This window comes from Argiope bruennichi, chromosome 8 (genome assembly GCF_947563725.1).
Source record: "Argiope bruennichi chromosome 8, qqArgBrue1.1, whole genome shotgun sequence".
NCBI classification, from domain to species: domain Eukaryota; kingdom Metazoa; phylum Arthropoda; class Arachnida; order Araneae; family Araneidae; genus Argiope; species Argiope bruennichi.
This window is the reverse complement of record NC_079158.1, coordinates 1,173,898-1,245,986: the sequence shown is the minus strand read 5'-3', so window position 1 is coordinate 1,245,986 and position 72,089 is coordinate 1,173,898. Positions and strand designations below refer to the sequence as shown.

General features: G+C 30.0%; 1 long non-coding RNA gene across 1 annotated transcript; it reads left to right on the top strand.

Moving 5' to 3' along the window:
• Positions 1-34,535: 34,535 nt before the first annotated feature.
• Positions 34,536-50,113, top strand: LOC129981233 (uncharacterized). The gene is made up of 4 exons (XR_008785296.1): positions 34,536-35,066; positions 38,731-39,002; positions 46,896-47,564; positions 48,649-50,113. It is a non-coding gene; the product is annotated as an uncharacterized LOC129981233 (long non-coding RNA).
• Positions 50,114-72,089: the final 21,976 nt, after the last annotated feature.

Below are 72,089 nucleotides of genomic sequence, written 5' to 3'. Positions count from 1 at the left end.
TGAAAGGGAGTCGTTTTAATTTTCTTGTGGAAAATAGTAAGTCTCGATGCATAGGTTCCAACATAAGCTTTCACGTGAGAGTACATACGATGTTATGCAGAAGAGCGATTGTTATTCTCAAGTTGCAAACAGATCTAGCATCAATGAAAGTTTGAAAATGTCTTGGCACAGGTACATAACAATGACTGTATAGGCACACAGAACTTCATGAGTCATTTGAACAGTTTAAAATGATGTTGCAGTTTTCGAAAAACAGTATATATTTCATTATCAAATTTTTAAAGTTAAGGCAAGTGTTCTACCAAATGCTGTGTTAATAAATGGAAAAATAGCTTTATATTTACATCTGACCAAATTACTAGCGTAGTTTTAACACAGAATAAATATAAAATATATACAAAATTCAGTATTTGAAATAAGTTAAAGAATATTTTCGGATTTATAGCGAACTTTGAATACATGTAACTTACATAACATTACATAGTACATCTTGGGATTTTTTAAAATTTCAAGCGATTTTTTTTTATTTTTTTATTTCAAGCGCGCGCTTTATTTTTTTTTTTATTTTTTATTTCAAGCGCGCGCTTTATTATTTTTTTATTTTTTATTTCAAGCGCGCGCTTTATTATTTTTTTATTTTTTATTTCAAGCGCGCGCTTTATTATTTTTTTATTTTTTATTTCAAGCGCGCGCTTTATTATTTTTTTATTTTTTATTTCAAGCGCGCGCTTTATTTTTTTTATTTTTTATTTCAAGCGCGCGCTTTATTTTTTTTATTTTTTATTTCAAGCGCGCGCTTTATTTTTTTTATTTTTTATTTCAAGCGCGCGCTTTATTTTTTTTATTTTTTATTTCAAGCGCGCGCTTTATTTTTTATTTTTATTTCAAGCGCGCGCTTTATTTTTTATTTTTATTTCAAGCGCGCGCTTTTTTTTTTATTATTATTATTTTTAAGCGCTCATTTCTAACTTCATGTGAGCACTCTGTTTTTAAACAGGGAGCGATCTCTAATTCAAATTATATAAAAAATTATAAAAATCATTTAAAATTGAACTTTATACGAAATTTTTGATTAATTAATTGTTTTTTTTTTTTTAAATTTCATAGATAATCTCAGTTCGCTTATGCAAAAGATAAAATAATAAAATTGCCTATCTATGCACTGGCGCAAAAATTAGACATTTTCAGAATCTAAAATATTACAATTTAAAGTCTCAGTTTTTTCAAAAAATAATCATACAGACATAATATCAATACTCTTCAGTAAAATTCGAGGAAAATGTTGCGATACTTGATATATCATTAATATATATATATTATAAACATACGTAAATATACATACATATTATATACACACATAACTTAAAATTTTGGAATCATGCTATTCAATTAGGTTATTTTTGTTTTAAAAATATTTTTTTTTAAATGCAATTTAACGAGCAATTTTTAACTCAATTTTAAATGAGAATGATAATTATGCAAAATGCGTTTCATCGTATTTTTTTACTGAAAATAAAGTTATATGTTTGCTTTTAAAAGATAGTATGGTAAATAATTAAATGACAAAAATATACATTTTGATAGGAGAGATATTAATAAATTTAAAAAATATCCTTCACATTATCTTCAATTTATCAGAAGGTTGGAAGATTTTATCCGAACTTTTGCAAACTGATCCAATTTTATTTGAATGAAATGCCATTTTTTTACTCCCACTGTTAAATCAGCTGCGGAGTTGTTTATTTAACAGTTGAATATATTTTATATAAATGAGCAACCGTCTATTTTATAAAGAACGTAAATTTTAAAAACAAATAATACTAATTATATTTAAAAATATAAGGATTCCTTGTTAAAATTATATTTTTTTGGCAATCTTTATTCAGTTACCAGTTTATTGTATGAGACATTATCCGTCCAATGACAAATAAGAAATCCTTTTAGTGTATTTTTATTGGCTGCTTATTAATTGGTAGGGGGTGAGAATTTTCACTAGAATATTTTTCATTGTTTTATATTACAAAGCCACATTCATATTTCAAAATTCAGGATCGCTATACAGCATATTTTGGTATAATTATTAGTCTTTCTGGTCTTAAAATTTGAAAGCAGGCATTTATTTGCAGCTAAAGTATTTCATCTTGCATAGAAAACATTTTTAAATTTCTTGCTAGCTAGAATTAATGACAAATATTTTCCTTTGGAAACAAATTAAAAATGGAACATAAGACAGTAATTTGCAACTCTCTGAGAGTGCGAAAACGGAAGTGACCGAATTATTCAAACGCCTTGATCTTGAGAAAATTAAATTCAAGATACAGTTCACTACAAAACTGTTCAAAGTACGGTGAACTAAAAATAATTTAAACTTATGCATCTATCTTCAAGAAATAAGTTCTACGAAATAGTAAGATAATCTGCAGAACACGAAGTTATAAATTTTGCTTTACGACTACAAGCGGAATACAGGAGTTTATTTAAACATGAGAAAAAATTCTTTAAACAATTAACGAAGTCAATGATCTATCTTAGCTTTAAAATACTAGTTCTTCCAGAATTAAATGTTGCACAAAAATGGGTAAAATCAGATTCAGTAATGAAATTTCGAAAAAGAAATATAGACTGATTCACCTTTCTTTAATGACATTGGATATTCATTCACAACAAATTCAATAAATCAAACAAAAAGTGTTCTTATTTATTTAGTTACGTCTCGAGTTATGATGCAAAACAGCATCAAGATTTAAAATACAACGTGCGCAAAGCAGAAAACAAGAATGCAGTATATTAAATAGAATAAGCACACATAGAGCAGATATGTATTTGCTAAAAGGTACCCTATAAATTCATCTCAGACCACTTATTTTTGGAGGAAAGTGAGAATAATACATTGCCATTTGGAAACTACATCAGTAACGATTGAGTCCAATAAAATTTATAATTTACATAATTTATATTTATATAAATTAAATTTATTTTAATATAAATTAATGATTTTTATTTTCTTGAGTATCTTGACTTTAAATTATATTTACACGTTATTATTCCCTATATTACAAGAGGAATTTTGATATAACAAAATCTTAATTTGTATTTACTTATATAAGGTTTCGAAACTTTTCACCTACTATTGTTTTAAACAAAATAAATAGATTGCATTATTAATTAGTTGGAATTGAAAAGCAGGGCATCTGTTAAGATGATACAGAACAGTCCGATTTTCTTCATATTGATGAAGATTACAGCGAATTCTGTAATCAATGATCACTAAGGAAACATGGCATATTGGAAATCTTACGAAAAATAATGAAAACAAAAGATGTTTATGAAGAGATTTAAAAAATCTTCACAAGAAATCCAAAGGAATTTTTATACAATACGAGGGAACTAATTTCTAGAAAACGTTGAAAGTAACGTATTTCAGTCTTTACAAGATTGGAAGAATTTATGAAAAGAATAGATTTATTTAAATTTGTATTTACTTTTCAAAAATTTTTATGCGGAGCGATAACATTACATTTTGTGATAATAAAGACAGACTTTTTCAAATAATCAAATAAATATCCAAAACCCAATGTGATACACCTACATTTAAAAAGATTTGATAAGTGTTAATAGTCAAATAAAATATGAACACATATTTGCACCATCGGGATACTGTTGATAAACACATTCATCAGAAGACTTTCTGAAACTCGATGAAAATTAAAAATACATATTCAAAAGTGAATTGGAGTGAAAAGTGAATTGTTTCTTATATAATTATGATTCATAGGCAGATGATTCACTCTTGATCGACAAAAATTGCCGGTTCGAAATTAATAAAAATTTATGAAAGGATTTGTATTCAAGTGGAATTGGGTGTCTAACTATCAGCCGAACCACAACCTTTCTCAATCAGTTCACCAGCCTTCTTTGAAGTAAAACCGTGCTAATAAAACTACACATTTTATCAAATGCATTCATTGACTGCTTTCAAGAAAGTTCGGAAAAACGAAATATAGAACATTTATGCTACAGGTTAAAATCTAAAAAGTTTCCGACATGGAATATAAAGAATCAAGATATTCAGTTAACTGTCTAAATTGTTGGAATCTGAAATAATACTTACACGAATTTCTTTATCATTACACTAAAAATGTATTATTCAGCGTTCTTTTCTGAAAACCTATCTCAAAACTGGATTTTATTAAGGGTTTTTCCTGTCGTAATAAGCGTTTGAAATCTTTTTGTTTTCAGCTAGAGAAGATGGTTTCATTTGAAAGGCACTATTTTCCCATAATTTTTATTTATTGGATAGGCATATGCAAGCATTTTGGTATTCTTTTTAAAAGTTCCTGTTCTGTATCAGCAGCAATTCTGGTTTCATTGTTTTTACTTATCATAAAATGCATATACCTTAATACTGATTACATATTTTATTTATGAAAGCTCAGCAGCAGCTAACTAGTTCTTAACCATCTCTTTCATTAAGAGTAAAATACCCCATTAACTTATTTTGACTTACGGGACAATTTTATAGTATTGCAATTTAATAGCAAAAAAACTAGCTTGAAAAGAAAATTGATTTATCTTTTTAGTAAATTTTTTCCCTCAAAATATTATTTTTAAATTTCTAAATTATTTTTTTAAATATGAATTTTTTGTTCTAATTTTACTTAGAAATTTATATAGATAATTATGCATGAATTGTAAGCACATCTTAAATAGGATAAAGGCCTTAGCATTTTTTAAGCATCAAATTGTAAAAAACCTTAACATGGTGAAAGTTCAATTTAAAATAGTCGTTATCGAATGCACTTCCTTTATCATAGTAAATTAAAATTTAAAGTAACTATTTAAATACTAAAGACACTGTCAATGATACAATAAAAAGAATAGCGAAATAGGCTTTCAAAAAAATTCATTTAATTTTCAGGCAATGATTTTTAAAATCTTGAAGAGAAATCAAACTTGAATCAACTTTTTAAGCCGATTCTTTTACAACATTAATTTTTAAAAATACATGGATTAGATTATTTTTTGTCTTGTTAATTTATACCGAATACAATTTACAGATTTGGAAATGAAACACCGTTCAAAATCTTAAAAGAATAACAGCAAATCAATATTTAATACAAATTATTTATCAATAATTTAATATTCACTTTTTAGTATATTTAAGATATCTGGAAATTCTAAACGAATTTTCTTTGGATAAATGGCGAATGCGCTAAGGATTTTTTTTTTAAGTTGCATCTTTTACATTTTTGTATGAAATATTTTGTTCTCTCGGCAGGCCTTTAATTATTTCAAGAAGTTGTTTTTAATTTTAAACGTTATTCGTAAATATAACAAATTTCCATTTTTTTTTTTTTTTTTTTTGTTAAATAAAAAAAAAAATCAATGTTTCAAATTCATTTTAATTTAATTTTTCAAATTTTTTAGACAGTATTTCGAATTTGTTAAAGAAACATTCTTTGAGTTAATTAGTGAGAATTTTTTCCAAGTACAGATATCGAAAGAAAATCTAAATCGCAAACAGCACTTTCTAGTTAAACTTGAGAAATAAGAGGGAAAATGTGATCTCAAATTTTGCTAAAGACACTCCACTATTTTTAGTAATATTTGTATGCAACACTCTGAACCACTATTAAGATTTGAAGATAAAGCAATAAATCGTTTGATTCGGGCGTAAATCGATATGTATTCATGCATTCCTATGAATCAAATTGTTCATTCGGTAAGTTTGAAATTATTTCAAAGAATATATTCCACTTGTCGAGAAGATACATGCCAAAGGCTATAAAAACTTTTAGCGTTCAGACATTTTTTATATTCTTAAATTCTTATATAATAAAATACACCTACATTAAATCTCTATAGATAAGAGGAATGTTGAAACAGTACGTTTATTAGATGAACTTTACAGAAACAAAGCGTCTCATCCTCAACTTAAATACAGGGGTAAACTGAATTTCAGGTTTCTGCTTAGTCTTTTTTTCCAAAAGAAAAGCTATATTATGCGAGACTAGAAGTATTTTTCTATAAAAAATAAACTATTTATAGCCAATGAAGACAAAAAAAAAGCTTTCCTATGAATAGCTCGATTTCCATCCCCCCCCCAAAGATACACTTTCCTCCTAACACGCAAAGAGTATTACATTAAAAATAAAAAATAAAAATCAATATTTTCAACCCATTTAAAAAATATCCCTCTAAACAACCAAAATCTATCTTCCTCTTCTAAGATAAGCATAAACAATTTTAGTTACATTAACGTTCCGTTTAAAAGCAACTTTAGGGCTATTTTGTAACGGTTCTGGTAATTTTGAACTACGGTCAGATGACGAGGCCGAACCTGAGGTGGCACCCCCTCCCTCTCTCTCTCCAAACCTCAATGCCACAACAGCTGGAGGACGGATTTAACGTGCGCCAGACCCGCTTACACGACTGTTCTTCGATGAAATAGGGTCTTGAACCTGAAACCATCCGGTTCCGAAGTTGACACCTTACCACAAGGCCACCGTGGCCCATAAAGGCATAACCAGAAACCTACTTTTGAGCTCAAGACTATATTGTAGGAAAGAGATGACAACAAGTCGAATAAGGAAATTTCTATCAAAGTTATCTATGTTTAAAATATTATAAATTACAGCGATAATTCATAATATTGAAAAATGTTACGAAGTTACTTTCCTTTGAAATTCATAATTACTGAAACATGCAAGTTGCCAATTAATCAAGAGGCTGGATAACATGGCAAAAATAAAAATTTTCGATAAGAAATACAGTACAAAATATGCCACAATTTAAAACAAAGCACCTAAAAATATCGGTCGATGCTTAACTGATTATTTGACAATGTTTGGATTCATTAGCTCAATCTGTTCAATTTATGAACACTCAACAAATAATTTAGTATTTTTATATTGAAAATGAGAACTGCTTAAATAGTGTCTCAAATCCATCCAATTGAAAGTAAACTAGTGGATTATATTGAAACATCACGAAGGATTGTTTGCTAACATCTCCCGTGTTAGCAAGCGAGCATGTAAAGAATCCGAAGATAACCGCATCACTAGAAACGAGTTTCTTTTTACCTTATAAGAAAAACTTCTGTTGAAGAACTTTGTTTTTTGATTATGGATTGCATTTCGAATAAATTTTTACTTTATTTAAAAAAGTCGCAGGGAAGAGGTTTTACTACATTCTAATGAAATGCCACAAAACCTATTTAAATAATCAGAAACATATGCGTGTCTCTACTTTTCAACCATTCACCCGTTGTGCATATACTCCATTGCATCATGAATTTAAAATATTTCAAGTTTCTTTTATTTCTACTGAACTTTTCTTCACGATACCAAACTTCTGCTTTAAACTTTTTTTATATGTGATGGCAAACAAATATTTAGGGCAAATTTATTTTCTTTAAAATGTTTCAGTGTTTTAACATCAATGCGATTTAAAAATATCAATACCTGTCACTACATTTACTTCCAATATGTGAGCTGAAAAATCCCGATTTGCTTTATAATTAAGTAAAGTATAATTTCCAACTATTTTCTACAATGTTAATTGTATAGATTTCAGTATTTAATTATATATATTCCATTATTTGTCATAATTTTAGGGTTATATGAGACCCACTACATTTCGTTTAAAGTCTAAATGATGTATGTTGAAAGAGAAGAAATATTCAGCATTCTCGATAAGAATGAAATTCAAAAAAGGATGAAATTCTTATAAGCTGTCAATGGTACTTTAAAATCGCTTATTATGACTTTCTATACTTTTAAAGGTCATCTGAAATACTTCCCCTCAGTTAGAAATATGGAAACTATATAATATTAGTATTATCTTATTCAAATTTCTTTTTGAACCAGAAAGAGAAACAAAACCAAAATTTTATGTGGTCTTCAAAGTCTTTCGAGTCTTAAACTCACATTTTATGAAAAATTAGATCTTCAAGGACAAAACTTAAATATTGCAGGCAGCGTGTACAATTCTATTATTAAATAAAGGAAATGAATATGCCATCTATTGTAAACTTCTATATTATCTACAGAAGCCAATGGCGAGACTTAATATTTTGTCGAAAAACATATGCCACCTTCAAATTCGGAAAAAGCAACTTTAGGGATTTCCAACAAAAATATTAATCGAAATTCTTCGAATAAAAACTAACCAATTAGATTAATAATGTATTTTCTATTTAAGCAAAATAATTCAAACCAAGATAGAAGAATATTTGGGAATTCGGTTTCATAAAGAGTCCGAATGAACTCCATTGTTTGAATTAACATTTCCAGAAGAGCGCATGCATCAGCATCAATCATTGGTTTTAGTAAAATTATTCCCCAAAATACTTGATTAAATGAAAAACTACCAGAGCTGGTCAGAAATTTTTCAGTACAAAAAACAAAAATCAAATGTCAGTTGTACAATCACTAAAGCAAACAGTGTGTATGAACTACAGTCTTGATCAGAATACACCTATCATCCCTGAATCAAACGAGTCTTTAGGCTTTTAAAACGCTACAGGGACGACATAATCGGAATTTTTGAAAAAAGTTTTGCTACTTTTTTTTCGCTTTTGCAAAGAACATCAAAGACTTACGATTCAGGGTTCGATTTTTTTTTGTATTTACATTTTTAACTTGCCAGGTATTTTTCAAATTTTCTTTCAAAATCATTGATTTTTTACTAGCAGATCGGTTATTTATGATTTTGTTTCGTTTTTGTCTTTCAAATTAGTTCTAAATTTAGTTTTCTTTTAATTTGTATTTGCTAACATGCCTTCACTGTGACAATATTCAGTGTAGTATTACATAGTGCATGCTCAGACAATTTTATTGTACTATAGCGATAATTTCTCTTCATCGCAAATTTTTACAGTTCAGGACAGCGCTCGTTTAAGTTCGAAATATTCTCAAGAACTTCATCTCATGTCAGTTGCTGCCTGTACGGAATTCGTATAACATTTAATCTGGACAGATTTATAATTCGATATACATTTAAAAAATTTGCACCACACAACTGCCTATTTTCGCCAAATAAATCCATCATTTCTCTTGGCTTCAATAATTGGATCTTGTTAACTATTTTAATAAGCAACTATTAACTTAATTATTGAATGTGCTAACTTTTGATTTTTAGATGTAAATTTATTCTAAGCGATGTAATACATCTTCAAAGTCTTGTATCTGAATGTCTAGACATCAGTGAATATTGCAATGAACTGATGAAATGGAAAGATTACATTTATTCAAATCTTATGTAAGAATTGTACGTCATTCAAAGAAAGAATTCATCAGCTTTGGAATAAGGTTTGGATGCTACAGAGAGCTGCGGTAAGAATTCAGGTAAAATTTTCAAATACCAGATGTTTCTTAGGAATCAACAACTAGCATGGAACTGTAAAAGAAATTCCAATTTTAACTCATTCACTGCTACTGTTGGATTTAGCAAAATTTTTACTTCTGCTTTTCACGAACCAGAAGTACACATACAAAAGGTTCATAGAGTGTCGGAAAAAAATAATCTTAATTATTCTTTTTATTTTTATAATAACCAAACAACTATGCAATCTTTTCCGATCAGTCTTCAGTTCATCAGGAAATTTATCATTAACGCAACTGCTTAGAAGAAATCAGTTGACCTATTTCATGAACTAAAAATATTTTATGGAGGGCAGAGATGGACTGAACCAAACTTCAGAATGATTGAGCAGTGTGTTTTCCTAAATGGGAAAATAAGATCTTCCGAAAAAAGGATAGGTAAAAGATTTTGCTGTTTTATGCTTTATAATTGTACTCGTCAAAGTTCAGTTTCAACGTGTCTTTAGTTTCTCATGTATATAAAGCAGAAGGAATGCATTCAACGAACCATCCTTTCAGACTATAATTCGTTCTCAGATTAATAATTATTTGTATTTCAATTATTTTTTTATCGAGAAAATTTCCAGAAACAAAATTGCGTTGTTTTCTTCCTTTTCTTTAAGGACCGGTGTGTCTCCTTAACATTATTTACCTTTCTAGTCGATCATGGGTGCCATGCAAAAAATGCGTCTTCAAATTAGACAGCTTCACGCAAATCGCCACATCACTGTGGCTTCCGTTGAGTTTATTCCCATTGTACTATTTTTTGTTTACATTAATCACATGATTTAAAAGTGGGTGTCGAGCATGAGAATGAATGCGCAATAGAAAATTTATGAAGTGAAACCTTTTTACGATTAATACATTTACCAAAGACGTTGCATCCTATGATATCAGTGTTGCAAGGTAATTTTGTTTACATAACACTTTTAGATCTTCCTGCTACTGTATGGTATTTTTTTTATTTTGAAATAGTCAATATTATTTAAGTACTAAATATATACATGAATAACACTGGGCTCATAAGAATCGAAAATTCGTCAGCTTTTGTGGGTTTCTCAAAACCATCGCAAACCTTTCTTGAGAGTTCGAGAGAGAGTTTCCTCTCTAGAGTTAATTTTTTCCAATAATAATTCCCATAAATTTCTTTGAATTGTGCTTTTGAATTCTCAGTTTAATTAAGAGATTCGAATACTTTTTGAAATAGTTATTCCTTTAATTACATGAATTCAGATAAATTTATTACTAGAACTACTAATACAGCTGCTAAATATCGTAGACAACAAAACAGCAGAGAAAAATTAACATATATATATCTGTTTTTAAATTCAAATCCCTGCCATGTTAAATTGTTCTAACCCGAGTTCTGTTCAGTTATATTTGCTTTATTTTTAAACTGTATAGGAAAAGTAAAAAAAATACGCTGGTGATATAAGAAACAAGATCTCTATAAACAGTTGCAGAAAGAATAACGCGTCTCTTCCTAAGCAACTCTAAAGTTACTTTAAGGGATGCTGCTTTGCGTATTGCATATATACATTAATATTATAAAATTCAAAATAAAATAGAGTATTATGTATCATTCATGTAAGAAAAAAAATTAGTTTAAGCTGTTATATTCATTCGATTCCTTCCTAAATTTTGAGTGTTGGAGAGAAAACGTTTGATCCTAAACCGTGAGTAAAATTCACGGCTATTAATAAGCAATCGTATTTATTTTTCAATACAAATCTGAAATAATTTAAAAAATATTTTAAATATCAAATTTAAAATATAAATATTTTAAACGATCAACAAATTTACATGCAGCGTATTTATAACATGAAATTCATTAAAGGATCAACACTTTACAGGCTAATTTTTTCCTCCAATAGAAACCAAATTTATCCTCCCAATGAAATTAAATGAGAAAAGTTCAAATTTTCATTTCGGATATAAATTCAACCAAGGCGGAATTCAAGTAAAGTGAGGGTTTCGCAGAATGCATTATTTTCGATAATTCTCAGATGACTACACATTAGAAAAACATTCTTAACATATCTAGCAGTGAATGAGTCAAAAATGGTTCCAAATTCTGATCCAAGACTGTAGCCCAATGTCTTGCAAAAATACGAGATTCAAATTCGTTCTACCTTTGTGTCATCTCAAATTTTCAGCCCTTCCCACTAGATAAAACGCGTTGCAGAAATAGAAGTTCATGCTTGACCAACACTTAGAAATCGATTTGTTCCTTCTCGAGGACTGTCGCGTCGAATGAATCTTTCCAACGGAACGAGAACAACAACAGAGCGACACGGGTAGGAGCGTCACACTGATTAGAGAAAGAATTTCCTTTTACTTACTCATGCGTAGTTAAATAGCTGCATTAAAAATACACACTGCATTACATATATTTTTAAATGAGATTCCACTACAAATAAATGTATTGACACTATCACAAAATAAACCTTTTGCATTCCGATGGCCACAGGGAAATAATGCAAATACTAAAACTACAGAAATGGAGCAAATCATTTTCGGAAATTTTTTTTGTAAAATCATTTCCCATGGATAGACATTTACAATCTCTTCCCTGTTTCTAATCAACTAGTCTTAAATCGAAAAACTTTAGGTCTGCTTGTACAATTACTAATTATACAAATGTAGTATAATAATTATTCAATTAATTTGGGTAGACTTTGTTGTTTTTGAGTGTGTGTAAATTTACGATAGGTTTTTTTCCCCCTCATTTGTGCATTTTTGTTATTTTCTGCTGAATTACTGCTTATTTTGAAGCTACATTCCCTAAATGTTAGCTGATAATTCTGAGTAGGATTTTCATCATGCACAAAAATATAACTTCAGATTTACATTAATTAATTTCTGACTTTACTGTCGTAACAAAATCCTACACTAAGAGTCGTTTTGGTAAGAGGGTTAATTAACCGTTCTTCATTCATTTAAGTATTCATTCGATTAAGACTTACAAAACATTTTTGAAATCAAATTATTTCTTCACTAGCGAATCAAGTTCTTTATTTTTGCGAATTTTCCGATATTTATTAACATATTGTTGTGATATTATTCTCTTACATATAGAGAGACATCTCAGTCATTTCTTTAAATCATGTTTATTCCCCCCCCCCCTTTCATAGCTTATACAAATAATTTAACGATAAAATTGCCAGTAAAAAAAATTAATTATATACCGTTTACATTAGATGCTAATAGTTGAGATTTCTTAGTATTCTATTTAGATTACAGAGTTAAAAATTTGAGTTTAAGTGAGTAAGCCTTGGAAAATTTGAATATTTTTTAACGAAGTTTAACATCTACAAATGATTTATTTGCTGTTTATAAATTTTATTTTATAAGCTCAAAATATCAATCAAGCACAAGTGACACTTGAGAAAATGATTAATTCTACTGTTTTAATTCAGTTTACTAAAAAACTCGCAACTTCTTTGAAATAACTAATGCATGGCATTTTCTTAGCCTGCACTCCGATCAAAAGGATAACTTGAAACTTGCAAAATTTTACAAACAAGGAAAATAAAAGATTTCTTAAAGCTTATGCAAAACTGATCTACATTTTTCAAAAAGAATATGTTGAAAAGAATTTTAAACAGTTCTCAAACTATACTATTATTTCCAGTAATAGATATTTAAACATGAAATTTTTACATTTAAAATCCTTTTTTCATTTTAACAGAAGAGAAAGGATTCAGTCATTTAAAAGGCAACGCAGATTAAGATACATTCATTCGTTCGTTTTTTGAAGAAAACAGGGTCCAAAAATTAAATGCAAGCGCTGATATATTTATAATTCAAAATATTATTTACAGATTAAAATTTTTAAATTGTTAAGGTCATATCTGTATGGAACTTGATACCCTAAAAAGGGTTGGAATGAAAATCAAAAGTTTAGAAATGGTTTGAAAATTAAGTCTTCGAAAAATTCGAAAAAATATTTAGTCAGTGATGCAATTGTTTTGGTAGGTTTTATCGTCTCTCCTTATTTGGGATAATTTTACAAAATAAAAACAGCTAGCATTTTTAAGGTATCAACACAATTCCTTTATTACTTAAATTTCGAAAAGGTTTGAAAATGTTCTTTTAATTTAATAAAATGTCAATTAAAAGATTTTCAATGAAAAAATTTTATGTGAAATGTCAAGACTAAGACGATAAATCGGATGTTTCAAATAAATCAATTTATAAGAGATTTCAAAATCTGAGAGTCAAATTCGTTAATTTAAACCAAAATTAAAGACACTGCGGATACAACTAAAATTTCGAAGTCAATATTTGGAATAGCTCTTTACATTACAGCACTGTTTCCAGCAAAAAATTTTGCGATTAAAATTTTTGCAGTGTTTTTTTATTCCATGTCTTCCTGAAAACAGCCGACCTGTTTCAAGACTTTCGTTATTTTTTTTTAATAGCTTACAATTATTTCACTGCTTTTAAAAGAATTTAATATAAAGGAGAATGACTTTGTAAATTCGTCGACTAGAAAAATGTTATCAAATAAAAAGTTTTTTTTTAATTTTTGCTTAACAATTACTAATTATATTGATATAGTAACAATTATTAAATTGCTACTTTCCGATTTAAACATGCTTGTTTATTATAGAGTTATTAGAGATATATAATTTATTACATTTTATATAAACCGGTATTATAAAATTTGTGTTTAAACCTTGAAAGTTCTCAATTTCAGTTTTTCGAAATCGTCTCCACTAAAATGTCAAAAATCGTAGCAGTAAAAAGTTTTAAGAATAAAAATGGAGCATTCAATTTTTGACCGATTGAAATTTTACAAAAAAAAAAAAAAAAATTCTCGGCTTTCAAAATCAAATCTAATTTTAATGAAGATTTTATAAAAATTTTAAAAAAATGTACAGCAAAATTAAATATTAACGGAAAATTTTCTAAAAAGGGCTATTTTTTTTAAAGTTCTTAATCTTAATTTTCTAAATATGAAAAATATTTGAAAATATTAGTTATTGCACAATTTAGATGCAATTATTGCAAAACAAAGCAAATTTGATCCAAACTATCATCAAAAAGAAATTTTTCCTTAAACGAGGTAACATTGTAGTTTTCACCTAATTTAAGAGCTAAATAGTTTTAAAAGCATCAAATACGTATACGCAGTCTTTTAAACCGCAACTATCTATTCCTGATGCGAAAGTATGGTAAACGTTTTGATCTTGAAACTTCGGCTAAACATACAGCCTAGCAAGTGCTTTAAATTAATGATTTTACTATCTTTGTAGATTGATACATATCACCTTGTAATTATTTTAATAAAGCCAACTTTTATGAAAAATCAATGAATATAACTGAGTGTAACTATGAATTTGACAATAATGAATACTCATTTACGAATTGAGGACTCAATTTTTCCTGCATATGCAAAGGAAAGAGACAATAACTGAATAAAATTAATATTAATTAAAAATATTGTATATAATATTTAACTCTTTTTGAAAAAAATATTGAATACGATAGGATAAACAGTTTTCATTTTGGTATTCCAGTGGTCATTTTAAACATACTTAAAACAATTCAAACGGCAAAATATTTTTTCCAGCTAACATTCTGCAGCAATTCATCGTTAAATACAACTGAAAAAGTACTCTAGTGAATGGTTTATATTGATACTAGAATATATGCGTTTAAAGAAATTTTTGGATGTTTCATCTTTGCTGATGGCATAGAGCAATTAAATATCGATAAAATGTATGACTTCATTCTATTACATTTCTGATCAAATTAGCTCAATTTTCACGAAAGAGGCTAAACAAAAACTAGGAAAAACGCTTGGGATCTTGGTAAGCTCAACAGCAAAATTATTACCGACTAAAACTCTTGAACCTTCAATAATAAAATAGTTCCTTAATGGACTTTCTAGGTTATTTAAATAGAAAAAAAAAGTAAGCAGCAATTCAATCACAGCAATTAAAAAAGTCCTCAAAGAAATGACCGAAAAACAGAATTCGTACCTATTGCCGATAACCGAGTTGTTTATTGCTCGAAAGATATTTTTGAAAAATATAAATTGGGACAATTTATGATGACGCCTATGATTGTCCTGAATTCTATCTTAAAATTGTATATATATCTATTATTTGTTCCTATATTTAATAAGAATCTTGAATTGTCCTTATATTATAAAATAGTGCTCATTATCAAAAAATGACTAGGCTTGTTTTTTGAAAGTTAATTTAGAAAATCCTCTTTTCAAGTTTTTCCAGTTTAATAATCACTGTAAATGAATATTAAAAAGATTTTACGCAAAATGCATCTTATTTTTAAGTAGAAACTAGTTTATTTTTATCTGATCTTTTTATTATTAACAGGAGATTCCTCGAACACCAAATTCACTCATTCATTAGTGTTTAGAAAATGTGATTTTAACGATGTCCTTTATATATGATCTTCACATATAAATTAACTTTAAAATTTAATATCTGAAACTTTTTAATATGACTCATTCCAGTGACGAATTTAACCTTTTGTGTCCCTAAGCATGGGCGTTCTAACTCAGTAAATTACCTTTACCTCATATTTTTAGCTTAGAATATTAATGCTTTATTTTAGGTTACATTTTTATTTTAGCAGCTTTGTGAAGGTATCCTTATTTTTAATTATTTATAGTAAACCACGACTGCGCGGTCTTGACGTTTGTATTATTTAAGCGGAGGCTCAGTTTTAGTAAATTTATCCAAGATTTATGTGAACGTAAGGAAACGGATAAGAATTGACTATTTGTATTTGATACACTATCAATATATTCTAATAGTTCATGAAATTTCTTCTATCAAATTCGTAAAAAAACGTTTCTATTGATCAGCTTGCAGTCTAATGTAATAGTTTAACCTCTCGAATCAAAAAATAGAAATAAATTATTCCAAAATATACCAGTTTTAATAATGCATCATTCTTCAACCCAATATAAAAAGACCGAAACTCGATGGAAACAATGAATTCGAACCGAAATTAAACAGAATACCGAGAAATACCCGACTTCACAAAAGAAAATGTGTGTGAAATCTATGAGTGCGTCTTGGTAAAGAATATAAATGCTTAAATAGTATGAATTTGTTTTATCACCAATGACGATTAAGGGAAAAAAAATGCGCCAGATGAAAGTCAATCCGGGAATTCAACAATATAAAGAAAAATAATGAATATAATGTATTTTAGAGGAATGGCGCTTATTTATCACAGTGGCCATAGAAATGCAAAAAGCATATACCACAATTAAAGCTGTAATTCAAAATACTCACATGACGGTATAAACTGCTTTCATACAGTCTAGGAAGCTTACACAGTATGCAACTACTTACCTTCATCAATGTTCTTTTGCATGAAATTTTGTAATTATTCACTTTATGATTAAAATTCACTGTCAAATAAAAGCATATTTACAACAGGACAATTGAAAATAATTGGGACATTATAACTAGTACCGAAATTTTGCGAGACTAAAATCATACTAAGAAGCGACCAAGTTATGTAAAAAAATATGTTGCGTCATTATGTCTCCTAAAACTTTTGAAAATAAATTTGTCGAAGATTAGATTTAAATTGATTATTCTATCTTTTAAAATAACGCATAATTACAGAAAGTGCTAGAGAACAGTCTAGAATAAATATCATTTGAAACTAGTGATCTAATGACATTTTTTTAAGCATCTAATCAAAAATTTCAGAAATACAAAATTACAAAATACACTAATAAACAAAAAACCTATTGTTTTCAGTAAAATATCATCTAATAATCTTGGCTAAAATAAATATAGAAACAATAGAAAAAGTATAAAAACTATTAAATAAGCAAATATAAATTATATTTAATATTTATATGATGACGTAAAAACAATAAAACTAAGTCAAAATTAAAACAGAAGTAACAATGTTTTGAATATTTTGATGGATTATCCGCCATTTATTTCATATTCTCCGAAATTCCACTTTATCAAAATTCTTTCTGAATTTATTATTAATCCGACAATAATTTGCATTAAACAAGAGGAAAAATGTTACAAGCTTTACCAGGAAACAAAATTTAAAAATATGCGTATATATTTTTGCTTATGCTTTTAATTCGTCTTTGGGTTCTAACAAAATCTGTCAGTTTTTCAAAAACTATTTAACGACTGCATTCCAAAATAATGCTATTCTCCGATTCGGAGTCATATACTTTGATACAGTCTAACAACGACTTGACTTTCATAAATAGCAGAAATGGTTTCAAGCCAAGTAATCACTAAATGCTCATAAATTGGAACCAAATATCAAATTGATTTAAAAAATTCCACAAATTATCGAATTTTAAAAATATTATGTATTTAACAGCAACAAAAATCGTACCAATCAATTTTTTTACATTCTTGAATAAGAAGTAAGCAAACCGAATTTATTGCAATTATTAGAAAGTTCATGCTCGACATTTTGGAGAATCCCCCACATTTCATACTTCTAGTCCGATGAAATCCTTTTTGAACTCGTATAACCCAAAAATACTTAAAGCCAAATGAAAAAAAAATTCGCGTGAAGTTTGTAAATCAAGTTTATTAATTTATATCAACTTTTATTCAAAATCCGTTAACTGAAGTTTGAGGACAAAGAAACAATTATAGAATTTAGAGAGTTCCATGTATCGAATCTGATACATGATTGGCGCCCTTACAGTGCAGATCCGTACTGGATTTCGACTGAACCCTGTTTAATGCTTGACCGTCTTTTGGTACATTCATTCTCACGCAAGAACTCAAAAACGCAATCTATATAAATTAAATTTGGTATATGACCTTGTAATTCTGTGTCAAAGTTTAGTTTAAAAAATTTAAATAAAAGCCATCTAAAATGCATACTCGGGTTTATTCATTATACGACGAATCACAAAACGCCCATAAACAAATCCTGGGAATAAAGACATTAAACACACGTGGCAGGTCTAACCTGTCCCAAGGTGTAGTATTAATGCGGTTTAAGGAAAGAAATCACCCCCACATATTACAGAATATGTGAAAATTTCAAGCACACAAGCCAATTAATCTATTGCATTCTTAATTCATTGTTAAATCATCCGATGATTATTGCAATTGGACCACATAATTATGACCGAAAATCAATTAAAAATTTTGCACGCTACATAAACAAGACAATTTTATATTTAAGAAAAGAGTACGCCATCTAAGGCCTTTTATAAGGCCATACTTCTAAATTTACAAATAACTTTCTGTCGGGATTGGACCTAAAACATGTTATCCGCCTATCTAAAGCTTTTTAGTGCAATTAGGCAACAACGATTTCAGCAGACTCTTGCGTAAGAAAATTCCCCAAAACAAAACCGATACCGCCTTCCCATTTCAGTAGATACTAGTAAATGCTTTTTTTATATAGTAACTACTTGAAATATATTTTTTTATTAGTCAAGTGCACTTATGTATTTGGCCAATCCATGACAAAAAAAAATGAAATTTGAATAAAACTTACATTGATGTAGAGATGAATGGATGAAATGATGAATCCACAAAATGATGTAGAGATGAATGGATGAAATAAGTCGACAAAATGATGCCACTTCTCTGAAAGAATAAGTTTTATTAATAAAAACAAATGCCAGTGACTGGGTATAAGTATTAAAAAAACATTTATAAAAATAATAAAACACATTAATAAAACTAAAGACATTTAAGAAGTGGCAGCTACTTTCAATACAATACTGAAGAAAAAATAACGAAGAAAAATGGATACAAAATGCTATGGATTAAGACATAACAGCATGCAGTGGGCATTTTTAGGCTTCTCGTTTCATAGTTTTAGACAAAAGCAAATGATCAATTCAGTTTAACATTTTAATACTTATTTTTCCTTCACTCATTCTATGAAAATGTAATTTTATGTTTATTTTAATTATGAAAACATTTGGAAATAAACATTATTCAAGCTGATGCCCAGTTCTTTACGAATATTAGAAAAACAAATTGAGCATAATGAAGCAAATAGAAAACAGAGCAATTCTATTTGTGAAGGAATTAATAATTGTCATTTATATTCTAAAGAATTCGTAATATTTAACTAATTTAGCAACTAGGCAAATAATATCGTTTTAATAAACCCCTTCAATGACGCCTCTTATTTTCGCATCGAATTACTGAATTTTTAATTTTAAATCCATAATTAAGTTAAAGTAATGAATTTAAAATGCAAAAATCACCTAAAAATGCCGCAATATGTCAAAGTTTCTAATATTATTATAGGAATTAAAATAATTTCTGTCCCAGGTAGGATATGCCTCCTCTAATTAGCTAAATAAATTCGTACGTCAAGGAGTTAAAGCTCTCATCTCAGTCCACCGGCCTAATCCGGAATTCTACTACTAAATACATAGGATGTTGGTTGGAATCTCATTTCGAACCTGCAGTCCTCTAGTCACATACTTAAAAATCATCCATAAATTGATTAATCTATTTTTACAAAACTGTTCTATTTTCATTAAGTTTCTTTTGCAGTCCTCTTTTCTTACATTTTGCATTCACTTTAATGTAACATTTAAAACTAGAAAATTTCAGAGTGATATATTATCAAATTCCTTTACCATAAACCGTTAAAAAAAAAAAAAAGAAAGTCTGGAAGTTATTTTATATTAACTTAAAACTGAAAACGAACAAAAAAATGTCAACCTATAAAAGAAATAAATTAAAGCATGACAAATAGGGTACTGGTTAGGTGCATGTCTAAGTTTTTAAAAATGATAAATTGCACGCTAACATAAAATCAAAAGTGGTAAACGGCACGTCGCACAAAAAAAAAAAAAAAAAAAAAAAAAAAATCAAAACTGTATATATTATGCGTTTAATGATACATCTGTAATTTTATTTTTTTACTATTACTTAAAGTATTTTTTTTTCAAATAACAGATTTTTATTTTCAAAAATGTAAGTTATTTAAATTTGACATAGATGTAAAAAAAAATTACAATACATTTTATATAAAGATGCGTACTTCCATAAATACTTAAAAACTTTCCAAAAACGTCCTTCTGTTCTTTTTAAAAAATTTAATTTAAACAAAATATTGACAAAATTTAAACAAAATATTGACAAAATTTAAACAAAATATTGAAAAATATAGTTTTTAAAAGAATAAATTACCTAATGCAATCGCTTACAGGCGATTTTCTATTTTCGAAAAAATTTCAGTCATTTCTTTGCACAGTGGATTTGAGAATTTTTAAAAATTATTTTTCGGATTTGGCTCAAACCTCATCTCTGAATAATGTGCCTTGATCCTAGAATTATCCATATACTTATGGAAATCTGGTCTAAATTAATATACACTAATTTTTACATACTGCGACAATGCATGCTAAGACGAACAAAACACAATATCGGAGAATTTTATACTAACGTATCCATGTTACGTACGAATATGAACGCTCGCGACTTAAAAGCGAAATAAACGTCAAAAGATTTCACACTGCTCTTCAAATAACATCTGCCGTTCTGAATAAAAAAGGGAAGAACATAGCAGGCAGCCAGAAAGCTCCAGGTGCCACTCCATGAAATATGAAAGATAAAACAACTCCTAGCCAGACTGAAAAATTCAGAGTAAAGTTCAATTTTGACTTCTGTATACCGCTCCTAAGCAATATCTAGTCATAACATCTCGTATACTTACAGATAAGGGTGAATTCTGGATTGGGCAAAAGTAATGCATAAATACTCACTTTAATACATAGTTTCGCTTGTATTTTTATGACTTAATTGTCCCCTCCCTTGATTCATCTGCGCGAGGTTTGTATAAAGTAAATATAATTTCATGAAACTTCTAATCGGCAGATCCCATCGCTATTTATCTCAGGCCAACTTTTTTTAAAAACAATTTGACAGGCGCAGATGAAAAAAAACGGTTCGATTTGCAGAAGTTTTGACTTTATTATTCATGAGATTCGAGCCAAACTTCCCGTCAAGAAATGTTACGATTAGTAGGCGTTGGAATTACTTTTGCCAATGCTGCTGCTGGAAGAGATTACAGAAAAGACTAAATAAATGAGGCAACTGCAGACTATTGTTCTAAATAATTTCAACCATTCGGTCTTTCACATTTAACATCTATTTTGGAAATCTTGAAAGGTTTTAAGAAAAAGTACAAACAGAATATTTCAGCTGATAGAAATGATTAAAAAAATTTGTCGAATTAATCGAAATATGATTTTAAAAAACGCGGCTATTTACTGAAGTATTTAATCTCAATTGCATTGGTAAATAGGCAATCATACTCTGTGTATAAAGAAAATTGAGAAAGGGAATTCATTAAACTTAATGCTTTAAACACGACATTTCAATAAATTGCTTGCTTATAATATATGCGAATAAGGGGTAATATTCAAATGTAGGACAAAAAGAAAGTTGTAATGCAATAAATGAAATCAAGTTATTGAGCTTTTATTTTTAAATTTTAATTCGAAACGAAGTAATTTTACCTATAATATTTATGAATTAATAAAATCTGCTTATACAACAAATGCCTTTATTTAATCAAATTCGTGGGGCTGTTTACATGTCTCCTTTTACTTACATGTCTACATTATACTTGACATTTCGATGCACTACTCCACTAAAACGAAGCTTTTTAGAAGTCCACTGAGAAATTACTTTCAAAAACAAATATTGCAAAAAAATTATGAATACTTTGCTCCAGAAAACAAGTCGCGGTAAAAGTGTGCCCTTTGCTGAGCCAACAATACCATGTCGCCAATAAATATGGCGGACAAAATAAACAAATACTTCCGCGGAACAGTTACGGTTACCATTTCCCGCCATATAATTAGGACTTTTTACTGATAAGTATTTTTTCCAGACTGCCCGGTACCTTCCACAAATCTGTAGAAGGCACCGGGCAGAATTTTAACTAAAAAAAACATCCTACGGCTTCGCTAGCAGCGCGAGCGGGAACCTAGTAGCTTCACTAGCACATGGAACATAAGGACTGTGAGGATAACAGGAACAGTACATAACCAAAAGAAAAGAAAAAACGGAGAAATAAGCAATCGGAACATTCTCCATGCAAAATTTCAATGATCCTTTTCCCAACTTCATCAACTCGTAAAAATATATTCCACTCACCCTTCATCCATTCTGCCGGTTCGATATCAAACCATTATCCATATAAAATTTCAAACAAGCATCCTTTCCGAACTTCATCAAATCTTAATTATATATATATTTCGCTCCCCTTCATCCATTCTGCAGGTTCGAAATACTGTCTTCCATCCCATTTACTTCACATCTATTCTTGCACAATTGCCATCATAAATTATGAAGGGAACCAACCGTTAGAACACCAAAAGAATAACTAGAACTGCGAAGAATTCCATTGCAGCTGTCTTTTAAAGTGAGAATACAGACGATTTCATAAAGTAGGAATTCAGACGATTTTTAAAGCGCATACTGACAATTAAAAATTACAAAAGAATAAATATTTTCTGTTCGTATTCACATTAAAAAAAGAAAGAAAATAACTTTTAATTATAAGCTTAACTTTAATAAACTTTTAATTATAATAAAAAACAAAATTAAAATCGTTAATCGATATTTCTTTAACATTTTTAATTTGACATTTTTCAAAATATAGTTGTAGTTCATGTACAACTCAACCATTGCAAAAAGTAATAAAAACAGCATTAGGGTTGCTGGAAGAGCGTTCCAATGGGTTGCCATATTGGTGACAAACTCAGGGGCACACTATTCTTCACTTCATCCCATGTCGCAAAATTGGGAAAATATTAAAGTTTCGAATATCATTTCTAGTGACAACGTAAAACTCGCGTACAACATCCTTTTAAGATTCTGAATAAACAATTTTAAATACAGACGTCATTCATTTTCATATGAATCGTTTCATTAAAGATTGTTTTAAAAATCTGGTCATTTAAAGAGGTCAAGTATAAACATGCATTTGATTCATTCACATCAATAAATAGTAGAAGTTGATTCTAAAAGCCGAATAAGTTTCTAGTCATTTCCGTAACTTAAGTTGTAAAATTTACATCACTATCCAATAAAATAATTTTTTTGTAAGAGACGTTGTATGCAATAGATGTTGCATTTAATGGTCGTTGGTTTATATAGTCAAGAAAAATGGTATTCTTACCCTTAATATTTTTCAATTTTGCGACCTGCAGATATTTGGCTAAAAGTGATCCCATTAACAAAGAAAAATGAGATGTTCTTGTCATAAAATATCTGTATAAGGTAAAACAGCAAATATCAATAAATTGTCGGCATGCAAAAAATGTTACAAATTTACAAGAACATTTTATACTGTAATAGAGATGGCCTTTTCGCTTCTACAATTATTTTAGCTGTATACCGATGACATGAGTAAAGTTTGTTATGCAAATATATAGTTTATTCATCACGAATATGTTATCTTTTTTGGTGGAAATTCTTAGAAACCTTTGAATTGTAATTGACATATAATTATATGCTACATTTGCACATATATATATGCAAGCGATTGCTTTAGACATACTGATTATCTTTCATATCATTACACTTTAATTATTCATTTTTATTAACCAACAGAAAAATGATTCATCCAGCCGATTGTACTGAAATCTACAGAAATGTATTTTAAGAAATTCTAATGAATTACAAATCTTTAGTGAATAATTTCATAATGTTTCTAAATGAAACTATTTAGCCTACCTACTACTTTTTGGTACTCCATCTCACTGCAAATTTTTCAATTCAATATACTTACATAACAATCTAAACAAATATGCTTTTGCTATTCTAAAAGTGCTATAAAACTCAATTTCAATTCCATTCCAAAATACAATAAGCGGGGGGGGGGGACAGAAAAAGAAAATGTATAATTCACCAAGTTCAAATACATATACAGATTAATTGGTTTGTATATTTTTACACAGGCAAAAACGAAAAAAAAAAAAATTCCTAGCATATTGAGACCTGGCAACAAATACTAAGAAATAAAATAAGTATGACTAATTGAACAATAAAACGAATAATAAACAAAATATTTTGAATTACATAAAAGAAAAAACATTACGAAAAAGAATTGAAATGTGTCGCCTGAGATCAAAATGCATTTCACAACGTCAAAATTTGATTAATTTTTTTAATAAAATTTCATATTTTTTCATTTATGATGATACGAGTATAAATATTAAATGCACTAATATATGCCGTAAGGGACTCCAATGGGAATCTTCCGAGTTCCCCCCCCCCTAAAAATTATTAATAGTCTGACACACAATTTTCAGGTTATTTTAATTTCGTAGGACAAATTACACAAATTTCGTACAGTTTAAAAAATAACCAAGATATCTTTAAAATGTAATTATATCCCGATTACATATATTTTTTAAAGAAACTAAACATCAAAATAGAGAAGAATTTAACTCATTTTCATATAATTATAAGATAGAAACGATAACAAAGAAATCGCATCTGAAAATAATTGATAAAAACAGCCATTCACTCATAATATTGAATGGTAATTGTTTTATTTTTCATCTGATGTACTCGGATATGAAAATTTGCGTTAAATGGAATTTAATTATTATCGTCAATACTGTGTTACAAGAGCGCTTGGCTTTAATCATAAATATGCTCTCGAATATGAAAGTATAATGTATATCAGAAAAGGCGACAAAGTAAAACTAAACATCACGACTTCAGGATTTTTGACAACTGATAAATTAATTAACAGAAAATTATGGAACAATAATTTAATGAAAAATAAATGACAATATTTCACCTATCTTTGAAGATTCAAAGAGTGCCATTTAAAAAAATACCATATTTTTTTCTTTTTTCTAAAAATTATTGAGAAATTTTAAAAGGGCTTAACACGATTTTTAGTACAGTAATTGTATATAATCACAAATGATCAGCATATCATGTCAAGTATAAAGTATTTCAAATTAAATATCTAATGGCGTGCATATAAATACAATAAAATAAATGCATCAATAAAACTGATGATTTTCCTCTCTAACGATAAATATTTTATTTCAAATTCCGATTATTTCCAATAATTATAAAATTACTACATTTAAATTAATTTTGTTACATTTAATTTTTAATAATAAAAGTAGTCAAACATGGGTTTTAACATAATAAGCTTAATGTCTTTCTTTGAAAGACGTACAGTCGTTCTTTACTGTCCATGCAAGAATAATTTCTCCAATACCTATTAATTACACATTTTTAGTCTTAAATTACATCTAGCAATAAAAATTGCATTCAGTTATAAAAATTATTAAATAATCAATACATCAAACACTTCTGTATCCGATACTTATTAAAAAAATCGCAAAATTAAACAGCGTTATAGCAACCATCAAACAACTAAGACTAGAAAAATGTTAAAACTTACCAAATACGCATGCAAGAGAACGTCAAGATGGCCGATAATCTAGAAGTTCGAAGATGCCATTTTTTTTCTTTGTCCGATATTTTAACGAAATCCACAGAAGATTAAATTAATCTTGATGTCCCTTGATTGTTTCAATTGATAATTAAAGGCATATTTCTTGCAATCCTTAGGAAATTAAAAATTCTTGAAAAGAATCGTATAGCAATTGCAAATTGAATCGGAATCTAATAAACGAATATCTGTGACACTTCTCCCACCACCACGACATAACAAAAGGATTAAAAATGCGAAAGCAAAGTGTAATGCGCAGACAATATGTTAATCAGAATTTTGACGTCACAGTTTCCAGAAACTTCTTTACAAATTCAGCAAATGGTTTTCAAGGATGATAAAACATAATGAAATCTGCATCACATATTATCCAATCGGGAACGAGTGATGTTTTCAAAGAATAATTTCTAATAACCGTCTGGTTTTTTTGCATAAATGTTTTTTTTAATCAAATTAAATGTTTATCACCTATTTGAATGTAGAACAAACTTCTGAGCTAGATTCTCGTCGGTTTGGCGAAATTTGTTTTCAAAAGCGTGGCCAAAATATCTTTCTGCGTTTCATTTTATGAAGAATTTTTGTGTTTGATAAAAAATCGTTTTCAAGTTCACGATATTTTAAACTTAATTAGGAAATATAATCCGTTCTAATAATTATTAAAATTTAATAAAACACAACATTTCAGTTCAGATCAAATTCATATGTTAGACAAATAAATAAAGAAAGAAAATTCGGGATTAATCGCTGAATTTTTTTGTTTTAATAACTACGCAATTGAATTTCGGGGTGGATACTAGCACAGCCCACCTCTTGGCGCTTTTTTGAATTCTTGCCAAACGAGTGGTGATAACCTTGCCAATGTGGCAAGCTAGACGGATTTCTTTATTTTTATTTTATTTTTTATTATATTTATTTCATTGTATTTATTTCTTTTATTTATTATATTTTTTATTTATTTTTATTTATTATATTTATTTTTTATTATATTTTATTTATTATTATTTCTGGCCTTCAAGTATCATTTCTTAATTGAAAAATAATAATAAATATTCAATTAGTAGTCAACTTGGTGAGATTTCAAATAAGTCGCCAACAGGTGGGCCCTTCTAGGATTTTACCGAATTTCGTATAACAAGAATTTGCTATATTTCTTATTAAAATAAGAGAGTTTATCTTTGTATCACTTAATTACTAATCATCTTTCAACTTTACATAAAATTCATTAAATTTTCAGATGTGAATAAATATATATATCAGACCGATTGAACCTAATTTAATATTTTAACCTTGCATCGTAATTTGCGATTGCATATATTAATCTTACAAATAGTTCAGTTATGAAATTAATTCGTACATGAAAGCAAAGAAAATCAAGACGAGGGATGCATTTTTAATTGAGATCGTTTAGTTAGAATAACACCTATACAAATAATCCTTCCAAATCATAACAATGTTAAAACAACAGTCTGCCGGCGTCCTTGCATAGGGGTAGCGCATCTTCCCCGTAATCTGGGCGTCCTGGGTTCGAATCCCCGCTCGGACATGGTTGTTCTTCATCTGTGTTCTATCTGTAACGTGTGTGAATGCACCCCCCTGTAAAAAGGGGTTGTGCAAACGAATGTGTGAGTTTCATCTTCATATGAGCTAGAAGTCAGACTTCTGCCCTCGGGTGCTCAGGGGTTTTTACCCTCAGAAGCTACTGCACCTCCTTTCGTGGTAACGCGGACACGACATCATCTTCAACAACTATCTGATTTTCCATGTTGGAAAAATGCGGTTTAAAAATAATTTTCATACGAGTTCGGGACCCATTAAAATTATCAACAGGAGTCAGATGTCTAAAAGCTTTAAAGAGTACAACAACGCACAGAAATAATAAAAGGAATTCGATTATAGAAATATGGAAATAATAAATGGAATGGATTATGGAAATAATAAAAGGAATTCAATTATAGATATTATTATGCGCTATTTTATTGCTTTAAAATTTCTTATAATATCTATCAACAAATACAAAATCTATTAAAATGACTTTTTATTAAATCTTTGCTGATTGTAGTAATACAAATTTTAATTAATTTTCTTTTTTTTCGGAATTTTATTTTACATCACAATTAGGGATTGCAATACCGGTATGCCGAATACCGGCATTTTGAGCCATTTGAACAAATTTGTAATACCGGTATTCACTAGTTTAAATACCGATTTTTCGGTATTTATTAGAATTTTTTTTAAATTGTCTCCACTGCTTGTTCAGGGATCGCCAACATAGCAAAATAGTATAAGTTTTTGTTTTTATGTCTCCCTAACGGGCGAAATTAATTAGCTAATTAATGGCTTAATTAATTGCTTAAATCTAAATGAGCGAAACATGGATTATCCCTGAAAGACGATACTGTATCCATAACGACTCAGGGGGCAGCAATTATGAAAAAAGTTGGAAAGTTGATTGGTGCAAATCAGCAATTGTGTTATGCTCATGGAATTCAATTAGGAGTAATAGATGTATTATATCGAAAAAAAAAGAAAGAAAGAACAGAAGAATTCAAATAATGTGGATATAGAAAATTCGGATTCCAAATTTGAAGAGAGTAAGAGTGAGTGATATCGACCATGAAGATAATAACAATGTAATTGTTGAAGAAGATATTGCTAATAAGAATGAAATATTTACCCATCAAGAATGCCTTCCTATAATTTATAAAGTTAGAAAAATTGATGAGATATTTAAACGTTTCCCTATAAAAAATGACATATTACTAAAATATATACTAATTGAAAATAAAACAGAATATATGTTAATATTAGATTCTAAAACACGTTGGAACAGTTTACTCCAAATGATGGAACGATTTTTGAAACTGAGAAATTCAATCCAAAAAGCAATGATCGACTTAAACATGTAAATTAATTTTTCAGAGAGTGAATTCGACTTAATATCCAGAACTATATCAGCTCTACTTCCAATAAAACTGACTATTGAGGCATTATGTCGGAGAGATTCTAATTTATTAACAGCTAATGCAACAATAAATTTCAAGTTGCAGTCACTGAAAGAACAGCGCACATCACTATTTGAAGAATTATCTATTACATTGAAAAATCGCACAGAAGAAAAGCATACCGAAATAGAAAATGTCTTATGGTATTTACATAATTATAATGATTTTAAAAATGAAAATGAAAAAGAAAAGAAAATGACCAATTCAAATCTGATTAAGTTTAGAGTAAATTTTCTTAAAACTTTTTACCCACAACCCTATCCACATTCAGAAGAATTCGGTTCAATTATCTAAGATTATGATGTCACTACTGTCGATAGTGAAAAGGAATTGTCTCTTGAACAAAAATTAGAATTAGCGATAAATAAAAAAATTTCAACGAACCAAAATACAATACAGAAATCAGCTATATCCAAAACCATCCGACGAGAAATCGATTTATTTGAAGATGAGGGATTTAGAGGTAAATACTTAGGAAAAGTATATTGCGCATTGCTAACAGTACCACCAACTAGCGTGCATTATGTTTTTTAAGATCAGATTTCAAAAAGTTGTAATAGTACTCCAGACTGAATAGTGATATTTACACTTTCTTGTGATTTAAATAAATAAGATGTTTCTTTACTTTTTGGCGATTATATACTGTTATAATTTATAAGTTAAAAATTATTTTTTGTGATATTTACACTCTCTAACAAAACTGGCAAATAAAACAAAGAAACACCTGTGTTTTCTTTCTTTTTCTAAATTTTCTAATACCGGTATTAAAACCGGTATCCTGGTATTAAGATTTAAAAAATACCGAATAATGGTATTGCAATCCCTAATTATAATTAAGAGATAGAAAAGAAAGGATAATCTAATTAAATAGGTGGTCCGAATATTTGGTTTGGGCCGTGGCAGCTGTGTATGCTTTATGAGTTCATATTGAGTAACAGTTAAAAATACACAATGCAAACAAAGCAAATTCGAACATAATGCAATCCAAATAAAAACTCTTTGTATTCCATTTTGTGTGTGTGTGTGTGTGACTAAAATATCATTTGCTGTGTACACACACACTGTTTGCTGTGTTCAAAGGATTTCATTATTGTGCATGGAATTCAATAAAGAATTTTACGAAAATGAAAACATATTAGATGTAAAATATATTACTTGCTTTAAGTTTTTCTTTTTAAATGTGGTATTCAAATGACTGTTTAATAGCACTTAAAATTACTTATTTTTTAAAATTATTAAAAAATCAGAATTCTATATTAATTATTTCAAATAGTGCATAATTAAACTAACATATTAAAATTAAATCCCAACTACAATTTCTTTAGTTTTAATTATTTTTCCTCTTGTATTCATTTCAGTCAATTTTGTTTAGTAAGGCAAATAAAGTTTTAATTATGACCTCGTCAGCTTCGAATCAACCGTATTTCTTCAAACAGGAAGCTGCATTTTAAAGGGAATCTCTATTGCAAAGTAATAGAGCATAATTCTTCTTTGAGAACTATAACATTTTAAGTTCTTTTTTATCGATAAAAATTACACATAAAGATTGAAAACTGATAAATAATTCAACACCAATTGCAATTTCGATTGATTGCAATTAAGTCAACAATTACTATTTTTATTTATGAACTAGCCGCCTTTGGCGAGCAGCCGGTTCGCCAATCTTAATGTTCTTTTATAATTTTAATAATTATATATTTTACGCTATTCCTATTTTAATAGATTCTTCATCAAAATATTAAAGCTTCAAATTTTGATAGTCATATAATTCACTCATAATATTATAAAGGCCTTCAGTTATCACGTAATATGTATAAGTCTCATTTTCTGTTAGCTCCCGTAGAATTTATGCTTTAAATTAAAGTGGAAAGAATTAATCTGCAAATAATATAATAATATTTTTTACTGAAACAAAGCACTTTTTTATAATATAATTACTGATAACAGAGTCACTGAGCGTTTAAACTTTAGGGCACTAAAGAATATCTTTCTTAATTTATGTAATATCTCAAGAATTTGTCAACAAAATTTCCTCAGATTCATCATGAACGGATCGATTCATTAACAATGTTTAATTTTAAATGCATCAAACAATAAGAAAATAAAATGAATCGTTTAAAATAATCGGTCGAAAACAGGTTTAAAAAACTACTTAAAAAACGATGTACTACTTAAAATTATAAGCATATGCAAATAATATATAACTAACATAAATACAATTTAATTACAAAAGCATGAAACTAACCTAAAAATAATTTAAATCAAGAATCATCCGTTGATAATATTGTCAACAATCAGAACGCAATGCGCATGCGTGAATTTTCAACGCCAGTTACGGTAACGCAAATGCGTGAATTTTTCTACGCCAGTTGGGGTAACGCTATACAGATTAGAAATTTTTAATTTCCTTTATTCTGTATTTAGAAATTATTCTGTACTTTATTCTGTAATTAAATTATTTGGAATTACCACAAAAACTAACATTTTTTACTTTAAATCTTTGAATTAAAACACCAAATACGAGTTTTATTCTTTAACTAGTTTATTAACTCTTAAAATAGAATTTCAACGAAATCATTTCAGGTATGCAGATAATACTTAAATCCCACTTCCAAAAAGACGAAGTGTGATTTCACGTCATGAATTTAAAATATTTCTACAGATTCAAATGATACTGATGAGTCGGAACCAGAAATTTTTATGACCACGTGATATTTGCAAGAACTTTTTATTCCAAGTAGAATGTTTTGAAATTTTTATAAAAACATTGTAATTTTTTTTCCTACCAGACTTCTAGATCGCGGTTAAATATTGAAAGTATAGTAAAATTCTCAGATGAAACATTAATTATGAGAAAAATGAATTCTGTACAAATTTCTGTAGCATTTCCCTAATTATGATACAAAAGAAATTTACATGAATATTTCAGTAGAATGCCTTTTGGGACCCTTCAATAAAGGCGACTCTTGCATTTCAAATGACATTCCAACAGAAAAAAAGTTACATCTAAATCTCAGAATTAAAAACCCCTGGAATATCCTTAAAAGCATATAGATTACAATTTTTCAACATTTTTGAATTAAATTCATACATTCAAAAGCAGAATTCCATTTCCAAATATTAAGGAATGAACTCTCCAATGAAAGCAATTCAATCTTATTAGTCGAAATGAATATTTGGATATATTAACATAGTCGCAAACATATTTTGAGTATTGTTTATATACATTTATTAACACTTTCAATAAAATAGTAAGCCTATATAAGAAATTGAAATGCAAAGCAGATGATATAGATAGTATTTACAATATCGTATTATTGTAGGTTAAAAGAAATAAATATGCAGGCGTTACTCATTCTAAAATTATAAACAGATTAACTCATTCAAAAAGTTGAGATTCTTAGAAACAAGATAGTTTACGTCTGAAATTCATACATTGTTAATCTTAATGATCCCGTATAGTTTAAGCAGTCATTGCAAGAATAATTAATCAAAAGAACATTTATAAATTAAAAATCGTCCGCAACCATGAAATTAAATGTTTTTAGTTGAAAATTCAATAGAAACTCATTTTATTATAATCGAATCACAAATTTGCATTTTGGAAATAATAATTTATCAAAACATGCAATACAAAAACCTTAAACAAGTAGCACAACATTCTGTTTTTTACTTGGATAATTCGATTCTCAAATATACTCATTAAAGTTTAATTTTGATAACATTATCGATTTCAAAACTTTTTTTATACGTATTATCTACGTGTACTATGAAAAGATTTTGAAATTTATTTACTTACATTGAATTGTAAACTTTTTGTGACAAATCAAATAAATATACGATAGTCGCTTATAAACAATTCCAAGGAAAAGGTTGAAAAGTGGGAAACGATAAAGTGACGAAATAGCATTTGCATACTAGAATGTCAGGTTATTCTAAAAAGATTCTGGCGTGAAATATCAGCAAATGGAAGTAAAGGTTACAGATTTTATATGATAAAATGATAATAATTTTCCTGTAATTGAGTTTAAAAAAATATTTGCCTCAGAATTAGATGAATCTGAATTACTTGCAAAAATTGCTTCAAATATTCTCTGAAAGCAGAACTATTTGATCAAAGATTTTTTTTATTATAGTGTTTGATTATAAAGTCTAAGTTTCGCGAAAAAAATACCCCCCCCCCTTTCATGATATAGAAAGTTGCCAGATGAAAATTCAACATTTTAAAGTAATTCTTATGTTTGAACGTCATAGAAGATGCTGTAAAAGATGTATCTCCAACAACTCTAACAAGATTCAAAATGACTGATGCTCAAAATTTACTCTGACAAGTAAAAATGGATACTGAGAGGGATGAAACTGATATCTAAAACAATGAAATATTATCATAAATTTTCAGACATAGTATTTTTAAAAATATTTTATTTTTCGGTACTTTTAAGATAGCCCTTTTAAAATCGATAATCTGTTCGATGTTTTGTAAATAGAAGAAATGAGTCATATCAAATTTAAGTAAACTTCCCGTAGGAAACTGGAATCTTATATGGATAATATGGCATTATAATTTTAGAGGATAAAATTTCATCTTCGCCATCGTAGAATGACAAGTGCAATTCAATTTATGATCCTGATGAATCCAATCCACCTGGGTTAAGCATCTTCAGCTTGTGTTGGATTCAGTTTCTGCTAAAAGGATGCTTGGATCCTGTCTGCTGAACAATACTCACGATTTTGAGGTCCCAACAAAAAAGTTCATGCCTTCAAACTAGAGCTTAGATTCATTTCCATCGAGTCTAGTATTTACTTAAGAGTCATTATTTTTCTGGTGTATCGAAATTTTCAAATAAATGCAATAAATGTAAATTCTCAGAATAAAACACTTTTTCCGCGAGATAGAATATATTTTTAACACATTTTTTTTTCTTTTTTGTTTATAATAATCACTGAGGCGGGAGTGTGCGTAATTATTATATTATTATATTAATTATAATTATTATATTATTATTAATTATTATATAATTATTATATATTTATTAATATTAATTATTATATTATATACCCTTCAATATTTATAAGAATCCATTTGGGATAGTTGAACTATTCGAAATTCCTGTACACAAATAGACATTCTGCAATCAGCACATGAATAGCAGATTTGAAATAAAATATTTAAACATTTATATTTACACGATTACTCATAATAAAATGTTGTAATTATTTTTTTTATTAAAATCACGCAATCAATAACTTCCAGAGAAACTTCCAGGCAGGAACGTCATCCTCATTATAAGACCAAATTTATAAAATCAGTCCTAAAATAAGTCTCGTGTTGCATTAAAATAGTACTTCATATAATTAAATTACGGAACAGAAAAGTTAAAATAATGTATCGTCAGTTCTGTATTCTTACATTTCTTATATTTTCGATCAAATATTGGCGGTCTTCGGCTTCCTACTTTTTTGTTGGAAATATTGTGTGGCTTAGTATTAATTACATCACTTTTGTATGATCCATTCGGGAAACGGAAGAAAGAAGACGAGTAACAAAATCCAGCTAGGACGAAGACTACATAACCAGCTCTTTGAAGTATTTAATAAAGTTTTTCCGGAACATGTCAGAAAATATTAGTTAGGATTCGGAGCCAAACAGTATCATGGTGTACCTTCATTGCCGCCTATGCTACTGAGTCCTCACTTTTTGATGTTCCTTAAGTGAAAATCCGCTTATAGCACATGGAATGATCACCTGTGATTGCTAACCATTTTACAGGCTACCTTTGTTTCACTTTGCCCTCATTTTCTACAAAATCCGAAAGATTTCTTTTCAAATATATCGAAATTATTCTTGCCTATTTAAAAATATTTATATTTACTGCGTTTGCCTCTTTAGGGTTCAAATTTGGATAATTATTTTTGTAGCCCTTTTTTAATATCGGCTTGTTGAGTAGCCACCTTGCATTTATCTTTGGAAGAAGAGAAGGATTGATGAGACATTTCAAGACTCTCAAAAACCGATAAATATTCTGAAGATTTGCTACTTCTCATTTTGTTGTTCCTTGTATAAGGTTGAAGACTGATTTTGTAAATTATAGAAAATGTCTGTATATATTCGAACTCGAAAGATAATGCAATTTATTAATGTCTATGGTACTACTGAATGTTTTAAATATCCCGAAGTCTTCAGTACTAGCAGGTACCATTTTTAAAACCTGTTCACTATAGATGCTGGACTAGATGATAATGGGTAAGCTGTGTTTTTTTTCCCGAGTTCACATGAATATAATAAAGAAATACGAGTATTTTATTTACTGAAGATTCGAACACTTTTTCGACTGAAATATCCATTCTCAATAAATTTCTTTTTTCTGAACAGGTTTATTGCATTATTTTGAATGTGTATCACAATTTATATAATTAATGAGTATACCATGACTGCTGTCATTTACTAAATTGAAATGAATCAATTTAAAATGTGAAAGTTGTTCATTAACTTTATGGAATTTAATTACTATGAAGTGTAATAATATTACATAGTTTAAATTTTTGTTGAATTAGTTTCTGGATTCGGGAAATTCAACTAAAAATTCGACAATACTATTCTACTAGGATAAAGTCAAGCGTTTCAGTTTTTCTTGGGAATATTTAATTCAAAATTCTATCAAAAACGAAGAATGTTCGAGATTCATCTTATAAATAAGTGTACAAAAAATTCATATAATAGAAAATTTTAGAACTTTCTTTTTATAAAAAAATATCAGATTTGAAAAAGCACCAAACTTGACAGAGTTCTTAGTTTTCATAAAACGGAAGAAATCTGAATGGAAAGTAAATAAAAAAATCATTCAAGCTAGTTTTGTGTATAACTGTTATTGAAGTTCACGAATACTTTCAAATAACTAATTTCTATTAAAGAAATAATTTATTTTCATGACTTTGAATATGATTTAGATACAAAAAATGAGAATAATCCAGTTCATCATTTCACCATTGTCCAAGTAGTTTTACTTGTTTATTTAACTTTTTAGTGAATAATTCGTATTCTTTTCAAAGTTAAAAAAATCTATAATGTTGCAGATAGTTGTAGTTTCACTTCTATTCGAAATTACTTTGCTTTGGCACATTATTGCCTCTCGTTCAATATAAGTGTAAAAAAAAGTGGACTGTAAAATTCCCCTGAATTCAAGTCTTTTCCGCATTTCAAGTCTTTTCCGCATTTCAAGTCTTTTCCGCATTTCAAGTCTTTTCCGCATTTCAAGTCTTTTCCGCATTTCAAGTCTTTTCCGCATTTCAAGTCTTTTCCGCATTTCAAGTCTTTTCCGCATTTCAAGTCTTTTCCGCATTTCAAGTCTTTTCCGCATTTCAAGTCTTTTCCGCATTTCAAGTCTTTTCCGCATTTCAAGTCTTTTCCGCATTTCAAGTCTTTTCCGCATTTCAAGTCTTTTCCGCATTTCAAGTCTTTTCCGCATTTCAAGTCTTTTCCGCATTTCAAGTCTTTTCCGCATTTCAAGTCTTTTCCGCATTTCAAGTCTTTTCCGCATTTCAAGTCTTTTCCGCATTTCAAGTCTTTTCCGCATTTCAAGTCTTTTCCGCATTTCAAGTCTTTTCCGCATTTCAAGTCTTTTCCGCATTTCAAGTCTTTTCCGCATTTCAAGTCTTTTCCGCATTTCAAGTCTTTTCCGCATTTCAAGTCTTTTCCGCATTTCAAGTCTTTTCCGCATTTCAAGTCTTTTCCGCATTTCAAGTCTTTTCCGCATTTCAAGTCTTTTCCGCATTTCAAGTCTTTTCCGCATTTCAAGTCTTTTCCGCATTTCAAGTCTTTTCCGCATTTCAAGTCTTTTCCGCATTTCAAGTCTTTTCCGCATTTCAAGTCTTTTCCGCATTTCAAGTCTTTTCCGCATTTCAAGTCTTTTCCGCATTTCAAGTCTTTTCCGCATTTCAAGTCTTTTCCGCATTTCAAGTCTTTTCCGCATTTCAAGTCTTTTCCGCATTTCAAGTCTTTTCCGCATTTCAAGTCTTTTCCGCATTTCAAGTCTTTTCCGCATTTCAAGTCTTTTCCGCATTTCAAGTCTTTTCCGCATTTCAAGTCTTTTCCGCATTTCAAGTCTTTTCCGCATTTCGAATACATCTGTTTTTGAGCAAATTAAAAACTTGTGCATGTCTTTCGCAAGATAAAATGAGAAATAATGTTAGGTTCTTGTATCAAGGATTTGATATCCACCAGCATTCAAATGAATTTGTTTGTGGCAGCTTAGTATCAAACTGATATAAAATGAGCAAAGCAATGTATTCCTTAATTCAAAATAATTTAGATGACAATTATCTGTATTTATACTACTAATAAAGATGAAAATCATTAGTAAGCTGAATTAGTATACAGAAAAGAAGCGTTGTTACTATTTCTTAAAACTAAAAAAAACTTGAAAAAATGAAACACGCTGAAAAAATAGAGTATCATTGAAAAAAAAATTTTGATTTCGTATAAAAATAGGTTTGTTATTTGTTCCAGAATGGCTGAAGAAACATTTTTTTATTAGTAGAAATAAATATGGGAATAAATTTAAATTTTAGTTAAAAATCTAAAATATGGGGGGGGGGAGAATGAATCTTTTTGTAAATGCCACGCCTCGGTAAGTTACTATTAGCCAAATTTAATCATTTCAGGTCCAAATGTCTGCACGAAGAGCTTTACATTCAATGCATAATGAGCGTCATCAATCCTCACAATTTATGGAAAGCTTACTGGAAAATTTCTAATGAGCAGCATAATGTAGGATGTAAATTTTAACAGTCCATGCTTCTAATAGCACTAAATTAATACGTTGTATGACATGGGATTAGAGGTGACAGATCCTCGACTTGGCTGCGATGCTAAGACTGGCTCGAAGAGGTTTTCTGAAATACAAGATTTGAAAGAATATGAATCTTTATAAATTTTTACCGTTTACCATCGTAAATACAAAGCTGTGAAAAAAAAGTAATGCTATATAAAACATATCAAAGTTTTGTTTATGTTTAAAATATAAACCCTTAATTTTTTGCATTTGCATTCTATAGTTTTATTTTTTTGATAGCACATCATGCAAAACCGTCGCAAAGCTCTAGTTTCGTGTCGTAGTTTTCTTTAAAAAAACACTTGAAATTGAGATTTCTATTTCTTCAATTCTATTACTATAACATTTTGTAAACGCATTCAGAGCCGTAGGCGTGACCGATGAATCTTGTGCAATAAAATTATATTATTACCACAGCTTACTTTGAAATATTATTTACAACAAGTAACATTTGTGGCATAAAACAGCTCACTGTGGTGCCACAGAAAAACCCTGTAAAACTAGTAACGCTTTCAAAGGTGCTAAGAAGAAACTCTTTAAATGTACATATGCGAAAATATATGTAGTAATGCCAATGAAAGTTATATTTCCTTCATCTTACGTAAAATGTTATTAAACGCACAGGACTGTAACATCGTTATGTTAGGGCAAGATCACGTTTTCTGCCATGCAGTGGGATGTTCATATATTTTAATATTCTATTGCGTCTTTAACATGCACGTTGCATTCTCATTTGGTGCAGCTTGGTCAGCTCTAGCCCTTGTGCAATGAAAAATTATTCATTCATTCTGTCACATTTCCTATGTTATTGTAAAGCTAAATAAAGCAACTCGAGGAGGAATGTTTACTATTATAAATAGTGGTTCGGTGGCCTAGATAAGAGACAGTGAAATTGCACTTTCTCAAGTTTAGTTCATTCCAAAATTTTATTCGTAATGCGAAATGACCGTAAAGCGAAAAAGAATTTTCGATATGAATCAATATAAAATATGTTCCAATTCGAAAAAAAATAGAAAAAATTTTCTGCAGTTTGTTTATAATTTGCGTAAATATTATAAATTGCATTTTCTCTTATAGCTCATCATTCCGCAAAGATTAAGTGTGAAGTAGAAGCGACACCTTCATCTTTATACCCAACTCTCCTGATGTGATGGATTTCATATATCGAAGTTATCGTCGCTGCCAAGTGTCGTCCTTTCGATTTCTTTTTGAAAATACAATACTGGATCCAAGCTGGTTTCGGAAAAGATCCCCATCTGAATCGCACCACACTGAACCAAGCCATTTTTAGATGGAAGAGGAAGATATTTTCTCTTGGATTTCCCATTCTATCGCATTAGACTAACCAGGTATGTCTATATAATTGTGGCATCTTACCCGCTTAGAGATTACATGCATCGAATATTCAGAAAGTATCAATGTTTCTTCCCTATTCTTTCAAAATACTAGATTCAGATTTTGTTGCCTTCCAAGAATTTACAAATCGAGCAAATTTAATTCCAATCAAGATAATTTTAAAAGAACACGAAAGGCAGTTTGAATACGGAGCAATCGAATTCTTTCAAAAATGAATGAACCGCAAAGCAAGAGTAACCTGGCAATAATTAAAATTCCCAGAAGTTAAAAACGAAAATTAAATATTTTCTGATACAATAATTATTAAAATCATTAAAGGGAATTTTCCAAAATCACAGAAAATGTTGTTCATTTTTATGCCAGTAATTTTCGCTATTTTTTTCTTATTCGGATATCAAACGCTCTCTAAATATGGATTCTTCATAAAATGCTTTCATTTAAATCCCGGTTTAGTTTCATTTCGGTATATTTCTAATTAATAATTCCTGTAGTTTCTACCTAATATTCAAACGTGATCTAGGTTTGCTGATTATATGCTGTTATTCCAACTTTTGCTTATGCATTGTGATATGGTAAATCGCGGATTGAGCAGTAAAAATTAAATTTTTCATCTGGATAAATTTGTTGTCAAAGTAAATTAATATTTAATCGAAAGGGGAATTTTGATGTTGTTGCGCTTAAAATTTAATTTCATAGTTGATACTTGATGTTAGGTCCAAAGCAGAATTTAATTGAATCCAAGATTAATTGTTTTGTAAGAAAAGGAATAAAATGTTGGTACATATTTTAAAACTCCAAGCATTAAAACAATTTCCTGCACTATAGAACTGAAAAATTTCAAATTTCCTATGTTTAGAGAAATGATTTAGTGTTAAATGCTTAAGAACATTTCGAAAATTCAAGGTAAAAATATGCGTGTTGTAAATGAAACTTTTCTTCTGAATGGTAAAAATATAAAAGCAAATTGGAAAAAATACTTTAACCGATTTTTTTTTTTTGAAATGATAAATTTCTGAGTGATAAGGCCATTTTCCAATTCTGTTCTATTGAAATTCTGATTTCCCTAACATTTCATAGGATGTCAAATAGCATTACTTTGTAGTAGGTGTTATTGAGGATGAATGAAGTGCTTTTCGTTAATTTCGAATCCGTAGTGCCTGATATTGCCGATCGTTACCTTCAACATTCTCTCTCTGTTCGAACTAATTCTTTCTCTTTAAATTTTCTTCAATGGCACACTACTGTTTCACATTAAAATGAAATTCCTTTTTATTAGTAGTGTAGGTCTCCCCTTTTTATTTTGATATCATTCATGTAAGTTTATATTAATGGAAAAAATCTAAATTGCATCAACATATTTGATATTTTTGAATATTTATATACTAAGAGCTATTTGGTTAATATTGTCCGCTTTCATTTCGTTGGAATTGTCTTTATTCAATCAAATCATGAATTCTCGGACATGCTATTACTTGAAATGAGATGTTTTAACATTTCAGAGGGTGTATTTTTATCGTTTTCCGCCTGAAAATTACTTTGTTAAATAAACGTTAAAATTCAATGTTATTAGCTGAAATTTTAAAAAATACTTTGTCTTGTCATTTAAGTGCCACTAATATCTGAAATTTCTGTTTGTATGTTTTAAAGTGTAATTTTAAAGCAATTCCAAGGAAAATGTTAATAGTGCTCCATGCTTTACGTCAGATTCGTGCATCCAAATACGTGCTTTTAAATTTAAGTGTCGAACCATTCGTGTATTATCCAAAGCAAACAGCATTTTAATTAAAATTTGATTTATTCATAATGTAATTTGATTGCAATGAGCCGAATTTTTCTGAGTTCAGAGACATAATCGGGAATTGATGGAGATCAGATTTGGACAAGCTGGTATTGAGAGAAATCCAATATTAAAATTCATAAATTGTCTGGGAAAGCCGTATAGAGTATAGGAAATATTTTTATGGAATTTCGAAAGTTAATACTCATTTGCATATGACGAATCCTGTTTTATTTACTACTAGCCACCTTTGGCGGTCAGCCGGTTCGCCAATCTTAATGTTCGTTAAAATTTAATAATTAAATATTTTATCCAATTCCTACTTTAATAGCTTCTTCATCAAAATATTTTAAAACTTCAAATTTTGATAGTCATATAATTCACTCGTAATATTATAAAGGCCTTCAGTCATAATGTAATATATATCTCTCTAATTTTCTGTTAGCTCCTCTAGAATTTATGCCTTAAATTAAACTGGAAAGGATTAATTGGCAATTAATATAACAATATTTTTTACTGAAACGAAGCATTTTTTTTATAATATGATTACTAAAAACAGTCACTGAGGGTTTAAAATTTAATGGACACTAAAAAAATACCTTTCTTAATTTATGTAATATCTCAAGAATTTGTCAACAAAATGTTCTCAGATTCATCATGAGCAAATTAATTAACAGTGCTTAATTTTAAATGCATCAAACATTAAGAAAATAAAATGAATCGTTTGAAATAATCGGTCGAAAAATCTTTAGCCTAGCCTCATTAGCATGGGAAAACTTAAGCCTTACTCATTTGGAGGTGGGGAAAATGTGAATTTTTTTTGGCGGGAAAGCAAGTTTTTAATTAATAATTAAAATTCTAATTAAAAATTCAAAAACGGGACTTCAGGTGCATACACCAAGGTATACATGTACCAAATTTGGTAGTTGTAGGTCAAACGGTCTGGCCTGTAGAGCGCCAACACGCACACACACATTGAGCTTTATATAAGTATAGATTTCCCTGCTTTAGTAAATATGTAGCTCATCAAAACCATCATAAAGAAACCCTGGGTTCGGTATTTTTTAAATTCTGTTTTCGTGTTCATTTCAATGCAAAATATTTGATCTCCTTGACGCAATGAGGAGTATTGTCGTTCGTTTTGTTCTCATTTTGAAATGCATAATGCGAATGAGAAAATTGCCTAGTGCTGCACATTTTTCACGTCTCATGTTACGCACAGATATATTGTGAGGAAGAGAATTAATGCACTTTATTGGAGTATATTGTGTCTGAAGCCTAATCTTTGCAATGGCGAATTATGCAGTGAATGGAGAAAGCAATGAATACAACATAATCGAATGTGGAAAGGGTCAATGGGAAATATGAAAGCGTGGCAAGTCATTTCGCCATCTATTGTGTTGTAAAACAGAAATGATTCACTCGTCCTTATTCGGATGATGTATGTAAAATTGAGAAGCGGAAATTTATGGAGTTATCGGCATGAGTAATGGCGTGTGTGAGAGTATGGGAATTGTGGCCTGAGGCTGGTGTTAGCAGTAGGTGTTGCTTTGAGAGAATCATGGAGCGGTGGAGTAGCTTGCGAATTCTGGTTTCGGAACACGGGGGGGGGGGGTGACGGCATAGATGTGTGTGGGATTGCAATCTATTTCGAGGGTGGTGCTAGAAGCGGGTTGTGTAATTTCGAGGGTGGTGTTGGAAGCTGCGTGGGTAATGTGTGTGACTGTGGATTGTAATGTCGAGGGTGGAGTTGGAAGCGGCGTGGGTAATGTGTGTGACTGTGGATTGTAATGTCGAGGGTGGAGTTGGAAGCGGCGTGGGTAATGTGTGTGACTGTGGATTGTAATGTCGAGGGTGGAGTTGGAAGCGGCGTGGGTAATGCGTGTGACTGTGGATTGTAATGTCGAGGGTGGTGTTGGAAGCGGCGTGGGTAATGCGTGTGACTGTGGATTGTAATGTCGAGGGTGGAGTTGGAAGCGGCGTGGGTAATGCGTGTGACTGTGGATTGTAATGTCGAGGGTGGAGTTGGAAGCGGCGTGGGTAATGTGTGTGAGTGTGGATTGTAATGTCGAGGGTGGAGTTGGAAGCGGCGTGGGTAATGTGTGTGAGTGTGGATTGTAATGTCGAGGGTGGAGTTGGAACCGGCGTGGGTAATGTGTGTGAGTGTGGATTGTAATGTCGAGGGTGGTGTTGGAAGCGGCGTGGGTAATGTGTGTGAGTGTGGATTGTAATGTCGAGGGTGGTGTTGGAAGCGGCGTGGGTAATGTGTGTGAGTGTGGATTGTAATGTCGAGGGTGGTGTTGGAAGCGGCGTGGGTAATGTGTGTGAGTGTGGATTGTAATGTCGAGGGTGGTGTTGGAAGCGGCGTGGGTAATGTGTGTGAGTGTGGATTGTAATGTCGAGGGTGGTGTTGGAAGACTCGTGGGTAATGTGTGTGAGTGTGGATTGTAATGTCGAGGGTGGTATTGGAAGCGGCATGGGTATTGCGTGTGTAAATTGTGATTTTGAAGTTTTGGCGCAGTGTATGAAATGTGTGTGTCAGAATTGTGAAAATAGAAAATGTTAAATGGAAAAATGGTGCCGATATTGTGTATTTCATAAGAATAAGCTACTTCATCTATTTCAGCGTAGCTTAGTTTGACATTACGAACAATATTTCGATAGAACGCAAGACAATTCGAAGTAGAAAAGTAATGCGAAATGAAGCTTAACAGAATGCTTAGTCAATTCTTAAATGTTAAATCCAGTTCATTTCTGAAGGCCTTTGTTAATAATTAAAACAAAAACATTTTGAATTTGAATTCCACCAATCCAGCAGTTATGGATTTTTTTATGGGTATATGACTGATTAATAATGCCGAGTTCCCACTCTGCCTTGGAATATTCTCCCGTCAGAAGAAAGATTGAACAATCAATTAACAGATAAATCGAGTGAACTAATGAAATTTGCTTCGTGACATTATTTCCGAAAATCTCTCATAATGAGAACTCTCAGCTCAAGACAACAAATGCAATTCATAAAGATTGTAGCCAATAAATGTAGTAAATTTTTAATGGTTGAGTAGTATCGACACATAGCATTTTAATGCTTACATTCTGAGGAGCAGAAATAAATTAAATTCATATTTCGTTAAATTTGATAGGAGTCCTAAAAAAATTCGCTCTTTTCCCCATAAAATTTCAAATACTATTAAAATGAAAATATTTATTTCATGGACGTTACAGATTTTCTAGAAAATTTCTTCGAATAATACTTATTCTCATTTGGAAGGGCTTAAGAGGACTTTTAACTGGAATGAAGCTTAGGTTAATTTCAAAATTTCTATACTTTCAAGTAAGTTTATTTTAATTGTATTTTAAATTTAAACGCGCAGTTCTTGCAATATAGAACAATAATTGCTCCTTTTCCATAATGTTCAATCATGAAACATTTCGCTCTTTTAACCACCCTTCTTTCTCCGTCTTGGAATTAAAATCCCTATCTAATATGAAAGTAATCTTGTGGGCCTCGGCTATTTAATATTCTATATATTCATTATTCTTCTAATTGATATAACAATTTCACATCCCATGAAAAAAAGTTTTGATTGAGGCTTGCATTGTCGATCAACCGTAAACTGATAAGCTATTTCTGATGTTGAAGGCATGTCATTTCTTCTGAATAGAGTAGCTCGGCTTATTTGAACTTCTCTCCTCCCAGAATTTAGAAACAATTTAGTTCGCTCCATATCGCAACAGAAAGGAAGTTTGAATAACCTCATATATCGAATGCGGGGAGAATTTCACTAACTTTCAATGAAAATAAGTAATTGGCTGGAGCATCGATAGGAAAACTTGGGTAATCGAGCTTTAGAGATAAAAAATAAACATTTTTAAATGTAGCTATTCTAATTTTATTTATACAAATTTGGTATTGAACCTCTTTGAACTTAAACATGTAAAAAAAATCATTTTCATAAAATTTTTAAAAATATGAAATGTTTTAAGACAAAGACGTAGTTTGAAAGCAACGTTGCTTGTTGTAAACAAAAAAAGCACAATTTGATCACTTTTCTGCAATTCACCTTCAAAAATTTAAAAACGGTAATCTTTACTTTCTGAATTGAATTACAGTTATGTTTTGAACCTTGAGCTTCAGCGCAGATTATCCTACAAAAGTATCTTGTACTAGAATAATATCTATATAAAAACGGTAATCGCTAGCAATGAGTTGCCGCTGAACTATTTTTAACTATTTGAAACTTTCTAAGATGAATTAAAATATACACGCTTGATGGACGCTTAGATAGAATGAGGAAGAAACATTAATAGTCTCTGGATATTCCATGCATGTGGCTTCTAAACGACGTGAGTGCCAGAATTATATGGGTTTTACATGGTAAAGGCTAATGACAGAGACAAGAACCATGGTGATTGTTTTCTTGTGCCTTTTTCTACAAATGTGCCGATTGAATGAATGTTAAGTTGGCATCTTCAATGTGTAAAAATGATTGGAACATTAGATCTTGAATTTAAACTGTTTCACTAAACCACATAGTTTCTGTTAGATTCATTACATTTTTTAATCATTTGAGTGAAATGGAAAGTCACAGAAATCATTAAAGAAGCAGATTAGCCGTTTAATGGGAACAATTGCACAACGTCATTCACCATAAGAAGAGGGAGGGACTGCCTTTACAGCTTTTGGCAAAAAGCACGGATAGTAGCTGCCCAGATGGCCAAAAAAAAATTTGTTTCACACAAAGTAATATCGGTAAGTTATGCTATTTATGATAATTGTTATATCGAAATGAAGATTAAATAAAATCGTTTGATTTTATGCAATGGTAAAAGGAACTATAAAAATGTATTCATTTTATTGCATCATTTATTCATAGGCTGGATAACTTTTGACGCTTAATAGATACTAATTTGCGTGATAAAGATATGATGCCAAACACCGTATTTTCTCAGTTCCATACACATGTCATCTATATCAATTTTGCTGGATGCGAGGAAGTATTCGCTTAAGATACGTCTATGTATCCAAAGGCACAGTAAGTACTCGAATTTTATTAATGAAACTGACAAAACGATATGGCATTTGGAAGTTATTTTAATTTGTTCATCAAGAAAGCAAGTTTCTGGTGGGAAAAAAAATGCGAAATATAATTATTTGAAAGCATTTATCAAAATTGATTCCTCCTAGTATAAGAACTACAAGAATTTGAATATTAAATGCATGTAATCCATGAGCCAAATTTCGATAGTTGTGTTTCCAAGTAATTACTCGCCTGAAAGGGGAGTCTGCTTGGAATGGTCATCTGCATGTCATCATCGCTAGAAAAATATTTCTTGGCCAGGAACCCTTTCAAATAACCGGTTCCAGCACCTATGAAAAGGTAAAAATATTTGTAGGTAATTTTGTATTGTTTCTGTATGGGCCAAAGTGAAACTTTCTTTCTAGTATGACCAAACGTATTGCTATTAAGAAAAATATATTAATTTTCTTTCAGATTCTTCATTTGTTGTAACAGTAGATGTTTAAGATCATTAAATTCTTGTTTAAGCATCTATTTAAGAAATTTTATAAAATTAAAATTGCAGCCTTACAAAATTAAAATTGATTTGTTTTTAAATGAAATTTCATATTTTATCTCGATGCATAATATGGCTTTTTATTAGAAGAGCATTCTAACTAAAATTCGTTTTCATATAAACCTTATGATATAAAGTATAATCAATAATTCTGCTTGAAGAATAATTAATAAACTGGATGCTCCATTTATTTTCTCTAAATGAATAGGCGTATCGCTAGAAAAAAAATAATTAGAATCGTCTTTTTTAAAAGAAGAAATGAAATGGGTGGGTGAAATGTTTTACTAATGTATTTCAAATACGAAAAGATTTTAAAAATTTTCAAGTCATTTTTCCTTTAACTAAAATTTTCTTAGTTAAAAAACAGTTAATTTTTTTCCATAAATAAACTCGCTGGCAAATTCTTTTCGAGAGTTTGAATTACCGGTGCAGATTAAAAGTGCAAAATTGTAATTGCATATACTCCTGCATTTCATGGTATTCTTGATGGATGGTTTCATATCTGTTGATTTAAATTATTTAATTTTTTCAGATTGACATGTTTTGACCGAAATGACCATGGCTCAACAGGAAATATCTGGAACCTACAAGTGGATTTTGGAATTTGGACCCTTTTCAAATTAAATTATGGTCAGAGATCCAACAGATATAATTGATAGTTTCAAAAGCTAGGAATATTAAACCAAGTTCAAAATGCATCGCCTTTAATACTCGCAAATTATCAAGACTTAAATTCAGTCTGCACAGTGGATTGAAAGTGAAAGGTTTATGATCTCTCCATATACCAGACAAGTGGTTTCAAAGAAACGAGGGCAAAATCATGTGGATTTAACATGTGTAATCCGTGATAGAAGAAAATAACCATGAAGATTTCTTCTTATTAAACTATGGAATCAATGTTAATTTGGAGGATTTTTTTTTGTGCAATGACAGCAAGAACTTGTGAGATAACATCCGTTTGCTCCAGTTTACTTGTACTTAAATACTTGGGTGAAATAGAACGTCATATAAAGCAAACAAAGATCAACTAATCTGCATTTGATTCTACAGCAGCGCACTGTGCAAAGAATACATCTGATGTCATCTATTTGAATAACGAAACTCCATCTGTGGAATGAAAGGCCTTTTCAGTTCCAGCTACAAACTCTATATACAAAGGATGTCTGGATGCACAGGAAAGAACGGTACTGAAGTGATTTCGGTAAGTTTTGCAAATTAAGATAACTGTCGTATTAAAATGAAGATTGTATCCAATCATTTGAATCGACTGTCAAATAACTAACAATGTACTTTTTCATTTTGTTAGTTATTTTAATAGGTTAGACAATTTACCGATGCAATTTTTCTGGGAAAAAACGCATCCGCACTTGGTATGTTACGACTTTTTCGATTCCATACTCACGCCCTCAATACACATTAATTGTGCTTATTTCATGGAAAATATTCTCAAGATGACATGCTAAATTCCTGAATTATAATAGAAATATCAGATTTGACATTTGATCATTTTATTTGAGATTTTCAAGAGATATGTTGCATGGCCAGAAATCTCTTCAAACCTACGGATGTGATAAATAAGTAAAATATGTTCCAGTGTAATTTTGTTTCAAGTCTTATTTCATCCTCCAATTAACTCATTTTTTAGAACGAATCAAACATATTGCAGTTGATATTTAAAATATTATCTTAGTTAATCGTAGTAAGTAATCGGTACATACTTGTATCAGTTAGGTTATTTTCAAGTATTTAAATAAACCAGAAAATTTCATCTACAAACCTACGAAAGAAATACTTTTCAAGCAAAACTTTGGACTATGTTTTGTCTTATGCACGAAAGCGTCTGCTTTGGAGCCTAAGTGGCTTTTGAGAACATTTTGACGACTTTGCAAAATAACCTACTGTATTCAGAAGAATAACCAGTGACGGCAGTTATTGGACGGTTGTTTCAGCATCCATTATTAGCGCCACTTCTAATCCTTGGAGAATAAACTTTTTCGGAAAATTCAGGAACGAAATATTTTTTATTTAGCTAATGATTTAAGTGAAACTTTAATATAAATGTAAATTTCAAAAAGCGAAATGGTAAGTAAGCCGAAGTGTTAATTAATCTACATTTTAAAATTTTTATTTTCATTTCTATGTATAACAAAATTGTAAGCAAATTCTTTTATGGAACAACTGGATAATTGATTTAAAGTGCAAAATTAAGTCACTTCTACTCCAGAATTTAAAGATATTCTAGATATTTTCAGATATATATTAATTCAAATATTTAATATTTTCAGATATTAACAGGAGTTGGCCGAAATGATAGCGGTAAAACGGATGGCATTCAGAATCTTCATCAAGCGAATATTAGAACTCGGTGCCTTTAAAAGGAAATATTGGATGGCGATCCAACAGATGCAGCTTGTGTCTTTGGTCTGATATTAGAGCAAACCCAAAATGAGTATTTTGTGCCAATATATTATCAATGATATGCATGGTGGAAATGTAAATGTATATGTAGTTAACATTACTTGAGGATATCAATACATCTCTGAAATACTTTGTTCTTCTATTTTAAGGTGTTGAATATTTATATATTTTTGGAGAATTCTTTCAATCAATGCGTAATTGTTCTTGAACTTGGAATTCTTGGAACTTGGAAAAGGTTGAAGTGCATGGAATGTAAATCGTTCAAAGCCTGTGTTTGGCATATGAATCAATATTTCTTAACTGTTCTGGAAATTGTTATGCATATGTCCATTTTAATAGCTTCTGGTACATTATATTTCCTTCAAAGTGGATATTTGTATTCTACTCTTTTAGACACAAGTATTTTTTTAAATATTATAGACATATGAAACATTTTTATGGATAAATTAAAATTTGATAGTGTGTTTGATTTTTTGCTGAATATCTAAAACCAATTTCCATCAATTTTTCTTTCAACGCGTATAAAATTGACTTCAAAATTTCATTTGTAACCATACTGTTATTAGAAGTTAACAAGTCGAACTTTTGTTACTCTCCCAGCAATATAGCCAGTGATCTCAACCACTGTCACAGAATTGAAATAAAAAATATATAACGCCTTAATTTGCATTTGACATTTCTCCATTGTCAACGGAGAATACACTTTCATGATATTGGATGATTTGTTAACATTCTTTTTCATCATCGATTGCATTATTAAAATTCTAAAAATTTAATTTTTTGTCAACCGATTAGGTGTTATTCCTTCTCATCAACATAATTGTTTGTAGACAGTTTTCAATTTTTTGACAGATTTTACAAAGTAGTCTTTCTTTATTTTCATTTATTACTGAATGTCAAAGATCGCGAAAGCAATTTCATTCATTTTTCCTGAATAGAAATTTAAATATAGTGTCAAAGATCATTATTTGAAATTTAATTTCAACACTTTGAGAAATTTTATCACGATTTTTGTAGCTATATTAATCAAATATCTGTACATTGCATCCATTTTCAATTATTTTTTTAAATCAAGATTCTATTCTTATTAAATTTATTAAAAATTGGTGATAATAAATGATTAATAGAACTTCACTTTGTGACTATGAAATAAGTTACCACAAACTCAGTATATTTAGTGTAATGGCTATGTGCGTATAATTCTGATTTAGGAAATATTTTTTTTTTCTATAAGGGTCTTAACATTAGCCTTTGAAATATTGTTTTATAATTTTTTTATTAAAATTTTGATCTGAAAGCAAAATTTGTGAAAATGAAATTTGCTTTAATATGTATCTGCATGTTTATCTAGTTTAAAATATATCAAAAATCACTGCTGTCAATGGCCGGAGAAACGCGTCTGTATCCTGTATGAAAGAAATGGCAAAAAAAATGCGTTGTCCACATGTCTACTTTGTTTTCTTAAAGATTATTTGAAATTTAAATATTTTCCCATAAATATGGCTGAAATTTATGTTTGCCTACGTGAAACAGTATTGTGCATTGCAAAGATATTTTATGTTTATATATTGAATTTGGTAATATTAATTATTGGAACTGTAATTATTCTTAAATAATGCGATATGATAGTGCTTTCTTCTCTTTTCATTAACTTTCACATTTGAATAATCGTAAAATGCACAGCATTCATTTTTCCTGAACAGAAATTTAAAAACATATCAATGATCGTTAATTTGTAACCTAATTTCAATACTTTCAGAAAAATTTTAACATAGTATTTGTAATTATATTAAATAAGCATCTGTTCATTGCATCCATTTGCAGTTAGGCTTTTAAAAAATATTTTATTCTTGTTAAATTTATTTTAAGTAAATTAATGATAAATTTATTTAAAAAAAAGTTAGCATTTCAAGTTCACCATTAATCTTATAATAAGTAATGATTTCTAAATCTCGCCATTTTGGCCTTCAATTTTACTTCCATCCGCGGATAGAGGATACTTTGATTGACTCGGCCGGCCAGCCAATCAAAATGTCCTTCGATTCTTCGAAGGCATTTGATCATTGTGCCTGATCATCACAATGATCTATGTACCTTAGAAGAAAATGATTCTCGCGCTTGATTAGCAAGAATCAAAATTTCTAAAAATCTACTCGAGTATAATAAAATATTAGTTGAGGGGAAAAAAGTGAATGGATGCGATGAATGTTGAATAATGTAGGTAAGATTGCTTTCTTTTATTAATAATACGAGTAAATTAAGTTTTATGAGCTTTTCAGAAGATTTTAATTTCAATTTTTATTCCAAGTTATTTAATAAAATATTAAATTATCACTTATTCTAAATTGAATTATGCATTGGAAAAATCTTAGAATGAATGTTCAATTTATATACTATCCTTAAATAATAATTTATATAAATGTGTTTCTTTAATTACATTTTAATAATCAATGCTTGTATTAAATTTTCCATTTCAAGTATGTCAATTTTATGTTAACTGAGTACTTTTATTTTCAAAATTGTTTGAATTCCTTTTAAGCTTTTTGTATAAGACAGCAGTTTGATACCTGTTTAATTTGATATCTGTACTGAATTCTTAATTCAATGCGTTTGTCCTACTTTTTATGTTGTAGTAATTTTGTAAACGATCAATTGTTGTATATTAAACTTGCAAATAAAGTTTGTGTATTTAGAATTCATTTTGTATTTAATTGCCAAATATTCTTGTCTCCTTTCGAATAATTGTTTCGATAAACGTATTAAATTTCTTGAAAGCCACTCCTATAACAAATCCGTGAACTGAATATAAGACGTACATACATACATCCAAGTCCTTTGAAGAATATTGAGTTAATTTAAATTAAAAGTAGAAAAGCACAAGATGAATGAATAGATTTGTTTCCATCCTTTACCTTAAATGATTTCATTATTTTCAAACGTAAATTAGTTGCATGTAAATCATTGGGATTTAATTCGCTAGTTTAATGAAAGAGTATAGATAAAAAGTTAGAAATAGGCCATGCTCTAGTAATGCATTAGTAGAATTTGACAAATTGGAACTTTTGTCTGCTTTTTAACAATGTGTTCATAGAAATTTCATTATGTTTGCCGTATTCATCTGCTTTCGAATTTCAAACTAAAAACTAATAGTATGTTCGTTCCTGATAGTGAAAGGGTAAATTTAAGATCTTGCTGAAGAATGCATTTTTAGGTACTTTGAACTGGTTAGATGTGAATTTTAAAGTTTGCTTTGAAGTTTCGTTGTTATTTTTCATATTAATTTATCTGAAAATAAATTAAAATGTTCTTTTATTACTTTCTTAAAATCTGTTATTAAATATTACATATAGTATATATCATTTAAATATTATTTTTAATTTGATATCCTGATTACTACTCTTTTCCGCTTTGTAAATTGTGACAGATAGCGAATTTTTATTGTAGTGAAAAATTTTTCTTTTTGTCAGTTAAAGAATTGTAATATTTTATATTATGAATATCTTCTGGTCTTCGTTCTAGATTAAATGACTAACTATTAAACGATCCTAAGAGTGCGAAATGTCACATAAATGAAAATTGCATTATTATAAACTTAAATATTTTATCAAATAATGAACAGAAAAATAATTTTATTGAATCGGGAAGTCAAAACAAAAATGGTAAATGTGCGAGGTATAGGTAGAAAATCTTTCAATGAATTGAAATCGTAATTCTATTTATAATTCATCTAAATTTTATTTTAAAAAATATTTGCAATTTTGGAGGAAAAACTACCATTAAAGCTCTCACCGGGAACAGCTTTCTCCGAGTGTACTATTCTAAACAGCCATAAAATATCATAGGGGGAAAATAATTCGGCTTTAAATTTATACGAATGGAAGGGAGATTTCTGAAGGATTATTTCAAAGCATTTAAAGCATTTATTTTGTACAAAAAATACACGGAGACATTATAGTAAATTAATTAAAAAGAAAACTGAAGAAGGTTAGGAACGGTATCGGAATGATTCTCAATAAAGAAGCATCCATGACGCAAAGGTCCAATATCTGACGCATATGCGACTTGGACAGCTTACATAATGGCAGATTTTATTTTAGGAGAAAAGGAAAATAAGAGGTTTATTTCTAATACTATGAAAATTCTATTTTGTATGCAGAATATATATATAATATACTACTACAAGAGCAAATATTTTAATTCACGAAAAAAAATGATTCCAATGTAAAAATAAATGTATGTATTAATACTACTTTAAAATATTTTCTTGTTTTGTCTTAACATTATGGACAAAAAAGTAATACCATAAAAATGTGAGATACCGAAGGGGATATTTTAGATAATTTGGAATTTAAACTGCATTCATAATTTTTATTGACATATTGAAATTGCGTTTTGCAAGTCTTCAGTTCGAATCCCGAAATCAAGGAATTTTTTTTATATTTTTAATTTCTTTTTTCTTAAATTTATTTTCGGTATTTTTATTCCCACACTTACTATGAACTTTTCCAAATCTTATACTTATAAAATAAAATTTAATGTCAAAATATTTCTATGGTCAAGAGAAATTTTAGGAGTCAAGTTCACGCACATGCGCAGAATTCATTCCTATTCAAAACATTGCACTTTTGGATCAATTTGACACCTCGTTAAAACTTTTAGTGGATAATCATAATGAGAGTCTCAGACCATTCAGACACTCTGCGGGTACGGAGCTTCGTGGCCATATCCACAGAGCGAGACGCTTAGTTTTGCTGGTCTTCAGTTTGAGTCTTGAATATGAGAATTTTTTTAATATATATGTACATTTTTTAAAATTTATTTTGGGTATTTTTATCCAATATTTCCATAATTACTATGAACTATTCCAAACCTTATACTACTAAAATAAAATTTAATGTCAAATTATTTCTATATTCAAGAGAAATTTTAGGATTCAAGTTCACGCACATGCGTAAATTCATTCCTATTTAAAGCATTGTACTTTTAGACCAGATTGACTCCGTGTTAAAACTTTCAGTGGATAATCATAATGAGAGTCTTAGACCATTCAGACGCTCACCGGGTACGAAGCTTCGTGGCTTGATAATCAGAACGAGCCGCTTAGTTTTAATGGTCTTCAGTTCGAGTTTCAAAAATGACAATTTTTTAAATATATTTTTCTTTTCTTTATAAAAAAAATTTATTTCAGATATTTTTATCCATTGTTCCCACACTTACTACGAACATTTCGAAATCTTAATACTACTAAAATAAAATTTATTGTCAAAATATTTGTATATTCAAGAAAAATTTGAGGAGTCCAGTTCACGCACCTGCTCAGAATTCATTCCTATTCAAAATATTGTTTTTTTATACCAGATTGACACCGTGTTAAAACTTTTAGTGAATAATCATAATGAGAATCTTAGACCATTCAGACGCTTAGCGCGGAAGAAGCTTCGTGGCCAGATCGGCAGTACGAGCTACATAGCTTTGCTGGTCTTCAGTTCGAGTCTCGAAAATGAGAACTTTTTTAATATATTTTTCTTTTCTTTTTTTTTAAAATTTACTTTAGATATTTTTATCCATCATTCCCACACTTACTACGAACTTTTCCAAATCTTATACTACTAAAATAAAATTTATTTTCAAAATATTTTTATATTCAAGAGAAATTTAATCAGTCAAGTTCACGCATATACGCAGAATTCATTCCTATTCAAAACATTGTGCTTTTAGACCAGATTGACACCATGTTAAAACTTTTAGTAGATAATCATAATGAGAGTCTTAGACCATTCAGACGCTTAGCGGGTACGAAGCTTCGTGGCCAGATCGGCAGCACGAGCTAAATAGTTTTGCTGGCCTTCAGTTTGAGTCTGGAAAATTAGAACTTTTAAAATATATTTTTCTTTTCTTTTTTTTTAAATTTATTTTAGATATTTTTATCCATTATTCCCACACTTACTACGAACTTTTAAAAATCTTATACTGCTAAAATAAAATTTATTGTCAAAATATTTCTATATTCAAGAGAAATTTTAGGAGTCAAAATCACGCACATGCGAAGAATTCATTCCTATTCAAAACATTGTGCTTTTAGACCAGATTGACACCATGTTAAAACTTTTATTGGATAATCATAATCAGAGTCTTAGACCATTCAGACGCTCTGCGAGTACGAAGCTTCGTGGCCAGATCGGCAGCACGAGTCACACAGTTTTGATGGTCTTCAGTTCGAGTCTGGAAAAAGAGAACTTTTTAAATATATTTTTCTTTTCTTTTTTTAAAAATTTTTTTTAGATATTTTTAACCATTATTCCCACACTTACTACGAACTTTTCCAAATCTTTTACTACTCAAATAAAATTTATTTTCAAAATATTTCTATATTCAAGAGTATTTTAGGAGTCAAGTTCACGCACATGCGCAGAATTCATTCCTATTCAAAACATTGCACTTTTGGATCAATTTGACACCATGTTAAAACTTTTATTGGATAATCATAATGAGAGTCTTAGACCATTCAGACGCTCTGCGAGTACGAAGCTTCGTGGCCAGATCGGCAACGCGAGCCTACTAGTTTTGCTGGTCATCAGTTCGAGTCTCGAAAATGAGAACTTTTTAAATATATTTTTCTTTTCTTTTTTTAAAAATTTATTTTAGATATTTTTATCCATTATTCCCACACATACTACGAACTTTTCCAAATCTTATACTACTGAAATAAAATTTATTTTCAAAATATTTCTATATTCAAGAGAAATTTTAGGAGTAAAGTTCACGCACATGAGCAGAATTCATTCCTATTCAAAACATTGTGCTTTTAGACCAGATTGACACCATGTTAAAACTTTTAGTGCATAATCATAATGAGAATCTTAGACCATTCAGACGCTTAGCGCGGAAGAAGCTTCGTGGCCAAATCGGTAATACGAGCTACATAGCTTTGCTGGTCTTCAGTTCGAGTCACGAAAATGAGAACTTATTAAATATATTTTTCTTTTCTTTTTTTTAAAAATTTACTTTAGATATTTTTATCCATTATTCCCACACTTACTACGAACTTTTCCAAATCTTATACTACTAAAATAAAATTTATTTTCAAAATATTTTTATATTCAAGAGAAATTTAATCAGTCAAGTTCACGCATATGCGCAGAATTCATTCCTATTCAAAACATTGTGCTTTTAGACCAGATTGACACCATGTTAAAACTTTTAGTAGATAATCATAATGAGAGTCTTAGACCATTCAGACGCTTAGCGGGTACGAAGCTTCGTGGCCAGATCGGCAGCACGAGCTAAATAGTTTTGCTGGCCTTCAGTTTGAGTCTGGAAAATTAGAACTTTTAAAATATATTTTTCTTTTCTTTTTTTTAAAATTTATTTTAGATATTTTTATCCATTATTCCCACACTTACTACGAACTTTTAAAAATCTTATACTGCTAAAATAAAATTTATTGTCAAAATATTTCTATATTCAAGAGAAATTTTAGGAGTCAAAATCACGCACATGCGAAGAATTCATTCCTATTCAAAACATTGTGCTTTTAGACCAGATTGACACCATGTTAAAACTTTTAGTGCATAATCATAATGAGAGTCTTAGACCATTCAGACGCTCTGCGAGTACGAAGCTTCGTGGCCAGATCGGAAAAAGGAGCCGCCAGGTTTTGCTGGTCTTCAGTTTGAGTCTGGAAAATTAGAACTTTTAAAATATATTTTTCTTTTCTTTTTTTTTAAAATTTATTTTAGATATTTTTATCCATTATTCCCACACATACTACGAACTTTTCCAAATCTTATACTACTGAAATAAAATTTATTTTCAAAATATTTCTATATTCAAGAGAAATTTTAGGAGTCAAAATCACGCACATTGCATCAATTTGACACCATGTTAAAACTTTTAGTAGATAATCATAATGAGAGTTTTACACCATTCAGACGCTCTGCGAGTACGAAGCTTCGTGGCCAGATCGGAAGCACGAGTCACCTAATTTTGCTGGTCTTCAGTTCGAGTCTGGAAAAAGAGAATTTTTTAAATATATTTTTCTTTTCTTTTTTTTAAAATTTATTTTAGATATTTTTATCCATTATTCCCACACTTACTACGAACTTTTCCAAATCTTATACTACTAAAATAAAATTTTTTGTCAAAATATTTCTATTATCAAGAGAAATTTTAGGAGTCCAGTTCACGCACATGCGCAGAATTCATTCCTACTCAAAACATTGCAATTTTAGATCAATTTGACACCATGTTAAAACTTTTATTGGATAATCATAATCAGAGTCTTAGACCATTCAGACGCTCTGCGAGTACGAAGCTTCGTGGCGAGATCGGCAACGCGAGCCGCCAGGTTTTGCTGGTCTTCAGTTCGAGTCTGAAAAATTAGAACTTCTAAAATATATTTTCTTTTCTTTTTTTAAAAATTTATTTTAGATATTTTTAACTATTATTCCCACACTTACTACGAACTTTTAAAAATCTTATACTACTAAAATAAAATTTTTTGTCAAAATATTTCTATTATCAAGAGAAATTTTAGGAGTCCAGTTCACGCACATGCGCAGAATTCATTCCTACTCAAAACATTGCACTTTTAGATCAATTTGACACCATGTTAAAACTTTTAGTGCATAATCATAATGAGAATCTTAGACCATTCAGACGCTTAGCGCGGAAGAAGCTTCGTGGCCAGATCGGTAGTACGAGCTACATAGCTTTGCTGGTCTTCAGTTCGAGTCTCGAAAATGAGAACTTATTAAATATATTTTTCTTTTCTTTTTTTTAAAAATTTACTTTAGATATTTTTATCCATTATTCCCACACTTACTACGAACTTTTCCAAATCTTATACTACTAAAATAAAATTTATTTTCAAAATATTTTTATATTCAAGAGAAATTTAATCAGTCAAGTTCACGCATATGCGCAGAATTCATTCCTATTCAAAACATTGTGCTTTTAGACCAGATTGACACCATGTTAAAACTTTTAGTAGATAATCATAATGAGAGTCTTAGACCATTCAGGCGCTTAGCGGGTACGAAGCTTCGTGGCCAGATCGGCAGCACGAGCTAAATAGTTTTGCTGGCCTTCAGTTTGAGTCTGGAAAATTAGAACTTTTAAAATATATTTTTCTTTTCTTTTTTTAAAAATTTATTTTAGATATTTTTATCCATTATTCCCACACTTACTACGAACTTTTAAAAATCTTATACTACTAAAATAAAATTTATTGTCAAAATATTTCTATATTCAAGAGAAATTTTAGGAGTCAAGTTCACGCAAATGCGCAGAATTCATTCCTACTCAAAACATTGCAATTTTAGATCAATTTGACACCATGTTAAAACTTTTATTGGATAATCATAATCAGAGTCTTAGACCATTCAGACGCTCTGCGAGTACGAAGCTTCGTGGCGAGATCGGCAACGCGAGCCGCCAGGTTTTGCTGGTCTTCAGTTCGAGTCTGAAAAATTAGAACTTCTAAAATATATTTTCTTTTCTTTTTTTAAAAATTTATTTTAGATATTTTTAACTATTATTCCCACACTTACTACGAACTTTTAAAAATCTTATACTACTAAAATAAAATTTTTTGTCAAAATATTTCTATTATCAAGAGAAATTTTAGGAGTCCAGTTCACGCACATGCGCAGAATTCATTCCTACTCAAAACATTGCACTTTTAGATCAATTTGACACCATGTTAAAACTTTTAGTGCATAATCATAATGAGAATCTTAGACCATTCAGACGCTTAGCGCGGAAGAAGCTTCGTGGCCAGATCGGTAGTACGAGCTACATAGCTTTGCTGGTCTTCAGTTCGAGTCTCGAAAATGAGAACTTATTAAATATATTTTTCTTTTCTTTTTTTTAAAAATTTACTTTAGATATTTTTATCCATTATTCCCACACTTACTACGAACTTTTCCAAATCTTATACTACTAAAATAAAATTTATTTTCAAAATATTTTTATATTCAAGAGAAATTTAATCAGTCAAGTTCACGCATATGCGCAGAATTCATTCCTATTCAAAACATTGTGCTTTTAGACCAGATTGACACCATGTTAAAACTTTTAGTAGATAATCATAATGAGAGTCTTAGACCATTCAGGCGCTTAGCGGGTACGAAGCTTCGTGGCCAGATCGGCAGCACGAGCTAAATAGTTTTGCTGGCCTTCAGTTTGAGTCTGGAAAATTAGAACTTTTAAAATATATTTTTCTTTTCTTTTTTTAAAAATTTATTTTAGATATTTTTATCCATTATTCCCACACTTACTACGAACTTTTAAAAATCTTATACTACTAAAATAAAATTTATTGTCAAAATATTTCTATATTCAAGAGAAATTTTAGGAGTCAAGTTCACGCAAATGCGCAGAATTCATTCCTATTCAAAACATTGCACTTTTGGATCAATTTGACACCATGTTAAAACTTTTAGTAGATAATCATAATCAGAGTCTTAGACCATTCAGACGCTCTGCGAGTACGAAGCTTCGTGGCCAGATCGGCAGCACGAGCTACCTAGTTTTGCTGGTCTTCAGTTCGAGTCTCGAAAATGAGAACTGTTTAAATATATTTTTCATTTCTTTTTTTTTTAAATTTACTTTAGATATTTTTATCCATTATTCCCACACTTGCTACGAAGTTTTTCAAATCTTATACTACTAAAATAAAATTTTTTGTCAAAATATTTCTATTATCAAGAGAAATTTTAGGAGTCCAGTTCACGCACATGCGCAGAATTCATTCCTATTCAAAACATTGCGCTTTTAAACCAGATTGACACCAAGTTAAAACTTTTATTGGATAATCATAATGAGAGTCTTAGACCATTCAGACGCTCAGCGAGTACGAAGCTTCGTGGAAAGATCGGCAACGCGAGAAGACAGGTTTTGCTGGTCTTCAGTTCGAGTCTGGAAAATTAGAACTATTAAAATATATTTTTCTTTTCTTTTTTTTAAAATTTATTTTAGATATTTTTATCCATTATTCCCACACTTACTACGAACTTTTCCAAATCTTATACTACTAAAATAAAATTTTTTGTCAAAATATTTCTATTATCAAGAGAAATTTTAGGAGTCCAGTTCACGCACATGCGCAGAATTCATTCCTACTCAAAACATTGCACTTTTAGATCAATTTGACACCATGTTAAAACTTTTATTGGATAATCATAATGAGAGTCTTAGACCATTCAGACGGTCTGCGAGTATGAAGCTTCGTGGCCAGATCGGCAGCACGAGTCACACAGTTTTGCTGGTCTTCAGTTCGAGTCTGGAAAAAGAGAACTTTTTAAATATATTTTTCTTTTCTTTTTTTAAAAATTTATTTTAGATATTTTTAACCATTATTCCCACACTTACTACGAACTTTTCCAAATCTTTTACTACTGAAATAAAATTTATTTTCAAAATATTTCTATATTCAAGAGTATTTTAGGAGTCAAGTTCACGCACATGCGCAGAATTCATTCCTATTCAAAACATTGCACTTTTGGATCAGTTTGACACCATGTTAAAACTTTTATTGGATAATCATAATGAGAGTCTTAGACCATTCAGACGCTCTGCGAGTACGAAGCTTCGTGGCCAGATCGGCAACGCGAGCCTACTAGTTTTGCTGGTCATCAGTTCGAGTCTCGAAAATGAGAACTTTTTAAATATATTTTTCTTTTCTCTTTTTTAAAATTTATTTTAGATATTTTTATCCATTATTCCCACACATACTACGAACTTTTCCAAATCTTATACTACTAAAATAAAATTTATTTTCAAAATATTTTTATATTCAAGAGAAATTTAATCAGTCAAGTTCACGCATATGCGCAGAATTCATTCCTATTCAAAACATTGTGCTTTTAGACCAGATTGACACCATGTTAAAACTTTTAGTAGATAATCATAATGAGAGTCTTAGACCATTCAGGCGCTTAGCGGGTACGAAGCTTCGTGGCCAGATCGGCAGCACGAGCTAAATAGTTTTGCTGGCCTTCAGTTTGAGTCTGGAAAATTAGAACTTTTAAAATATATTTTTCTTTTCTTTTTTTAAAAATTTATTTTAGATATTTTTATCCATTATTCCCACACTTACTACGAACTTTTAAAAATCTTATACTACTAAAATAAAATTTATTGTCAAAATATTTCTATATTCAAGAGAAATTTTAGGAGTTAAGTTCACGCACATGAGCAGAATTCATTCCTATTCAAAACATTGTGCTTTTAGACCAGATTGACACCATGTTAAAACTTTTAGTGCATAATCATAATGAGAATCTTAGACCATTCAGACGCTTAGCGCGGAAGAAGCTTCGTGGCCAGATCGGTAGTACGAGCTACATAGCTTTGCTGGTCTTCAGTTCGAGTCTCGAAAATGAGAACTTATTAAATATATTTTTCTTTTCTTTTTTTTAAAAATTTACTTTAGATATTTTTATCCATTATTCCCACACTTACTACGAACTTTTCCAAATCTTATACTACTAAAATAAAATTTATTTTCAAAATATTTTTATATTCAAGAGAAATTTAATCAGTCAAGTTCACGCATATGCGCAGAATTCATTCCTATTCAAAACATTGTGCTTTTAGACCAGATTGACACCATGTTAAAACTTTTAGTAGATAATCATAATGAGAGTCTTAGACCATTCAGGCGTTTAGCGGGTACGAAGCTTCGTGGCCAGATCGGCAGCACGAGCTAAATAGTTTTGCTGGCCTTCAGTTTGAGTCTGGAAAATTAGAACTTTTAAAATATATTTTTCTTTTCTTTTTTTAAAAATTTATTTTAGATATTTTTATCCATTATTCCCACACTTACTACGAACTTTTAAAAATCTTATACTACTAAAATAAAATTTATTGTCAAAATATTTCTATATTCAAGAGAAATTTTAGGAGTCAAGTTCACGCAAATGCGCAGAATTCATTCCTATTCAAAACATTGCACTTTTGGATCAATTTGACACCATGTTAAAACTTTTAGTAGATAATCATAATCAGAGTCTTAGACCATTCAGACGCTCTGCGAGTACGAAGCTTCGTGGCCAGATCGGCAGCACGAGCTACCTAGTTTTGCTGGTCTTCAGTTCGAGTCTCGAAAATGAGAACTGTTTAAATATATTTTTCATTTCTTTTTTTTTAAAATTTACTTTAGATATTTTTATCCATTATTCCCACACTTGCTACGAAGTTTTTCAAATCTTATACTACTAAAATAAAATTTTTTGTCAAAATATTTCTATTATCAAGAGAAATTTTAGGAGTCCAGTTCACGCACATGCGCAGAATTCATTCCTATTCAAAACATTGCGCTTTTAAACCAGATTGACACCAAGTTAAAACTTTTATTGGATAATCATAATGAGAGTCTTAGACCATTCAGACGCTCAGCGAGTACGAAGCTTCGTGGAAAGATCGGCAACGCGAGAAGACAGGTTTTGCTGGTCTTCAGTTCGAGTCTGGAAAATTAGAACTATTAAAATATATTTTTCTTTTCTTTTTTTTAAAATTTATTTTAGATATTTTTATCCATTATTCCCACACTTACTACGAACTTTTCCAAATCTTATACTACTAAAATAAAATTTTTTGTCAAAATATTTCTATTATCAAGAGAAATTTTAGGAGTCCAGTTCACGCACATGCGCAGAATTCATTCCTACTCAAAACATTGCACTTTTAGATCAATTTGACACCATGTTAAAACTTTTATTGGATAATCATAATGAGAGTCTTAGACCATTCAGACGGTCTGCGAGTATGAAGCTTCGTGGCCAGATCGGCAGCACGAGTCACACAGTTTTGCTGGTCTTCAGTTCGAGTCTGGAAAAAGAGAACTTTTTAAATATATTTTTCTTTTCTTTTTTTAAAAATTTATTTTAGATATTTTTAACCATTATTCCCACACTTACTACGAACTTTTCCAAATCTTTTACTACTGAAATAAAATTTATTTTCAAAATATTTCTATATTCAAGAGTATTTTAGGAGTCAAGTTCACGCACATGCGCAGAATTCATTCCTATTCAAAACATTGCACTTTTGGATCAGTTTGACACCATGTTAAAACTTTTATTGGATAATCATAATGAGAGTCTTAGACCATTCAGACGCTCTGCGAGTACGAAGCTTCGTGGCCAGATCGGCAACGCGAGCCTACTAGTTTTGCTGGTCATCAGTTCGAGTCTCGAAAATGAGAACTTTTTAAATATATTTTTCTTTTCTCTTTTTTAAAATTTATTTTAGATATTTTTATCCATTATTCCCACACATACTACGAACTTTTCCAAATCTTATACTACTGAAATAAAATTTATTTTCAAAATATTTCTATATTCAAGAGAAATTTTAGGAGTTAAGTTCACGCACATGAGCAGAATTCATTCCTATTCAAAACATTGTGCTTTTAGACCAGATTGACACCATGTTAAAACTTTTAGTGCATAATCATAATGAGAATCTTAGACCATTCAGACGCTTAGCGCGGAAGAAGCTTCGTGGCCAGATCGGTAGTACGAGCTACATAGCTTTGCTGGTCTTCAGTTCGAGTCTCGAAAATGAGAACTTATTAAATATATTTTTCTTTTCTTTTTTTTAAAAATTTACTTTAGATATTTTTATCCATTATTCCCACACTTACTACGAACTTTTCCAAATCTTATACTACTAAAATAAAATTTATTTTCAAAATATTTTTATATTCAAGAGAAATTTAATCAGTCAAGTTCACGCATATGCGCAGAATTCATTCCTATTCAAAACATTGTGCTTTTAGACCAGATTGACACCATGTTAAAACTTTTAGTAGATAATCATAATGAGAGTCTTAACCATTCAGGCACTTAGCGGGTACGAAGCTTCGTGGCCAGATCGGCAGCACGAGCTAAATAGTTTTGCTGGCCTTCAGTTTGAGTCTGGAAAATTAGAACTTTTAAAATATATTTTTCTTTTCTTTTTTTAAAAATTTATTTTAGATATTTTTATCCATTATTCCCACACTTACTACGAACTTTTAAAAATCTTATACTACTAAAATAAAATTTATTGTCAAAATATTTCTATATTCAAGAGAAATTTTAGGAGTCAAGTTCACGCAAATGCGCACAATTCATTCCTATTCAAAACATTGCACTTTTGGATCAATTTGACACCATGTTAAAACTTTTAGTAGATAATCATAATCAGAGTCTTAGACCATTCAGACGCTCTGCGAGTACGAAGCTTCGTGGCCAGATCGGCAGCACGAGCTACCTAGTTTTGCTGGTCTTCAGTTCGAGTCTCGAAAATGAGAACTGTTTAAATATATTTTTCATTTCTTTTTTTTTTAAATTTACTTTAGATATTTTTATCCATTATTCCCACACTTGCTACGAAGTTTTTCAAATCTTATACTACTAAAATAAATTTTTTTGTCAAAATATTTCTATTATCAAGAGAAATTTTAGGAGTCCAGTTCACGCACATGCGCAGAATTCATTCCTATTCAAAACATTGCGCTTTTAAACCAGATTGACACCAAGTTAAAACTTTTATTGGATAATCATAATGAGAGTCTTAGACCATTCAGACGCTCAGCGAGTACGAAGCTTCGTGGAAAGATCGGCAACGCGAGAAGACAGGTTTTGCTGGTCTTCAGTTCGAGTCTGGAAAATTAGAACTATTAAAATATATTTTTCTTTTCTTTTTTTTAAAATTTATTTTAGATATTTTTATCCATTATTCCCACACTTACTACGAACTTTTCCAAATCTTATACTACTAAAATAAAATTTTTTGTCAAAATATTTCTATTATCAAGAGAAATTTTAGGAGTCCAGTTCACGCACATGCGCAGAATTCATTCCTACTCAAAACATTGCACTTTTAGATCAATTTGACACCATGTTAAAACTTTTATTGGATAATCATAATGAGAGTCTTAGACCATTCAGACGGTCTGCGAGTATGAAGCTTCGTGGCCAGATCGGCAGCACGAGTCACACAGTTTTGCTGGTCTTCAGTTCGAGTCTGGAAAAAGAGAACTTTTTAAATATATTTTTCTTTTCTTTTTTTAAAAATTTATTTTAGATATTTTTAACCATTATTCCCACACTTACTACCAACTTTTCCAAATCTTTTACTACTGAAATAAAATTTATTTTCAAAATATTTCTATATTCAAGAGTATTTTAGGAGTCAAGTTCACGCACATGCGCAGAATTCATTCCTATTCAAAACATTGCACTTTTGGATCAATTTGACACCATGTTAAAACTTTTATTGGATAATCATAATGAGAGTCTTAGACCATTCAGACTCTCTGCGAGTACGAAGCTTCGTGGCCAGATCGGCAACGCGAGCCTACTAGTTTTGCTGGTCATCAGTTCGAGTCTCGAAAATGAGAACTTTTTAAATATATTTTTATTTTCTTTTTTTTAAAATTTATTTTAGATATTTTTATCCATTATTCCCACACATACTACGAACTTTTCCAAATCTTATACTACTGAAATAAAATTTATTTTCGAAATATTTCTATATTCAAGAGAAATTTTAGGAGTTAAGTTCACGCACATGAGCAGAATTCATTCCTATTCAAAACATTGTGCTTTTAGACCAGATTGACACCATGTTAAAACTTTTAGTGCATAATCATAATGAGAATCTTAGACCATTCAGACGCTTAGCGCGGAAGAAGCTTCGTGGCCAGATTGGTAGTACGAGCTACATAGCTTTGCTGGTCTTCAGTTCGAGTCTCGAAAATGAGAACTTATTAAATATATTTTTCTTTTCTTTTTTTTAAAAATTTACTTTATATATTTTTATCCATTATTCCCACACTTACTACGAACTTTTCCAAATCTTATACTACTAAAATAAAATTTATTTTCAAAATATTTTTATATTCAAGAGAAATTTAATCAGTCAAGTTCACGCAAATGCGCAGAATTCATTCCTATTCAAAACATTGTGCTTTTAGACCAGATTGACACCATGTTAAAACTTTTAGTAGATAATCATAATGAGAGTCTTAGACCATTCAGACGCTTAGCGGGTACGAAGCTTCGTGGCCAGATCGGCAGCACGAGCTAAATAGTTTTGCTGGCCTTCAGTTTGAGTCTGGAAAATTAGAACTTTTAAAATATATTTTTCTTTTCTTTTTTTAAAAATTTATTTTAGATATTTTTATCCATTATTCCCACACTTACTACGAACTTTTAAAAATCTTATACTACTAAAATAAAATTTATTGTCAAAATATTTCTATATTCAAGAGAAATTTTAGGAGTCAAGTTCACGCAAATGCGCAGAATTCATTCCTATTCAAAACATTGCACTTTTGGATCAATTTGACACCATGTTAAAACTTTTAGTAGATAATCATAATCAGAGTCGTAGACCATTCAGACGCTCTGCGAGTACGAAGCTTCGTGGCCAGATCGGCAGCACGAGCTACCTAGTTTTGCTGGTCTTCAGTTCGAGTCTCGAAAATGAGAACTTTTTAAATATATTTTTCTTTTCTTTTTTTTTGTTAAATTTATTTTATATATTTTTATCCATTATTCCCACACTTACTACGAACTTTTCCAAATCTTATACTACTGAAATAAAATTTATTTTCAAAATATTTCTATATCCAAGAGAAATTTTAGGAGTCAAGTTCACGCACATGCGCAGAATTCATTCCTACTCAAAACATTGCACTTTTAGATCAATTTGACACCATGTTAAAACTTTTATTGGATAATCATAATGAGAGTCTTAGACCATTCAGACGCTCAGCGAGTACGAGGCTTCGTGGCCAGATCGGCAGCACGAGCTACCTAGTTTTGCTGGTCTTCAGTTCGAGTCTCGAAAATGAGAACTGTTTAAATATATTTTTCATTTCTTTTTTTTTTAAATTTACTTTAGATATTTTTATCCATTATTCCCACACTTGCTACGAAGTTTTTCAAATCTTATACTACTAAAATAAAAATTTTGTCAAAATATTTCTATTATCAAGAGAAATTTTAGGAGTCCAGTTCACGCACATGCGCAGAATTCATTCCTATTCAAAACATTGCGCTTTTAAACCAGATTGACACCAAGTTAAAACTTTTATTGGATAATCATAATGAGAGTCTTAGACCATTCAGACGCTCAGCGAGTACGAAGCTTCGTGGAAAGATCGGCAACGCGAGAAGACAGGTTTTGCTGGTCTTCAGTTCGAGTCTGGAAAAAGAGAACTTTTTAAATATATTTTTCTTTTCTTTTTTTAAAAATTTATTTTAGATATTTTTAACCATTATTCCCACACTTACTACGAACTTTTCCAAATCTTTTACTACTGAAATAAAATTTATTTTCAAAATATTTCTATATTCAAGAGTATTTTAGGAGTCAAGTTCACGCACATGCGCAGAATTCATTCCTATTCAAAACATTGCACTTTTGGATCAATTTGACACCATGTTAAAACTTTTATTGGATAATCATAATGAGAGTCTTAGACCATTCAGACGCTCAGCGAGTACGAAGCTTCGTGGCCAGATCAGCAACGCGAGCCTACTAGTTTTGCTGGTCATCAGTTCGAGTCTCGAAAATGAGAACTTTTTAAATATATTTTTCTTTTCTTTTTTTTAAAATTTATTTTAGATATTTTTATCCATTATTCCCACACATACTACGAACTTTTCCAAATCTTATACGACTAAAATAAAATTTATTTTCAAAATATTTTTATATTCAAGAGAAATTTAATCAGTCAAGTTCACGCATATGCGCAGAATTCATTCCTATTCAAAACATTGTGCTTTTAGACCAGATTGACACCATGTTAAAACTTTTAGTAGATAATCATAATGAGAGTCTTAGACCATTCAGACGCTTAGCGGGTACGAAGCTTCGTGGCCAGATCGGCAGCACGAGCTAAATAGTTTTGCTGGCCTTCAGTTTGAGTCTGGAAAATTAGAACTTTTAAAATATATTTTTCTTTTCTTTTTTTAAAAATTTATTTTAGATATTTTTATCCATTATTCCCACACTTACTACGAACTTTTAAAAATCTTATACTACTAAAATAAAATTTATTGTCAAAATATTTCTATATTCAAGAGAAATTTTAGGAGTCAAGTTCACGCAAATGCGCAGAATTCATTCCTATTCAAAACATTGCACTTTTGGATCAATTTGACACCATGTTAAAACTTTTAGTAGATAATCATAATCAGAGTCTTAGACCATTCAGACGCTCTGTGAGTACGAAGCTTCGTGGCCAGATCGGCAGCACGAGCTACCTAGTTTTGCTGGTCTTCAGTTCGAGTCTCGAAAATGAGAACTTTTTAAATATATTTTTCTTTTCTTTTTTTTTGTTAAACTTATTTTATATATTTTTATCCATTATTCCCACACTTACTACGAACTTTTCCAAATCTTATACTACTGAAATAAAATTTATTTTCAAAATATTTCTATATCCAAGAGAAATTTTAGGAGTCAAGTTCACGCACATGCGCAGAATTCATTCCTACTCAAAACATTGCACTTTTAGATCAATTTGACACCATGTTAAAACTTTTATTGGATAATCATAATGAGAGTCTTAGACCATTCAGACGCTCAGCGAGCACGAAGCTTCGTGGCCAGATCGGCAGCACGAGCTACCTAGTTTTGCTGGTCTTCAGTTGGAGTCTCGAAAATGAGAACTTTTTAAATATATTTTTCTTTTCTTTTTTTTTTTTGTTAAATTTATTTTATATATTTTTATCCATTATTCCCACACTTACTACGAACTTTTCCAAATCTTATACTACTAAAATAAAATTTATTTTCAAAATATTTCTATATTCAAGAGAAATTTTAGGAGTTAAGTTCACGCATATGCGCAGAATTCATTCCTATTCAAAACATTGTGCTTTTAGACCACATTGACACCATGTTAAAACTTTTAGTAGATAATCATAATGAGAGTCTTAGACCATTCAGACGCTTAGCGGGTACGAAGCTTCCTGGCCAGATCGGCAGCACGAGCTAAATAGTTTTGCTGGCCTTCAGTTTGAGTCTGGAAAATTAGAACTTTTAAAATATATTTTTCTTTTCTTTTTTTTAAAATTTATTTTAGATATTTTTATCCATTATTCCCACACTTACTACGAACTTTTAAAAATCTTATACTACTAAAATAAAATTTATTGTCAAAATATTTCTATTATCAAGAGAAATTTTAGGAGTCCAGTTCACGCACATGCGCAGAATTCATTCCTACTCAAAACATTGCACTTTTAGATCAATTTGACACCATGTTACAACTTTTATTGGATAATCATAATGAGAGTCTTAGACCATTCGGACGCTCAGCGAGTACGAAGCTTCGTGGCCAGATCGGCAGCACGAGCTACCTAGTTTTGCTGGTCTTCAGTTCGAGTCTCGAAAATGAGAACTTTTTAAATATATTTTTCTTTTCTTTTTTTTTGTTAAATTTATTTTATATATTTTTATCCATTATTCCCACACTTACTACGAACTTTTCCAAATCTTATACTACTGAAATAAAATTTATTTTCAAAATATTTCTATATCCAAGAGAAATTTTAGGAGTCAAGTTCACGCACATGCGCAGAATTCATTCCTATTCAAAACATTGCACTTTTGGATCAATTTGACACCTCGTTAAAACTTTTAGTAGATAATCATAATCAGAGTCTTAGACCATTCAGACGCTCTGCGAGTAGGAAGCTTCGTGGCCAGATCGGCAGCACGAGCTACCTAGTTTTGCTGGTCTTCAGTTCGAGTCTCGAAAATGAGAACTGTTTAAATATATTTTTCATTTCTTTTTTTTTTTTAAATTTACTTTAGATATTTTTATCCATTATTCCCACACTTGCTACGAAGTTTTTCAAATCTTATACTACTAAAATAAAATTTTTTGTCAAAATATTTCTATTATCAAGAGAAATTTTATTAATCCAGTTCACGCACATGCGCAGAATTCATTCCTATTCAAAACATTGCGCGTTTAAACAAGATTGACACCATGTTAAAACTTTTAGTGCATAATCATAATGAGAGTCTTAGACCATTCAGAAGCTTAACGGGTACGAAGCTTCGTGGCCAGATCGGCAACGCGAGCCGACATGTTTTGCTGGTCTTCAGTTCGAGTCTGGAAAATTAGAACTTTTTAAATATATTTTTCATTTCTTTTTTTTTTTAAATTTACTTTAGATATTTTTATCCATTATTCCCCCATTTGCTACGAACTTTTCCAAATCTTATACTACTGAAATAAAATTTATTTTCAAAATATTTCTATATTCAAGAGAAATTTTAGGAGTCAAGTTCACGCACATGCGCAGAATTCATTCCTATTCAAAACATTGCACTTTTGGATCAATTTGACACCTCGTTAAAACTTTTAGTAGATAATCATAATCAGAGTCTTAGACCATTCAGACGCTCTGCGAGTACGAAGCTTCGTGGCCAGATCGGCAGCATGAGCTAAATAGTTTTGCTGGTCTTCAGTTCGAGTCTCGAAAATGAGAACTTTTTAAATATATTTTTCTTTTCTTTTTTTTTGTTAAATTTATTTTATATTTTTTTATCCATTATTCCCACACTTGCTACGAACTTTTCCAAATCTTATACTACTAAAATAAAAAATTTTGTCAAAATATTTCTATTATCAAGACAAATTTTAGGAGTCCAGTTCACGCACATGCGCAGAATTCATTCCTATTCAAAACATTGCACTTTTGGATCAATTTGACACCATGTTAAAATTTTTAGTAGATAATCATAATGAGAGTCTTAGACCATTCGGACGCTCTGCGAGTAAGAAGCTTCGTCGCCAGATCGGCAGCACGAGCTAAATAGTTTTGCTGGTCTTCAGTTCGAGTCTCGAAAATGAGAACTTTTTAAATATATTTTTCTTTTCTTTTTTTTGTTAAATTTATTTTATATTTTTTTATCCATTATTCCCACACTTGCTACGAACTTTTCCAAATCTTATACTACTAAAATAAAAATTTTTGTCAAAATATTTCTATTATCAAGAGAAATTTTAGGAGTCCAGTTCACGCACATGCGCAGAATTCATTCCTACTCAAAACATTGCACTTTTAGATCAATTTGACACCATGTTAAAACTTTAATTGGATAATCATAATGAGAGTCTTAGACCATTCAGACGCTCTGCGAGTACGAAGCTTCGTGGCCAGATCGGCAGCACGAGTCACCCAGTTTTGCTGGTCTTCAGTTCGAGTCTGGAAAAAGAGAACTTTTTAAATATATTTTTCTTTTCTTTTTTTTAAAAATTTATTTTAGATATTTTTAACCATTATTCCCACACTTACTACGAACTTTTCCAAATCTTTTACTACTGAAATAAAATTTATTTTCAAAATATTTCTAAATTCAAGAGAAATTTTAGGAGTCAAAATGCCGCACATGCGCAGAATTCATTCCTACTCAAGTCATTGCACTTTTAGATCAATTTGACACCAAGTTAAAATTTTTATTGGATAATCATAATGAGAGTCTTAGACCATTCAGACGCTCAGCGAGTACGAAGCTTCGTGGCCAGATCGGCAGCACGAGCTACCTAGTTTTGGCGGTCTTCAGTTCGAGTCTCGAAAATGAGAACTTTTTAAATATATTTTTCTTTTCTTTTTTTTTTTTGTTAAATTTATTTTATATATTTTTATCCATTATTCCCACACTTACTAAGAACTTTTCCAAATCTTATACTACTAAAATAAAATTTATTTTCAAAATATTTCTATATTCAAGAGAAATTTTAGGAGTCAAGTTCACGCACATGCGCAGAATTCATTCCTATTCAAAACATTGCACTTTTGGATCAATTTGACACCATGTTAAAACTTTTAGTAGATAATCATAATCAGAGTCTTAGAACATTCAGACGCTCTGCGAGTACGAAGCTTCGTGGCCAGATCGGCAGCACGAGCTATCTAGTTTTGCTGGTCTTCAGTTCGAGTCTCGAAAATGAGAACTGTTTAAATATATTTTTCATTTCTTTTTTTTTTAAAATTTACTTTAGATATTTTTATCCATTATTCCCACACTTGCTACGAAGTTTTTCAAATCTTATACTACTAAAATAAAAATTTTTGTCAAAATATTTCTATTATCAAGAGAAATTTTATTAGTCCAGTTCACGCACATGCGCAGAATTCATTCCTATTCAAAACATTGCGCTTTTAAACAAGATTGACACCATGTTAAAACTTTTAGTGCATAATCATAATGAGAGTCTTAGACCATTCAGAAGCTTAACGGGTACGAAGCTTCGTGGCCAGATCGGCAACGCGAGCCGACAGGT